The sequence below is a fragment of the Nothoprocta perdicaria genome, unplaced genomic scaffold (genome assembly GCF_003342845.1).
Source record: "Nothoprocta perdicaria isolate Ctin4 unplaced genomic scaffold, notPer1 scaffold_294, whole genome shotgun sequence".
Lineage (NCBI taxonomy): Eukaryota > Metazoa > Chordata > Aves > Tinamiformes > Tinamidae > Nothoprocta > Nothoprocta perdicaria.
The window spans coordinates 651,552-702,151 of NW_020455526.1; the positions used below are offsets into that span (position 1 = coordinate 651,552).

General features: G+C 51.0%; 1 protein-coding gene across 1 annotated transcript; it reads right to left on the minus strand.

Annotated features, from left to right (window-relative positions):
• Window positions 1-4,323: 4,323 nt before the first annotated feature.
• SETD1B (SET domain containing 1B) lies at window positions 4,324-44,604 on the minus strand. The gene is made up of 18 exons (XM_026041803.1): window positions 44,434-44,604; window positions 43,928-44,082; window positions 43,389-43,487; window positions 42,621-42,891; window positions 39,420-39,532; window positions 35,409-36,587; window positions 19,494-20,267; window positions 16,433-16,603; window positions 15,424-15,511; window positions 14,097-14,314; window positions 13,721-13,856; window positions 12,569-13,024; window positions 9,564-11,114; window positions 7,096-7,262; window positions 6,765-6,896; window positions 5,771-5,890; window positions 5,243-5,380; window positions 4,324-4,576 (listed from the first exon to the last, which is right to left on the minus strand). The coding sequence occupies exons 1-18, from the start codon at window positions 44,504-44,506 to the stop codon at window positions 4,403-4,405; spliced, it is 6,015 nt and encodes a 2,004-aa protein (XP_025897588.1). The 5' UTR covers window positions 44,507-44,604; the 3' UTR covers window positions 4,324-4,402.
• Between the last annotated feature and the right edge of the window lie 5,996 nt (window positions 44,605-50,600).

The window sequence follows — 50,600 nt, forward strand, 5'->3', positions numbered from 1 at the left end:
AGCTGTGATGGGAAAGCCAAGAGCGGAAGCGTGATGGGGTTTGCCTCTCTGTGCATCTCATGTTTATAAGATCCTTTGAAAGTGCTTTTATATTCCATCCTGAGCTTGAATTTCCCATGATTAAACACTTGGTTTTGGGTTAGCGACAACACGCTTGGAATGAGATTTGATCTAGTTTATGTATTTCAGCCTTCCTTTCAACGCACCGTAGCCTCACTCTAATACCTTTACATTCCATGACTGGTGACCGGTTGGGCTTTTTCCAGTTTTCCCGCACGGGATGGGGCTAGCAGAGCAGCTCGGCCATCGGCCCTGACCACCACGCTTGGCTCTGGAGAGCAGGGGCGGCCACYGCGGGCAGCTGTGAGAGCAGGGAGAGCCGAGGGCTGCCCGGGAGCTGCATCCTACCTGGGAAACCCTCTGCACCGAAGGGCCTCCCCGGGCTCCGTTTTCCCCTCGTGGTCGGTCCCAGGGGGTGACGGTGCCGTCAGGGAGCACCCAAGGGCTCCAGCCCCTACGGAGCCGCTTCCCGAGCGCTCTCCCCTCCTCACGCGCACCAGGGKCCCGGAGCAGCCCTGGCCACCCATGAAGCACAACATGCTCCTTCTGTAAGAAAAGTCAGTATATTTATGGTTTGCTTTATAAAAGTTACTATAATACAATGGTACATAGTATTCAATTCACAAAAATATGAACAAATATATACAGCATGACACATCCACAACAAAAACACTTTCTTCAAAACAAGGTACATACTGGTGACAGATTCTATATGCACAAAACATCCCTAAATTTATAAATTTGCTTAACAAAAGAGAAAAGCAGAAATCTTAAATCGTCAAAGCAGAGATTGTTTTTTCAAGGAACTGAAAAAAAAAAAGAAAATATTTTTTATTCATTGCAAACCATTTTACCTGCCTCCTTTTAAAGGAGGCCCTTTATTTTCACACTGTGAATTAAAACAACTTGTTTACAGAATTGGGAAACTGCGCGGATCGGGAGCAGGATGTTCTGTGATTTTGCTTTCAAAAGCGCCCGTTCGGCAGTGTCCTTCACAACGTGCCCCTTTTCACTTGGACGAATACTACAGTGGCAATTAAGGAGGAAATTTGCAAAAACAAAACAAAAATATTAAACTGAAAAAAAAATCCAGTYGCAGACTTGCTTAAATACATTTTAGGTTGTCTATTAGACTATACACATTTCCTCGCTTGAAATAAATAGATTTTGCACATTASGTTTCAGACTAAGGGAGGGAGGGGGAAAGAAAGAAGCCTGACTTGGCAATTTTGTCTTCAGTTTCTTAATGCTTCTAATTTCATCTATTTATTTGACAAAAAAAAAAAAATATTTGTACAGAATTTACATTATACAAAGCTTGACACAAGCTGTAAATGCCACCAGCCCCTTTGCTATACCAGTCCGTCCTTCCTCCCCACCTTCTTGACACGAGTTAGAGCTGGAATCTGTTTAAAAAGAACTCCAAATTACAATAGTCACTTTTAATAAATTATTTACATGCTCTTGAAGTACAAAGAAATCAGCAAAAAAATTCAACATGTTTCTACAAGAAACAGTGTTCGAAGAGAAGATTCTTGAGTTTGCCTATGTACAGAAGATGCATTTTTTTTATACTTCAAAATCCTTTTTCTCCTTAAATTTTTATTTTATACAGAAATGCACTGAAATGATCCCTGAAAAAGGTCACAAAAACCGGAACTGAAAMTAGGGTATCCTTTGCTGGCGTTTGCCAACGTGTTTTCTCATGGAAATAAGCCGCTCTCTCCAGCACAGAGCCCTGCAGGACGCGGCCCCCGGCCCTCGCGCCGCCCCAGGCGCCGTCGTCGCCTCCTTCCTCCCGCAAATCCGAGGGGGAAGCGACGTCTCCGGGGCTCCGTTGGGACGCGAGGGCAGGGGGAGCGCGGCGAGCGGCTCCCTCTCCCTTTTGGGGTGTAAATTTCCAATTTCAGTCAAAGCCGATTAGGAAGATGCTCGCCAGGGCAGGTAGCTACGTTACACCCCGGKCTCCTCTCCCTTCCCTCCTCTCGCCCTAAATCCAAGGCACAGGCGCCTCCGGCCGCCCCGGCGCCCGCCGGGTACCGGGGGCTGCCGCGTGCGGGGAGGGAAAGGCCAAGGGCGGCCTGGCGTTGGCCGCGGCGTTCGGGAGCGCCGAGCGCCGCCCGCTCCCGCTTCCCGGGGCCACGGGGCGYTGCGGAAAGCGCCCCTTGGTCCCGCGGCTGCCAGACGCTCCCGTGGGCAGCGCCGCGGGGATGGAGGCGCCCAAGGGAGCCGCCCCGGCCGGCGCCTCCGCTCCCAGGTTAAGGCACCCGCGGCCACGTCCCGTCCCGCCACGTCCCGTCCCGCGGGGCTCCGGGGCGCTGGGAGCAGCGGCCACCATGGGGCTGCCCCAAGGGCYCCTTCCCGCAGGGCTGTCCCGGCCGCCGGACCCGGCGCCACTCGGAGAGGTGGGAAGCGCCGGCGCCTTCCCGAGGCTGCGAGGGCRGGAAAGGCTCCGAAGCAACGAGAGCAGCCACGTTAAAAATAATAGTCGTGAAAAGGGAAAAAAGCAGCTGGTTTAACTCCCGAACGCTCCTGCCATASCTGTAGCTCCAACCAGTGCTCAGTGACAGAAACTCTTTGTGCTTCTCATAATTTTGGGTTCTGGGCCATGATTCTCTCTTGCTGGAGAGATTTAAAAAGAGGGGGGAAAAGTAAAACAAACCCCAAAGAAACAACAAGCCAAACAAAACCAGAGGYGAGAGGACGATGTCCGACGGCAGGGACACCGTCACCATCCCCAGAACAACACAGGCGGGTTAAGGCAGCTTGTAGCAGTCGGTGCGTTCTTGCTAGGTTAGGCCTAGCATTTGGGGAAGGGATTTGGATGGGAGCTGCGGGCCGGGCTACGCGCCGCGCTCCGGAGCGAGGGCCGGCAATTCCACAGAACAGCAGCAAAAGCTCTGGGAACCTCGCGGCAGATCCCGATGGCAGAGCTGCRTCCGAGCCGACGGCACTGAGCAGAAGCGGGCACGGACGCAGCTTCGCAGGGAAGGGGTTTTAGCTTTAGCGCTTCCTAATTCCCTTGCACTGTCCGTAAGACAATTAAAGAAGGTTTCGTGCAACTAAGTGCAGCTTTCAAAGCCAGGGGAAAGCTGAAGCCCGAGCCCATTGCTCCCGGCCGGCATCGCCAGGTCGCCGCCCCTCAGCCCTTCCCGGTGTCCGCCGCTGTCGGGAGATGCCCTCGGAGCGGCCTCCCGGGACCGAGTTACTGAGTAACGGAGGGCGGGAGGGGGCCGCACCGCGGCTCCGCTCCTATCGCCGGGCGCATCTCCCGCAGCCAAGGCCGGAGCAAACACCCCCGCGGCCGCTCCAAGGGCAGGGAGGTGCAGGTGACAGCGGGAAAAAGCAACGTGAGAGAAATGAACACGGGAAACGCGCGGCGGGGCGGAGAGCCGCAGGCTGCCTGGCCACACACGTGGGTATCCCGAATGCCCGAGGGGAGGGCAGGATCCCACCGCGCCGGATCCCACCGTTCCGCCCTCCACTTGGCCTCGGGCTCGTTTTCCCAAGCAAACCAAGCMGACCAGCAAGGAAGGGGCGCTGGGAAAGGCCATCCCGCTGTCCCAGAGCCCGCGTTTCCCTTGCGCGGATGCGAGGTCTGGAGCCCCAACGTACCAGGAGGAGCCGAGCGGAGCCCCGGCCTCATCCCTAACACYGTCAGCTACAGTCGCATGCGGAGCCCTCGCCTTCCGCACACCCGCACCCAACACTCGCACGCAGCCCACGCGCAGCCCCCGGCTTGCCCTGGAACAACCGCCTTGCAGTTATTTACAGCTTACTCGGAGATGTCTGTGCCACTGCAGCCAGTCAAGCTCCCGACCAACCTCGTACGGCATTTTCATCTCTGCTTCACATTTAAACGTTGAATGTCTTTTTCAACCAACAAAACTGATGAGAAAAAGGTAGCAGCATTTATGAAAAGATGAAGGTTTATAACAATAATTAAAAAAAAAATGAAAAAAAAAAAAGGTACCATTATCCCGTTAGGGAGCATTAACGTAGGGACCGAACAGAGAAGCTAGTGTTTGGATAGACCATGCCACAAAATGGTATTCACCTTTTTGTGGACACATTGGATCTGAAAAGGAAAGAGCACCTGAAACATGAACAGTCCTCGTTAGCATGTGCGCTTTTTGCTTTTGTTTGTGATCCTGCTGGAAGTGCGAAACTTGCTTGGTTTTTTCTTCTCTTTTTTCCTCTTTTTTTAAGATTTTTTTCTTTTTTATTTTTTCTTCCTTTTTTTTTTTGTTTTTTTTTCCTCTTTTTTGGCAAAGTGCAACCACACCTGGTTACCACAGTTCTGACATGGCCGAAGGTGCAAGTGTGACGAGAAACCTCAAGTTCAGTTTAGGGTTCCCCTGCAGTTCTCAGAGCCACAAAGACACGGGATTTTTACATCCTCTATGGGAAACTTGTAGTCGTAGGTAATTTCCTCGTTCACATTGATGTGCTGTTTGGAGTAGATGACGATCTTCTTTTGAGACTCCACGGTGATCACTTTAGCATAACAATTTGGCTGCAAGGGTGACAGAACAGAGAATGATTTAGGCTCCCAGTGGCCAGGCCTTCCCAACCTCCACAGAGCTATTCCAAGCTAAAATAGAGGGATTGTCCTTTTCCCAGACAACCTCTGCCACATTCCCAGAGCCTGGACACACCAGAGCTAGCAGGAAGCTGGGAGAGGAAGGCACGAAACCTGAACACAGCCCTCCTTGTGCTCCCCTACAGCACCCGTGTTCTGGTCCCTCGTGGACCTGGCTGATGCTACACTGAGCTCATCACCGGCTAAGAGCACCTTCTCTGCCAACCAGGGCAGAAGATACTTTTTCCATGCAGATGATGAAAGAAGACTGTTACCACGGCACAGCAACAAGGCCAAGGCTTGCTCTGTTTTGAGGAAATACTCCCCAGATGTGGTTAAACAGCCTTCATCAGGATCTCCCAACACAGCTGGGATATTCTGAGCGCACTATCTCACCGCAGCTTTAATTCCTCAGCTCTCTCCAATCTCCTCCACATGCTCATTTACACTCTGCTTTCATCTACTGCATGTCCTTAACAGTTAATCATAGCCCTGCAAYGCTTTGCCACTCCTGAACGTGACCCTTGTCAGAGTTAGCAAGGGCTTGACAAGATTATCACTTCAGCAGAGCACAATTATACGAAGAGACGTGATACTTACATTGCAGCTGTGATTAATAAACCTGGCAAAGTTTCCGCACTTCGTGGCATCGATGATGGTGTCGTGGTCAACTCTGAACATGTAGCTGCTCCCGATCCCTTCATCCTCGTATCGCTTTTCACGCATGTCAGCAATGACCTGCAGGAAAGGCCCCCGCTGGGTCACAAGGTGCCACCGAGATGCTCAGTGCAGCACAGATCTGCGCTGCACTAATCTCAGCTGTGCTCGTGTCGCTTGGCTTTCCAACAGACCTATGACCCCCAAAACCCTCAGGGAACACAGAYTTAACTGAAATCACACAAGCTCACGAGGGGCTTTCCCAGAGCTTATTTCCTGAGGATTTGGGTGCCTCATTCCTATAGGTCACTGAAAATCCCACCCTTTCACCTCCAAACCATATGCCAACCTCTGCCCATCTTACACAGCCAATGCCTTCCAGCATAGATTCCAGCCAGATAATCCATTCTTTTAGGGCTGTTTTCCCCAAATTTCCCCCTAGCCCAGCCCCAGCCCCATAGCCCAGCTTACCTGCCTGATGTTCTGACCCACATATTCAATCACCATCTCGTCAGCTGCAATGGGCTCCATAGCAAAAAGGCCCCAGTCGTGAATGTGGCTCTTACAGAATTTTAGTTTTTTCTTCCGGAACTGCATGGAAAGAAAACACCCCCAAATCCCAGCCCAGAATTAGCCACAGCACAAAAACATGATCCGTAGGTCCACACTCCCTGCCACAAGCAGTGCTGGGCTGCATCAACCCAGTTCAGCTCCTTTCCAACCCAGCTCAGCTGCTTTCCACCCCAGCAGTGACAGGAGATGACAGAGGGGACAGGATGTCCCGCAGTACTTGTTTATTTATTTATTTATTTATTAACCAATGACCATTTAACCATTGGGCCTCCACAGTTGCTTGTGTGAGATGCGATTCCCTCCCCAGCTTTTGCTCTCAGCGTGCACGGTGCAGGGATGGTCGATAACCAGTTGTTTGTTCCTGATCAGCACAYGTGCAAATAAGGGCTCTGGTTCTGACTAGGGCTCAAGCTCCAAAAGATCATTTACCAAGCAGCTCATGTCTCTGCTCCTTGYAGGGGACCACACTGAGCCAAGTGTGACACTTTCCCCGTGATTTCTCTGCTCCTGTTTAGGTTACATTAGATCACTGAGGTCTCTTGAGTTTTATTATTGAATTGCAGAAGAGCCAAGCACCCCAAAGAGACTTTACACTGGCTCATCGCAGAAGAGCAGCTCTTTCCTCACAGGAGCTGCATCAACAGCACAGGCTGCAGAGCTCAGCTCCCCAAACTACCTCTGACCTGCTCTGCAAAGATAATTTTGCAAGAAAAAAAGTGAGGAAACACTCCTGGGGCTCACGTAATCCCTTGGCAGAAAACGAAGTGCCCAATGCCAAGATGACCATGACCAAGGCCAGGCAAAGCTGCCACTCACAGCTTGCCCCTGCCTGCACTTTGCCCTGCTCCTGGCCAGCCCCTGCACAAAGCAACGCTCATATGGTTTGTCCTACCTTGAGCTGGTTGAACTTGAGCAGGTCGCTGTCACAGCTACCAGTGAAGGAGGAGAGGAGCCTGCGCTGCTCTGACCGCCTCTCGGAGCCGGCCCGGGTGGAAGCGTGAGGTTGGGCAGGGATGCTCATACCCTGGGGACAGAAAAGSGATCAAAGACGGCCTTGTGGAGCCAAATCCCCTCATTCCCAGTCTCACAACAGCCTCTGTGCCGTGCACAATCACCTGTGCTACAGCACAACGCTGCAGAACGGGCGGCCTCGCAGAGCATCCCCGGTGAACACTCGACCACACTGCAACCCAAATGAGCAGTGAGCAGGGGCCCAGGCTCACCTGTGTGTCAGCTGGAGGCTCCTCCGCAAAAGCTCGGCTATTGTTGAGGTATTTAAGTTTGTCCTTCTTGTCAATTTTGTAATAGCCTTCACTTCGCGCGCAGCCCGTCACGTGCTCCCGCATCCCGTCATCCCGCTTCTTTTTCTTGGGAGTAGACAAGCTGGTTGGTGGAAATGAGTTAAGGAGCAACACAGCTACCTGTGGAAATCAGGCAACCTGGCACCGTTACATGCAGCTAGTGAGCAGGCAACGCCAGGAGCTTGGAAAACTTGAAAGGTGCAAAGAAACAACAATCCTGTTTTAAAAATCACCCACACAAGCCCACGTGCCTACAGGGAAGCAGCGCCTGATCTTTTYTTCTTAGCCGGATGCTTTGGGAAAAAATCAAGTGAAGACAAAAAGAAAGTTTAAACAGAAAGGTTAAGCTGTCAAGAGAAACCTGTTTGGAAAAGGATTTCCCCTGTGCACGGCCACGTACACAGGCAGCAGCTGCCCAGCCATCTGGACAAACTGTGTACTCTGTTTTCAATGGCACGCTTTCATTGCGCTTCCAGAAATCCCCTGCAGCTACCGCAGGSCCCGGGGAGCCAGCACTGAGCTCGCTGCACGGAGGYGCTTTCCACCACGGATGGGCACGGACACGCTCCTCAGCCCCGGGATTCCCTGCTGCCCGGCCTCAGGCAAGCAGCTCCTTTGGAGCTCCAGCAAAACCCTGCACGGCTGCGATGCAGCAGCAAAAGCACAACGAGGGGCAGAGGGAGCGCAGAGGTGCACGTGCCTTGGCCTCTGCACGGTGGCGGAGCTGCCCTCCTGACAGCACATCCCAAAACACGGCCACGAAGCCCCTGAGGCTGGAGGTCTGCCCCAAAACGCTCCCTGTGAATCACAACGTGCCCTTAACAGCGGAGCAGTGAGGCAGAGGGCATGGAAAGCAAGGAGCGAYGGCCTGGGCGCCAGCCGGAGCGCCGAGCCGTGAGCTGGCTGCAAAGGCAGGTACCTCCACACCGACTGCAGCGGAGCGCACGAGGAACCCACAACTGGCTACACATCATTTATATAGGCTTTCAAAAGTGACTGTAAATCCAGTGTTACAATAATCCTTATCAACAGGGGACAAGGTCTCAAGTATTTCAACCACACAAGTCAGGAAACGCCGCCGTGCAGAGGAGCATCTTCCCCTCCACTGCCCTGCCCTGGCTCCCCACCGCAGCGCAGCCAGCTACGCTGGCCTTCAAACCCACTTATTGTTGCAACTGCTTTCTCAAATAGGGCAGATTCACACTCAAAACTACTAGGGAAGATGCATTTTGTCACTCTTTCAGAATATTTCCCTCAAGCAAACAGATCTATTTTGGGGATTATTATACTGGTGTCAAAAGGCAGAAAATTATAAGTGTAATCTGACACGCTGTCCTTTGAGATGCAGAGAAAGCAAGCGCTGAAACGCAGCTCAGCACTGACCTCAACTTGCTTTTGCTAGTGTGAGTCATCTCACTAGCTATTTTAAGTGGTTTGGATTTTGATTTTCCCTTTTCTTTCTTTTTTTTTTTTGCATTCTCAAGAGGTAAAAAAAATAAAAATAAAAAAGCAGCAGCATCTTGCAGGGAGTTGGGGGACAAGATATTTTTACTCCACACCACCTGTGGCAGCGCAGGAGCTGGTGCACATTGCCTTCAACATGTGCCTTCATATTTGCTTCCTAAAAACATTACTGGACAGTTTTTCGGTTGCGGATGACCCCTTTGGGGTCTGGAGAGCGATGCCGACGGCTGCACGGACACGGTCCTTGCCTTGCTGCAGCTTCTGCCTCCCTCCGATGCCCCGAGCTGCCCCTGGGCTGCTGCTGAGCAGCTGGTTTGCAGGCAGGGAAGGTGAGGGCAGCCCTGGGCACCCTCTGGAGCTGCCCCTGCTCCCGGGAACAGGACCCGGCRCTGCCACCAGCTCTGCCTGCCCCTGCCGGCCTCGGAAACCACCGCCCTTGGGGTTATTTGCATTGAACTCAGCTAGCTGGAGCTGCTAGCACCACCGACACATCATTTCGGGCACAGATGGCGAGATTATTTTTACAACGCTTTAGCCCCAAATAAAAGCCCGGTGCAGACAGGGCCAAAATRCAGACTAGAAACTCCACAGGCAAGCTGAAAATAAAGTCTGCTTTAAATGCAGACAGAAGCTTCTCAAACTAGAAGGAAACTTGCCCAGAAGAGGTGCATACAAATTTTCCCTGCAGTTCTAGATGGAAAATGCAGCCAAAACAGCCACTTCTGCAGTATTTCCGTACTGCAGCTTCAGAGGAGTCTAAAACTCCCTGCTGACAAAAGCAATTGCTATTCTAATAAGTAAACGCTTCTACCACCAACTAATTTAGCCTTCTGCAAGGTAACTTCTACCCAATGACCGTGTAGTGTGTCCCCCTCTGGCTTCACTACGCCTTGAGCGTAACGCAGGCCGCCAGTGAGAAAGGATATAAGGATGGAAAACCCACAGGGTGTCGTTGAGCCAGTCCATACCATTGTCCTGCTGCAGCAAGCGYTCGTATGTGATGCACATGAATCTGATATCTTCCTCATCTATGCCCGCGTTCCAAATATCGTACAGGATGGTCATCTCCTCGAACTCGGAGCGYGGTCTGAACTGAGGCTGGGGTGGGGAGTACTCAGGGGAAGGAATCATTGGAATGTCCTCAGGGGTCTTCTTCTGCCTCCGCCACTGCCTCTTAGGCTTCACATCTTCTTCTTTGAAGTCTTCATTCCACTGGTTCTCCAGCTCTTTAAAAGGCAGTTTCTCTGTGACCGTTTCAGCYGCTATTTTCTCATGGAAGCTGTCATTCCTGAAATCCAGGGTGACGGCTTCAGGGTCTTTCAGTCCATAGAAAGCATCRGGATGCCCACTTAACAGCTCTTTGCTCACAGCACTTTCCACCAAGGCCACTGGGACAGAAGGAGGTTCTACGGTTTTGCCCGAGTAGACATCCAGTGAGAGGACAGAAGGCGGCGACCGTCTGGGCCGACCCGGCCTCCTTTTGGGAAGGACAGAAGGTGGTGGTGGGGGAGGAAGAATAGAAGCACCCATAGGTGCATCTGGCGAGAGCAAAACAGATTTTMCTTCTGCCTTGCACTCCTCGATGGGAATCCTTCCATCTCCGGSCATGCAGGGCAGGACTGCTACAGGTATTGGCTCATCAGGGGGCAAGCCCATGTCTGTGCGGAAATCTGCCTGGGGAGGGCTGGCAAAAGGGATGGGGGAAGGAACACTGTTCATGCTGACCACAAGGGAAGCACCGAGAGGCTCTTTAAAGGGTTTCTCATCCAGCTCCTCCTCTGACGGTTTCTTGCCAGACAGAAGGCAAGGAATGGTAGCACCAGCCTCTGGGAAAGTAGGCGTGAAATTGAAGTCTCTCCCAGGAGTCCGAGGAATGCCACTGTTAATGCCAGGGGATTGGGATGGGTAGGAAAAGGGGCTCCCTGGGACCTGAGGGGAACTGAGGGTCAGGCTGCTTCCCGTGAGGGGAGCATCGCTCCCTGGGGTGGCTGGAACAGTGTCCGTGCTCTGCGACTTGGCGAGGGGGTGCGAAGACTTGGCCAAAATGTCCCGCCCAGGAGTCCTAGGAATCTCTTCTTCTACAGGTGTTTTGGTCACCATTAACTGTTCAGGGAACTTTTCTGGAGGGCCTAAAGATTCCTCTTTCCCGGGAGTCGATGGTAAGGGGAGCACGGAAGATGGCACCTTGTGGGCTGGAAGCAGAAGAGCATCGGTCTCTGAATGAACGACCACCTCCCGCCCAGGCGTCCGGGGCAGCCGGTCGTCCTCCTCTGCTGCAGAGGGCACTTTTGCTTTAACACGGGCTTCTAAGCTGCTCTCTTCAGCCTTGCTAAAGAAGCTACTTTTATTGGGTAGAGGTTCCCCAAAGATTCCCACTGGAGTCGACAGACAGAGCGTTGCCTCCTCATCTTGAGATTCCGGCTTCAGACCTTCCGGTACCTCCGACTCGAGCATGGCAACTGCTTCGGACTCTTCCACTGCAAGGGAGAAAACAGAAAAGAATCAGGAGTTTTGCAGCCACTTGGTGAGCAGCACTTCGCTTCCATCAGCTTCCACTCGGTTACTCGCCACTCCCCAGCAAAGGCATGTTCAAGAAACTGCAATTACAGAACAGCTCGATTCCACTGGGAGGCTTTAAAAACTCCAGGGCTTTACATTTTGGAGACACGAGTAATTAGACACTACCACAGACATCCCTAATGGACCAATAAAAAAGAAAGAAAAACACTATTAATTTGAGGATTAGCTACTACACAGGCCAGAATTAAGGATTTCTGCTTACAAAACCCCTGGCCATGTTTTTGACAACCATAAAAAGCTTTAGTGGATTGTGAGCCGGGGGTTTTCAAGGAGAGCTCTCAGAGCCCCCAGCTGTCTGCTTTTCTAACAGGGAAGGTAAACTAATCCCAGGGCCAAGAAACAGCCTCACAGCTCTGCCTGGGGGGAGCAGGGAAGGCAGAAGTGTCACGCTCTTGAACACAACACTAAGGAAATTGGGAAGCCCTTGTAATGAATGAGGAGACGCTTGGGTGGTATCAGTGAGCACTTCATATCCTGCTCTCTCAGCAGCAGCTCGTTTGCCTGCAGTTTATTTACCTCTTTAAGGCCAGGGCCAAAAGGAGTCAACAGTGAATTTTCGTAGGGAGCTCACAATAACATTTTCAAGTGGGATGTTTGGAGGGAAAGTGCTCCCCATTTGTGCTGAGCCATCTGGAGAAGGGCTTGTTTGGCTGGGCAGGTCGAGCCCATTCCCACATTTCACCTCTAAAGCTCATTGAACATATCAAGATGCCCCAGTGTAGGTTTCCCCAAACTCCTGTTGTCCTGAATACCCTCCTGACTAAACATTTTGCCTCAAGAAATCTTTCAGATTTTGTGACAGCCTAAGAGTGATAGCTTGGGCAGGGACTAGATCTGCAGCTCTCAGGAGGCAAAACACTGCAGTGCCCCCATGGGCTGCCCTCTGGCACCAGCCCTGCCCAAGGCTCACGTTACAGGCCACACTGCATGTGCTCTCCTGCTTGGTTCCAGGCTTTAACTTGTCACTCCTCCCTGGATGCTGCAGTATCTGTCAGGCCTTATGCACTTCACTCCTCTAGGAAAAGGCTTCCAATTTCCTTGAGGATGTCTTCATGGGACAGATAGAGTTCTGAATGTAAGGATCTCAGATGATGACAACTGTTCAGTTCTTGCAGGACACTAATTAAACTGGATAAAATAACCACAGTATTTTTAGTAGCAGCAGGCCCGTGTGGAACTCCTTACTCAGGCAAAACAAAATTCAGCACAGACTTCTGTCTCTATGCCGGGTAAACCCCCAGCACAGAGCTGTGACTGSAGAAAGAGAAGGAACGGACAAGGCAAATATCAAATATATATAATGTTGTACTTGGATTTGATGCTAAATGACAATCCAAAAGGAAAATCATACCTGGCCTACAGATGGGAGACAGTGCGAGTTTTGTCTCCTGGTCTCTTTCTATAACCAGGAGTGTTTCAGCAGCAATAGATTCCTCTGGGATTTCTCCACATTCGTTTTCCCCCACCTTGACTTCTTCCATGCCTTCATCTTTTTCTACCAAAGCTGGCTCTGCAAGTCCCAAGCCCGTTGCATCCATGAAGTCATCCACAGGATACAGCTCCAAAATGGTCTCCCTCTCRTCATCGGGAATCTCATGACTGGCAGGCTCATGCTCTGTCTCAGCAACCATGGGTTCTCTATCTTGATCTTCAACCAACTCCTCCTCCTCTTCCTCCTCCTCCTCCTCTTCTTCATCCTCTTCCTCATCATCATCCGAGTCAGAACTCGACTCAAATTCAGAGGAGTCCTCACTTTCATCAGATGACTCAACTTCAGCCTTGGAAGATGAGGGACTTGCTACATCTTCTGCAAGAAAAACAAGTTAGTTCCCCTTTCTGACCTCATTAAACAATCAGGATTGCCACAGGAACAAAGAAAATTTCCTTGCTGTAACAAGATCCACAGCTGAGCATACAGGTTTGGAGGAGTTTTCTTCCCATATATTTATTTTAGTAGAGAAACACAAACCAAGTATTTGGATACTGCCAGTAGTTGTGATGCAAAAGGCAGTTCCCTGAGCAGCAGAGTGAGCTCCGCATGGCACCCTGCTGATGAGGGTCTCCGGGTGGCCTGGCTCTTTAGTGAAGTTATACCGAGAGTTTCTGCTGCATTCCCAGACAGCTTTAAAGTGTGGGAGCTGCTACCTTCCAGAACAGGAATTGTTTGATAGGATGGAAAAGTGACTTCATGCTAACCATGACCCATTTGAAAGATGGTCCCTTCTCCTCTCAGCCACACGTATTTCAAGAAACGGGCAGGATTTTAGCTGCCTTTGAGACTATTATCCTCATGAAACCGGGCTGGAATCACCCAAGGGCTGAAGGGCAGTTACAGAGGGACTCACAGACTAAGAGATCACAGAAGGCATTTAGTTACCTCGTATGGAATGACCCTTCATTGACAGACAGTGAGAAGATTAAAATCAGCTCACAAGAAGTGCAAAATGGAGACCATACCTGAGGTGAAATCTACGAGCCTGTAGATTCACCAGGAACTGCTTACCTTCCTCGGAGTCCTGCTCTTCTTCCTTGTCACTTGTTTCTACTCCTGTCTCTTCATCATCCTCTTCTTCATCCTCATCCTCCTCTTCATCCTCCTCCTCTTCATCCTCTTCCTCATCCTCCTCATCCTCTTCCTCCTTTGCAAGAAAGCATTGCTGAATGTGAACTGAATTGGRTCCTTTCTGCAACCTGACTGTCACTGCTGTTAACCCCAGTGACTCCCAGGGACACCGACCCCAGAGCTTCCTGGATCACTAACCCTCTGGGATTCCTTAGTGTTCACACTTTACAGTGGGCAATTTTGGAAGCTGAAATTACTAAACCCTCTGTGTTTAATGACAGATAGCATTTAAAACAGAACAATAAAGCCAACACACCTTGCCAGGCGTTGCTTTCACCAAGCTTCCCTCTTCCTCTTGCTCTTCTTCCTTCTCTGAGGAAGATTCTTCCTCTTTACCCGATGTCTCGTCTCCCTCCTCTCCCTCGCTGTCCAGCTCCAGAGGCCGTGCTGGTCGCCGTCTCAGTCCCACGGTTTCTGCATCCTTCTTGGACAGGTCAGATGTTGTGTCGGAAGCATCTCTGTCCCTTTCTGATTCTGGTGAGCAAAACAAGAAGGAAATAGCCCTCACATACCTTGCAAGTAAGGGAGAAAGCCCCAGGGATGGCAAATGCCAGAGGCCAAAGCTGACAACACGGGCAGAGCAGCCAGTAGACACAGCACCACGGAGATAAGAAGATGTAAGTTAAAAAAAGAAAAATAATAATAATAAAAAAATAAAGGTCTTGCCAGAGGTTTGTCTTGCTTAGGGAATTGAGAAGGAGGCATCTAGGGGCAAGGGGTTCAGACCAGCATGTGGAAGAGGGTGACATACACAGTACAGAGACCCTGTGTGGGTGCAGGTGCTTGCCCATGGATCAGAGAAGGAATGCAGAGTGCACAAGGCATATTTGGAAACTCCTTCCCTTTCTTAACCAGGGATGCATTAAGAGATATCAATACTTTAACAATTCTGGCTTTGGCTTACTTTTTAAAGAATGAGTTTGTGTATTTTGTTACATGTAAGATGCTTAGTTAAACTTGGTCTTTAGAATTTTTAAAATTAGCGTATTTTTCTTTTACTCAAATATTTTACAAAATCCTGTTTCTGTACTTGGGCTTCAAAACCAGTTTTTAAACTGGATCAAGTTTGTGGTTCAATTAATTTGAAATAAATTATCTTAAATAAAGGGTATTCAGGACTCCAAATTTTGAAGCAGAGCTTTTCCCTGTTTCCAGGAGAAAATGTCAAAAWTTTTTTTTTTTTTTTTTYCCTTCTGGGAAATATATATTTACATAAATCAAATGCAGGCCAAACCAACTCTCGCTTTTGTCCACAATGTACTTGGTGAGTTTACAAGTACATCTCTGGAACATGGTCCTTGAACTAATCTGAGCTCCCTCTGCTGGATGACCATCAGCAGAACTAAATTATGAGTTACTCATAAAATACATGTCTTAAATTTCCCACCAGTGAATTTAAGATAACAGAATCCAGAGGAGACATCTCCCAGCTGACTGGAGTTCTGTGAGAGGAAGGGTTTTGGCTCAGATCCTTGACTCTGTGTCTAACTGCAAGTGAGCACTCTCCTGTGAAGTTTAAAAGAATTCAGCTCTCATGTGGCTTGCATCTGCTCTTGTGTTTCAAACAAATGTGCTTTGCAAACCTTCATCTTCATCATCAACTGAAGTAGAAGGCCGGATTCTCTTCTGATCTCCTGCTGAGGCAGCTTCAGGTGGCTCCTTTCTTTTCACCTGAACAAAAGACACAATTAGCATTTCTAAAAGAGTTTAAAAGCGGCAGAAAACAGCTTCTCAAGCAAATGGCTACTGTTTTACTTCACCAGGGTGACATGTACCCAGAAACCAAGGACTACTTCCCCACAGCTCTGGATTCCTTTATCTGGTTGCAAATGAAATTTTACTGTGAATGAAATTCTATCCTTTCAATTTGCATCAAAACACTCTCAATGCCAGCATGGTGTATGCCACCACCAGGTACTTTGAAGATGACAGAGGAAACTCTTGAAAAAACACCCATGTCTGAGATGCAGGAAAAAAGAAACAGTCAAAGCCTGTGACATCGTAWCTTCGAAATCAAGTCCACAGAATCTCCTTCCCAACCTTCACTTGCATCTTCTGTGCATTTACACAGTTCATTTCAGAAAAGCCCTCTGCATCCTTTATTTATAAGATCCTTTCCATTTTCACGCTTCCACTTCTTGGCAGGAAGCACAAATACTCTTTGAAAAAAACAGGATATTTTCCCTAAGATCGCAGGACTGATTTTGTCAACTCACATGAGGCACAGAACCCTTTTAATCAGGCTTCCAGGTAAGAGTCACCTCTCAYCTGCAAGGCATTAACTCATTCTTCCAGATAGCCAAGCCTCAAACCCCAGAAATTCAGTAGTGCTACAGACCTATTATCAATGGTAAATCCTGCTCCAAATGAGTGTTGTTTAAACAGAGTTCTAAGCAGAGAAACAAGTGTTAACTATTACTTGCTTAAGCATATCATAGAATCACTATGGTTGGAAAACACCTTCAAGATCATCAAATCCAACCATGAATTTCAAACCCCACTGAAACTATGTCCTAACACAAGAAAATACCTAATGTCCTCCTGCTGCACCTGTAGGGAACATTAATATTTAAACAATAACTTCATTTTTACCTTGAAAGATGGCAACCGGATGGCCCCTCGTAGCCCAATGCCCAAGCCGATTCCCTCATATCCCAGGCCTTCTCCTTTGTTCCAGTTCTCCAAGAGACAGGACGTGATCCGATCCTTCGGCTTTGGTTTCTCCTCCAGTTCTCCTCCAGACTTCACTGGAGTGAGAGATGCCTGCAATTGAGACAGCACAATTAAAAGAGGAAAAGCCTCTTGGGGAATACACAAACTCGGAAAAAGCTCAGAGAGTTGTGGTTTGGGAATACCGCTCCCTGGCATCAGCTTCTCTGAAGCATCCTGAGATGCAGCACATGGCCACGTGCACGTGGAAAGAGGAAGGTGCAGGAATTGCTCTTGCTCACACGGCCCTTGCAGCTCTGAGAAACATTCTCCTTTTGCATTTTAAGAAGCCATTTTTTTTTGCCCAAGGCACTAAAACCACAGAAACCGAACCCGCCGGGTCCCAGAACAGAGGCTCGGCACAGGACACCTGGAAGCACTGTGTTAGGAGGTATCAGAGCAGCCTGTGCTCTTGCTTTCTCCGTTTCCCTCACACACAGCCTTTCGCCTTCCTTTGCTAACCCACATACCTGAAGCAAGTCCAGATCTTCCAATCGAGGAAACATTTTTTTCTTTCTAATGTAAGGCACAATAAACCAAATACAATCGTGTCCACGTGTTCACTTAGCAATCGGCCTCAGTCCACAACAACTGTTGGAAGACGCCCATCGGGGACAACAGAGGAAAAGTAAATTATGTGAAGAATCCATGAAGGAAGGAAGGGAGCCCAGATAAGCTGGAGCTGCCCAGGAGGCAGCAAACGGGACCAGGGGATGCGGAAGCGCCCGGCACGTGGCTCTTGAGCAAAGGGCATCGGAGGTAACGTTTACTTCTCTCCTCACCAGTGGGGGCTCCCGCTCCAGGAGCCGCTTCCTTTCACAGACGTTCCCGAGCTAATTTGCTGAAGCTGAGTGTAATCACCGAGCAGGAGGCGCCAGCTCAGCTCTGCTGCTAATAAGGGACAAGACTAATGGGAATATCAAGGCGAGGATCCACGGCCAGGCTGGGTATTCCTGGCAGGAAGCTTAGCGGGGCCTCCTCTGGTGCTGATGCTCCTCCAGGAGCAGGCTGGAGTTATCCCGAGCTCCAGCGACTCGCTGCCCGCATGAGCTCCCATCGCTCCCGACCTAGGACATGCTCTCAGGATGACAGATACTAAGAGACACTATCTCTCCCTACGGATCCGTCGTGCTTCTTTCCAAAGACAGAAAGATGTTGAACAAGCACCTATGCTGTCTTATCTAGCCCCTCAAACCTCTGAAAATGAGTTGTTTCGTTACTATTAGTAAAGAAGAATCATATGGGAAGCTCCAACTAAATCCATTAGGAGGGAGAAAACAAGGATGCAGGGCCAGTTTTGGCAGGTCACTTGCGCACGTTGCCTGGGGGTGCAGGAAGGTGGGGAACAGACGTTGGGCTGCACGCGGCAGCGAGGGGCTGCACGGTGCAACCCGGCGCCTGGCAGAGCCACCCGCGGAGCGGCGGCACGGCCCAAGCACACGCGAGAGCTTTGCTCTCCTTTGCAGCCTCTTCCCGTTTCTGTGATTCCTGCAATTTTGCATTTTCAACCTGCAGTATAACCCGCGTCGAGTACCGCATCGAGGGGCTGAGACGCTGCTRGCTTCCAGGCGGGCTGCGGATTCCAGGGCAGGGAGGAACGTGGTGAAGCCAAGCGCAGCGGCGGGCACACGACGCCGAGCAGCCGCCACAGACCTGCCTCGACTCGCTCGCTTCTACACTGTGGAGTTGTCTTTAAAACTTCCCTGGCTGCCGGACGCTGAGGCCGCTGACTTGGTGCCCGCGTTTCCTCGCCGCCCKGGAAGCGGAGCCTCCGCTCCAGTCAGGATGCGCTCACTCGGTGGAGGCACCAGCCTTGAGTGTTGGTCAGGAGCAGGACCGACTTCCTCACTGTGTGCCAGGCCAGGATTGTGTCGTGTCGCCAACCTGTTCGGAGCCGTGTTACCCACGGCCCTGGAAAGCCAAGGAACTCTCCTGGACACGAGAGCCACCGTGAGACTCGCTTACAGCTGCACGTGGTGAAGATACCAGCTCTGAGAAACGCTGTCAGAAACAGAAAATGCATCTGCAGCTTGTTTGGCTAAAATGACTCTGTGCAACATCACTTTGAGGTCTGCGTTCACCTTTCCAGAACGTTACCTTTTCTTTGAAGAGAGCAAGGCAGCGTGTATTAGCTCACATTGCTGCTCGCTGCTTAAGGCTCAACTTAAATTGGCTGTGAAACAACGGAACGATTCATGCAAAGCTTTTCCTTCCTGCAAGAGCCTCGCGACAGGTGACGCAACCCAGGCATGGGCAGCCAAGGTGCAGGGTGCGCTTAGTCCCTCGCAGAAACGGGGGCTGCCCTCAGGGGTGCTCCAAAGCTGGAGGAGTGATGCGGAAATCAACCCAAAATGAAGGGACTGCAGTGAGAACAAGGTGCTCTTCCAGGCTTACACCAGCGGCACAATGTAAGAGCAAGTAAAGGAGGAGCAGAACCACAGAACGGCTGAGGTTGGAAGACACCTCTGGAGATCATTTAGTCCAACCCCCTGCTCCAGCAGGGACACCCAGAGCACAGGGTGGCATCCAAGACACTCCTGCCAAACTCCCTGGGAATCCCGGCAGTCTGATCCCAGAGCAGGGCTCCAGGAAAAGCCTTAGAGATCTGCTGAATAGGATGGCTCTTCCTAAGGGATACAAATACTGTAGTTTACTCAGGTAGAACCTGGTCAATCCTGCTACGGTCTATTACGTCCTGAGTCAAAAAGAGCTTCCACTCAACATCTGTGGGTCAGGAACACACAGGCCTCTCAGGTAATTTTACCACCCTCAAGCAATGGGGTTTCTCATAGCAAAGTTATTCTATGCCTCTATTTTTCACTTCATTTTCATTACCATAACATTTATGGGGGTGGAGTCTTTCAACCTTATAGCCCTGCTCACCCATGCACTGACCACAGCCCATGCTTCCCTGAGCCCCAGCACGGAGGTAGCGAGAACCCACCTTCGCCAGCCGCTCCTTCTTGTCCCACCAGTCATCGAAYGCCCGAAACGCCACCACTTCAACCATCTTCCTGTTGAGGTCCCTTTTCATGATGGCCTTCAGTTCCTTCACGATGACCAGGAGGACTCCATCCACAGTAGCTTTATGGGGATCCTCCTTCTTCGGCTCGTAACCCGGCGGCGGAACCGAGGGGTCGAACTTGGGCAGCGGTGGCCACTGCTGCCCACGGCCAAGCGCTGCTCCCATGGAGAAGGGGCGGTAGGGCGGCAGGTTCAAGAACTGCATGCGGGCCCCCATGAAAGGTGGGTACTGGTAGGTGTTTTGTGCCTGCATCATGCGGCTCAGCATCTGGGTTTGCATCTGGAAGGACATGGGCATGCCGCCCCAGTGGTTGCCCAGGACGCTGATCATATCCACCTGCATGACGGGGAACATGCCGGGGTGGAAGGGAGGAAGCGGAGGCAGGATGTGGGGCGGGGGCACCCCGGGCGGCGCGGGCAGCGGCGGTGGCGGGACGGTGACAGCGGGGTGCGTGGGTGGCGGTGGCGGCGGCAGCGGCGGCGGCAGCGGGAAGCCCGGCTGCGGAGGAGGCGGCGGCGGCGGAGGCAGGGGCGGGAAGCCCGGCGGGGGCATGGGGATGGACGGGGCCATCACGGCCGTGTTGCTCACGGACGAGTTCACCACGATGGCTTTGGCACATTCCGCGCTGGTGATGGGCGCTGGATTCATCTCGTCGTCGGAGATTTCCATGTCCTCCCCTGAAGAGTGCTGACCCTGCGGCAGAAGAGAGAGGGCAAGGTGAGGAGCACAGCCCTTTCACAATAAACACCATCCCGCTGGCTGCTTCACACAAAAGCTAAGCTTAGCACGTGCTTTAACAGGGAGCGGAGCAAAGCGCACGACACTCTGCAAGGCCGGAGCCCGCGGAGCAGCTGCTGCCTAGTGAAGCTATTCCGGCCGCGCCAGAGCTCCAGAAGCGGCGAGGCAAAAGCCTTTGGAAAGCCTTCGGCAGCGAAACCCGCTGCCGCACGGAGCACGAGCAACTGCTGCAGACAGGCGCCCAAGCCAAACGCCTCGTGCTGCAAGACACCTTATCTCTTATTTACATCTAATACTGGCAGGTGCATTACACCACGGGGGGTGATTCTTTAGCTTTCACCACACACAAAGAAACAATTCCCAACTTTTTTTTTTTTAATTATAGTCCTCACTAGCTGTCAACATTTCACCTCTGCTTGTGGGCAGACACAACACTTTGCAGCAATGGTTGCTGCTCCTCCAACTTGTCTCAACGAGGCCAAAGCAACTCACACTGGGGGAAAAAAAGCGGACACCGAATCTGCTTCAACTCCCTTTCCCCTTCGTGGGTTTGCTCCCTCATCAATGCTGGGGTTCAAAGACACAGCACATGCCAAACTCCTAAGCAAAACAGGTACTTTACTGGCCATGAAAAATGCAACTGTAGGGTTATATAAAATGCAAAACAGACATCCTACCTCCAGTGATGGAAAACGGATTGTAAGGGAAGGTGTCCCTTGCTCAGGGCACAGCRGCAGCCCTCCCTGCGGGGGCTCCACAACCAGCAGAGCTCAGCCTGCACCGAACCCGCACGGGCTCCTTCCTGAAGCTGCTGAGACTTGATTCCTAACCTGGGAATTCTGTGCAGGGGTCACAGAGGGAGCGGGAGCAGGGGAGCGCCAGCCGCCCAGGCGAGCACGGAGCCTCGTGCGGCACCAGAGGGCCCCTCGGCCGCCAGAGAGCAGGCTGAGCGCGGCAGCGAGCGGGACACACGCGGTCGGTGAGCGGGGCGAACGGGATACACGGCAGCGAATGGAACGCCCAGCCCCGCGCCACCCTCTTCCAGCTCCCCTGCCCGCACAGTGCCCAGAACACTCCAAAAAACCACRACCTCTTCTGAAGATGCTTTATAAGCCCCAAAATGAAGAGGTGGAAAAAGGAGAAGGGCAAATCGTGACCCGCTGAACTTGTGGCTTTCAGAGCCCTGTGTCGTCYTTCCCTCTGCCAACTCTCCACCGCTCACTACCCGAGCAGCCTCGTCCGGCCTCGGGAGACCGGCTCTGCCCGGAGCTCCCGCTCGGACYGGCCTCAGAGGGCCCTTTAGGTGCAGCCTCAGCACCAGCAATCCTGCCTGTGAACGAGGACGGTTCTCCCTCCTCAGGGAAAGATCAGGTGGGAAAAGCTGCTCCTGATAGTACCGGGAATGGGCAGGACTGGCCAGACCCCACGTTCTGGTGCCCAGGTGCTCGYTTCATTCGCACACATGTTCATTCCCTCCACACTGAGAGTTGCTAAAGCAGCACTAACATTTCTGGAACACTGAGACTGGTCTCAAATGCTCCGGGGCTCGGACAGGCCTGTGGGAAGGACGAGCAGCCGCTCCGTATCCCGTCCAGCCTCACAGTCCTTGTGCACCAAGCTATCCGTGCCCTGGCTTCACCCTGAACAAGGCGGAAAGGGAGCGAGAACGTTGGAGCTGCAGGGAGAAACGGGTGGAAAAGACAGCAGGGAAAAAAAAGAATACACAAGGTTAGGGAAGAGGTCACAGCGAAAGGAGAGCAGCTAGAAGGAGAAGTCTTTAAAGAAAGTTGAAAGAGATGAATATTTAAAGAGGAAGAGCAGCTACAGAAAAGTTATATCCAAGGGGGAAAAATATAGGCACCAACTGAGCGAGATCAAGCTGCAGAAGCAAAAATAAAAGTCAAGGGGAGACACAGAAATATCTTTTGTTATATGGACTCCTTTTCATTCACCCTTCTGAATGCGGATTGACTGGCTGCTAGCAAGGATGTCTGAGGGTAGATTTAAAAAGCAGCTGTGCTACCTTCCCAAAGCTGCTGCCTTTTCGCTGTCTCCCCCTCAGCTTTCACAGCACTAAAGAGGCGAGCTGATCCGCAGCTTCCGTGTGACAGGGAGGCTGTCACCTCCATCCCTGCCCCAGCCCCGGCTCGGCCGGCCCCGGCGCTCCCCGGCACGCGCGCGAGRGCAGCGGAGCCCTCGCAGGAAAGCCTCCCGTCAGCCCGCTCAGAGAAAAGCCATTTGCAACTAAATTAATTTGCACCGTCACCTTCACTTTGCATTAATTAAATTAAGAGTTAGCAAAACAGGTATTTAATTATGTGCATGACACATTTTCCAAAGGTGTTTTAACGACGCAAATTTGTTGGGAGAGACTCACGTCAGCATCACCAGCTATAAAGGGCCCGGGTTGCTCCTCACCCCGGGCACTCGATTTTAGCACTGGCAGCCAAACGAAGGGGACATCCCAAGACCTTGTTCCCGATCAGCAAGAGCACAGAGAGCTACTGAATAYGGGATACTGCTCTTAGAGCAATACCCAGCATCTAGCAAGCACTGAAATACTTTTTTTTGGCACCAGTTTAGCCGTGTTTGGGGTAAACACCCTGTTTCATTGAATGTTGTGGCTATTCTGTCACATCCTCACTGGGTCCTGCTGCACCAAGCAGCAGGACGTGGGCTCAGCAGCACTCATTAAACAGCTACTTTAAGATATTTTAGGTATCAAGGTGAATTTTATCTTCAAATGACATTATATTTGTCGATTCTGATATTCCTTGGTGAGATATTTAAGTAGCAATCTGCCTTCACCAGAGCTCGCTGGCAATGGTGGGAGCAAAAACCACTCCTTAAACCTGGGAACACTCCACATCGGCACACTGCGATCGCTGCCACTCCACCAGTTCACGTGARGTTTTCAGCAAAGCTAGAACTAAAATCAGAATTCCTTCTGGGATAAAAAGTTATCAGAATTCTACAGAAGCTAAACTGTTGCTGCTTGTTTCTGTCTAAAAAAAAATTGCAAATGTCATCTGTATTTACAAGAAAAAAYGCACCTTTCAAAAGCAGCTTTCAGGCTATGTGAAGAAGGGCAAAATGCAACAGTTGGACCAAGGCGATGGACTCGCCCTTGTCTCACTCCTTGGAGGAGGCAGCAAATCACATGGGTGTCCTCATTTCTTCATTGCTGCCTGCAAAAGCCTCTCTCCCTCTTTGATAAGGAGACCTGGAGCTGGAAGTGATGCCAGCAGSCTCCCTGACAAACAGCCCGCCTCGGCTTGGCTCAGCTGGGGCCTGCTGCTTATCTCCGGGCACCCTCCCCACACCTACGGGCTGAGCAACAGGTGAAGCGGGTGACAGTGACAAGCACGGGGTAAACAAACAGCATCTCCCRGAGGAGAAGGAGGGGAGGAAAAACACCCTTCCTGGGGGGCTGCAGCGGGCAGGGAAGCGGCTCTCCCAGCAGGGAGGWGCGTGTCTGGAGGGCACCAAGTCCCGGTACATCGAGGGTGCCGGGGAGCTCGGGCACCTCAGGGGGCTCTCGATGCTCGGTTGCTCCTTGGCAGCCTCCAGAGCGGCCCCTGTGCCACCTGCCCGCAGTGGAACAGCATCCAGGAAGGGACAAGGCAGTAGTTTGGATCCSCTTTTCCTAAGGCACAGCTCCAGGGCAATTAGTAGGACACAGGGCATGCAGTGGTGGTCCACACGGAAATGAAAAATAGGGGAAAATAACTGCAACTAGCGGGCACAAGAGGTGCCACCAACCACACACAGCAGCCCCATGGCGACATGTCTGGATTTTCCTTTCCAAAAGCTGCGAGGACCCTGGGGGGAGCAGCATCTCCCCAGCAGCCTCTCCACCTTCACCTCTCCCTCAAGCCGGGACCTTCTTTGGTTCAGCACCAGATGGAGGGAGGGACATGTCTGCGTGAGGCCGGGAGGACGGAGGTGGGAAGTAAGCCCAGCACAATTAGTGGGCTGAGGTAATTAGCTCTTCGCTGATCTAGGAGGTGGCAGACTGGAGAACTGCGGTCCCACAGGGGAAGGCTCAGCCAGGCTGCCTCATCCTAGGGAGGCAGCTCCATCCTGAACCTTCCAGCAGCACTTTGGAAGGCAGGAGCTTCCTAGGGTGGCAATTCCCAGAGCTACRGATTAACCTGGCGGGAAAACAACTGCCAGATTTGCAATAAGGAGGAGTTTGAAGATGAGATGAATTGGCAAAGGGGGCCACAGCTTACCCTCCTTTCTAGCAAGAGCAGCAGCCTGCGGAAAACACGACAGTTGCATTCAGGTGCATCCTCCTTCCCTAGGGGAGGCAGCTCCGAACTGTAGGCTCCAAGGTAGGGGATGCAGCGATGCTGCTCCAGGAAGCAGGGTGGCCAAGAAAGGGATGTTTGGAGAAGTCAAATACTTCCCTTGAGCTTCCAGCATGTGCAAGAGTCTGCAGGCATCCACAGGGAAGCAAGCGAGAGCAAACACCTTCCTCCGAGCTCATCATCCCTGGGGCTGCAACCACGGGACCTGCACAGGGAGCATCTGAGCAGGTTCAAAGGGGGCCCTCCTACCCGGGAGACCACCTCGGAAGACGACGGCTGTATGAGAAGGGGCTCAGGTGGCCCCCAGCGCAGAGCCAGCCTGGGGGCAGGGACATCGGCCCGGCCACTCATCCGGATGGTCACAATCCGAGCAGGCAAAGCCAACACGCACCAAGGGGGCGGCTGCAGCGGGCAGCTTCTCAGCATGGACAAAATACTCAAAAATTGGATTTACCACCACATGGAACTGTGGTCTTTTCCACCAAGCCTTAAGTAGGGGGTTAAAAATAATAACAAAAAGAGTGTCACCTCACTGGGAGGAGGAGGAGGGAAGAGGAAGGAGGGAAGAAGAGAGGGGTGTTGACCTTGGGGAGCCACATGCTAGGGCTGCCCTTGGCAATGGCTGGTGCTGGGTTCTCTGTTTTCGGGGGAGGGAGGGATGTAGCTGGAGAGCTATTTGCGATCCAACTTCAAAGGCTTCAGTGGGCTGGGAAGCTAAGTCATGCATAAAGGGATGGGAGAGTGGCAAGAAAACACCCCCTACGGATAAATTAGTCAGGGAATGTTCCCTGCTTCTCCCGATGATTTCTATAAAGCCGGCCTGTCTCTACCCAGGTAAAGCCCTTTTCAGACACCAGGTCCAGGGAGTGTGTGAGAGGCCTGGGAACAAACCAGACAAACGCAGCAGACAGAGGAACTGAACAGTTGCTCCAAAAAAAGAAAGAAGAAAGAAGCAGGCGGTGGGCTTCGCTCTGGCATTTGCTGCCATGTCAGCTATTATGAGCAGATTTGCTTCCACGGCTTGTCCCCACACAAAAGCTCAGGAGTTTGAGACAGCAGCTCTGTAAAGCAGCAAGGAAAAAACTGAAGAATCTGGAGAGAAGCTGCATGGGAGAAACAGGGAGAAGTCGGTTCCCAAGCGCTTGCGAACGGCTCTGCCCTGGGTCTGCACGGTGGCGAGCGCAAACGCAGCAGCCTCTCTAGGGGACAGAAGGTATTTTACAAGTGGTGATAAAACAGAGAATTGGCTACGTGGGATGAGCACCCACTTGCAAGCAAGAAAGAAAAGGGGTGCAACAACCCTGGGTGTGCAGGGCACAGGGACCCCTTCCAGCCCGTGCTGGGCAGCAACTCAGGTGCCATCCCCTGAGCTTCAGGTCGAAAGAGCCACGAAGTCAGATTTTCTACCAACAGAGTGATAAGAAAGCAGATAAACTTGAAAAGCACCCTGGATTCCTAACTGGGAATAGCCTACTGAAGAACAGTTGTACACCTACTGTATTCAAACAAGTCCTAATCAGCCAATTTGTTATTTTCCCCCCTTTTACGCACTGCTACTACACCCCAGAGTATCTGAAATCACGCGGCTATTACCGTTATGGCAGCAGCTTCAGTGGCCCGTCTGGTGCTCTGCATTTCCAGTSTTAGTAGCAAGAGCACTTTAATTTATAAGACCTGAGTGCTCCCGACACAGCCTGAGCAATGGGAGCTTCCTCAGCAGCAGCATGCAAACCCAGGAATCGGTAAGGAAGGACAACCGGCAAGTGGGGAAATGGAGAGCTTTGGTTGAACATCCATCAACACCGTCCTCTTGAGCTCCCCTGCTCTCYGGACAAGGTGACCACCCCGAGGCTGCTTTCGCCCTCCCTCGTGAGCGGGTTCAAACCCCGAACCCAGCTCCTCTCTCCCACTGTGGGCCCACATTTCTAGGGTACTGTCCTGGTTGGTTTGTGCGGTAGGAAAACCAGATGCCCAAATGCTCCTGGCCTCTGCAAGAAAAGCAGGGAGACCAGACCAGCCCTCTCCAAACACGTCCAGGCTTCATCCTCCCACAGGCGTGCAGCGAGCACGTGTGTAACACACTCATTAAAACACTAAATATCCCCCTCATTCCTACACAAAGCAACAGAGCCAAAACCACCCTCGAGGTCTCCCTCTCCAAAACCTCCCTTGAGAGGGAAAGCTTTYTCCTGGGGCTGCTGCTCTTGGGGAGGGCAACACAACTCTTGTGGCTGCCACCTGCATAGGAACAAGCCGTGTGCAGGACACGGACCTTTCTTGGACTTCTAGAAGATATTGAAGCTCTTCAATTAAACTGCCCTYGCTGTATGCAAAATAAATGGTGTGACCGCAACTGTTGTAAGGTACTGGAGTGGAAATACCCCATCGCTGGGGGCATTTCCTCTGCCATTTGCTCAGGCATAAAATATTCAAGAAAAGGCACAGAGGCAAACAACGGCGATTTCCCCATTTGTCCTCTCATTAGCAAGCAGGCGGCAGAGAACAAATGCAAGGAAACCCTATGAGTACTTCCCATTTCTTACAGAAATACATTTCAGAATTCAACCAGGCACCTTGTTGCTGCAGGTATTGCAAAAACGCCGAAGAGMAAACGGGTTTAAAGACAGATCAGACCCACTAGGGGCAGACAGGACTAGGAGCACAGTGTAGTGCCACAGTCCAGGAAGCCTCCTCGCAGCCAAATCCTACTGCACGGATCCACAGGAGCCAGAGAGCCCCGGGGAGACCCACTGAACACCCACGGACAGTCAAGGCAGCGCCAAGAGACAGGCTCTCCTCATATGGAAGCCTTGGGGGGAACTAGGGGAAATAACCACCCCAGAGCAGCCAGAGCACATCAAGGACAGGCCTTCTCCTTGCTCACCGGGGAGCTGGTCCAAAGTCTCTCTCTGCTCTCCCTGCAAAGTCACAGTGATGTTGCACCACAGATGCCAGCTAAGGCAAAAGGCCGTGTGCTCGCAGGCACGCACCTTCTCRAACACGTATCCAGACCACTTTCCGAAGCGCACGGCCTGTTTTTTTCTTGTTTCAAATAGCTTAGCTGAAGCTGCAGCTGAACTCCAGCAAAGGCAGGTTACTCTCTCAGAGAGCCACACAAAAACTTGCAAGAAAGGCCTCAAAAGCGACGAACTGGGATTCTTGGTGCCCCTACAACGTCCGCCGCTCCGGGCCGGAAGGCAACAGTACCTTTTGGAGGAGATGCACCTCCAAAAGCAGCTTTCCCTTTGGGAACAGYCRGCTCCATGGTTTTCAGCCRTTACCTTTTGGCTTAGGTCAGTACYGTCAGCTCCTTTCGTAGCACYGGAGCAGCACAGCAGCTTCAGGATGGAAGCAACAGGCCACACTTATCCGGRACTGAATTAAGGCTGGGCCTCATCTAAAGACAGGCATGTGGTACAACAGCATCAATGCCACAGCTTAAAAACCTTAGGAATTTACAGGGCAGAAATGCTACATACAAAATCAGGTCACAACATGGGTGCAGCTTAGGCCAACTGAGTTGYAGCAAGGGTTGAGTTGAGCCTGATATCCATTTTTACATTAAAATATTACCCGAGCAAAATCTCCATGCAAATTCACAAGTTGAGGTGTTATTAAAAATTGCTCTTTTGAGTGAGGTGGGTTGGTTTTATGTGGTAGGACACAGTCTAGCAGTCACGTTTTCATCAGCTGGACAAGAAGGCAGATCCCTGCAAAGGCTCTCAAGAGCAGACAGGCACCGTGGAGGCTGCACCCCCTGCAGAACCAATGAACCCAGGAGCCCCTCGTGTCCCCCGGCCTCTCTCTGCCCATCCCAACTTGGATCTGCGTCAGGTTTGCAAAACTGCCCACTGTTACCCTTCTCCTAATGCAACAGGAGGGATATATCCTACCTGACACCGTGCAAACAAGCAAATTCAGTCAGAGATCACCCTGCCAAAACACACTCTTGTGCACGCATCTTTCCAACCAGTAGCTTGCCTGGTTTGGTGGAAATGTGAATAACGCCGGAATGAAGCTTTTTGCTGGGACACCAGAGTCAGGCCCCCGCAATAACAAGCCCCTTTGGGAGAAGTGAAAAATAAAAAAGCCCTGCAGGGCCCCAGAGGGAAGGCGCATGGAGAGGACACCTCGCTCCAACGAGAGCTGCACTGGCGAGCACCGCTCTCAGGAAAAGCCTTAATAGAAGAAGTGACTCATTTCCACCCCCGAACGTGCACACACGGGAGGAAGGAGAGGAAGGAGCAGCGCATGGACCCCCCTGGCTACTCCTCTTCCTTCCCGCTCCCAGATCGCTTTCCTTAACTTTCTCCCGGGCCGAGCTTTGGGTGCAGCGGAGGGGAGCCGGTCAAAGGTGCGTGATAAGTGGCGCTCAGGATGCGGTTATCAGCTCCATGTAAACACACGTGCCGCGGAACGAACGTGCTCGGAGCAGCCAACCCCGCCGACGGGCATCTGAGTCAAAACAGGCGCGTCCGTGGCGGGGAACCCGAAAGCCTGGCTGCATTGGGGCCCTTCGCGACACGAACCCTCCCACGGGCAGGGCACCCGCTCCGTTTCGCGCAGCGCTTKCGCTTCTGCCGCCGGCGCGGGGCTCACGGTTGCCTCCCAACCCAAAGGCAAATTTCACAAAGGGGGTGCAAAGGCATCCGAACGCAATGCGGATGCAAAGACTGCTCGATGATGAGACCAGTCTAGAGGCCTCTAGGAAAGGCAGCAGCCAGCAGCGATTTGAATCAGCTTCTCTGTGCGCTGCTCCGCGTCCCATGCCCTCAGCACAGCAGCTGCTCTGCTTCCCTCTAAATCAGACCCAGAATTTAGTGTCTTCTGGTGGTTGCACACTATGGCAATAGCAATCATTTTCTCCATATTTCTACCGCTTACCTAATGCACGGTGACATTTCCATGTTGTCACTGCGTGTTGCAACCCACGCTGCCGTCCGGCACTCGCCTGCCTTCCCCGGGTCGCTGCGCACAACACCCAACGGGAAGCACGGCGAGGACACAGCACGGGGAAAACCACGGGAAAAAAGCACGTCCTCAAGCGTGAGGCTTCGCCACTGCATTTGTGACACCTGAGCATTCAATTCACGGTCATCTGTGTTGACAGGGAGAGGAAAGACTCCAGACTCAGCAAAAGGAGAGATGCCCAAAGGTCTGAGCGCAACAGGCTGCAGAGCTCACRCTTGCAAAGCTTATTCCTCCACAAACCACGTGCTATAGTTAAACACTGCAATTGGGACCTAAGCTTCCAGCGTGCCACAACAGCTACAGGTGTCACCAGAACAAAAATACTGTCCCTGCTTACTCAGGAGCAATTTAGTTACATAAACCCAGTCCAACAGGRGCAGAAAACGCACAAAGCCAGTGGCGGCAAAGCAAAGAAAGAACCGAAGCCAAGCCGAAGGCACGATCAGCAACGGTGATTTGCAAAAAGGGACGGCAACGTCGTTCCTGTCAGATATGCAAAGCGGGAAAGCCTCAAAGTCTGGCCTGAGCCGAGAGTGGAAGCAGCACTCGGCCTCCCGACCACAGCCTGCTTTCTATTTTTCAGTTACACTCCAGAGCACTTCACCATTTCTAGCTCTGTTACCGACAYGTCCCCTCACTCCCCTAAGGTAGCTGCGTATCAGAAAACTCCCAAMCCATCAAGTCACGTATCTCTCCGCACGGTTCTCCCCCTTGCGAGCACGCAGGAACACCTGGCGACTCCTACACTGCTTTTCTCCAAAAGGGACCGTGACAAAACAGTGACGCTGGGGTTGTGAGCGCGCTCTGCTTCCATGTGGCCTCGGCCTCGTGCGCCCTCCGAGAGCCCAACTGGAGTCTCGGCCAGACACAGCTCGGCAAGCGCTGCCCGACTTCTCTGCTGCACAGAAATTTGGGTAGGAATAACAGGCTGTCACATGGGAGATGAATCAGACGTACGAGGAAGCAGCCCCTGCTTGCGGTCTTGCAGTGCCAGCTCTGGAAGGACACAGCGGCACAGCCCGGATTTCCACAGGTTTGGAGATGTGGTAGGAAGGCGGAGGGAGCCGGCGCGGAGCGGGAAAGTGCCGGCCGCGCGGGGACGACCCTGCGGCCGCTCGGGACCCTGCAGGCGCTGACTACGAGGCCTAGAGACGCGTCTCAAAGCGARAGCTTTTCGAGCAGCACCACGTGCTTACACTAAGCAGATCCCCGAGGCCTCAAAAGCATCTGATGCCGTGTTGTGTTTAAAGCACCTTTGGATTTTTCCCTCTGCTGCTCTGGCGGGTCGGGGTAGAATCTCTGGTTTAAGCCGCGTGCTCCTGGTTCAGGTTTAGCCCCAGAGCCCCAAYGTGCAGGCAGGAGCAGCGCAGCCATTCCTGCTGGGGCGCCTGGTTGGCGGCACCTCTGGAAACTCCTGCTCATTCCCACACACCTGGGCCTGGAGTTTCCATTAGGAGCCGGCCCTGGGAGGCAGGATGGCATCCACAGGAGCTCTAGAGGCAGGAAAATTTGAAAAAGCCTTTATGAGCCTGGGCACAGGAGACTGCTCTTGCAAGAATTTTTCCTCTTTTCCTCAATTAAAAAAAAAAACAGCGATTTCACAGCAACCACTCACCACATCTCCGCCCATCTTGCCGTCCTCCAGGAACGATGGATCCCACTACCTGCAAATTGGATCCCAGGTGTACCCATATATATTAGACATACATAACAGCTCCTTATAGCCGGAAGAGCTTTTCCACAGTTTCTGTGGAAACCAAAGGATCACATTTCCTTGCTCTTRGGCTCCACGTTCTCAATCACACCATGCATTTCCCTGGACTAAGTCACTCCTGCGCCCTGCATCCCCCTGTGACACCCTCTGCGGGCACCGCGGCTCCAGGTGGGTCTCAGGAGCCCCATTTAAGGGCTGCTGAAGTCCATGGAAGCTGCAGACCTGCTGCTCTGCAAGGTGGGCTTCTCGTGCGCAGTGCGGCCGGCGTGCCGAACCCTGCATGGGCCATGGTGCTGCGTCCAGGAGGACGTCAGGGTGTCCCACGAGGGCCTCACGGGGACATCGTGGCTCTTGGACATAAATATAATCCAGTTCCAGGATTCCACACGAGAACCCTGAATTCCACATTCAGCCCTGATGTAACGCCGGGGCACAGAGAGCTGTGCTACAGGGACAAGCCCCAGTCACCTGGCCTGTGCTCCCGTGTAAGCGCAGCTCAGAATTCCTGCCAGGCTGCACGAGCAGCCCCAGAGACATTGTCCTGCACAGCGGCAAGGGCAGCAAACGGCAGCACGCGGCTGCTGGGGGCAGCAGGGGTTCAGGTGGCCCTAGGGCTGCTGTGCACTGTGCAGCTCCCAGTTTCCTCCCCAAAACATTGGCCAAGATTCCCACCCAGCATCAGCAGGAATGTTTGCACCTCGTGCATGTTTCAGGATCTTCTTTTATTAAGGATTGTCTTCAGCATTTTGGGTACCCTCCCCATCACAGTAACTCTGCACTTATCCAAGCTGCCAGGAAATCAGGAGTTTTAGTCCCTAATTAAAAATATTTTTCTCTTCATAAATCTGCAAAGATACCCCTGTCACTCATATGATCTCACACACAAACTACACACACAAGCATGTTCAAAAGCTGGGCCATGAAAGGCACCATGGATTTACAACCAGTGCTGTAACACTGCCACCCTCCCCAGCACGTGCAGCCAGGGCCTCTTCCTGTAGCAGGCCAAGGAAAACCAAGACCTGGCTCAGGTGGGATGTTAAAACATCGAGCGGTGCTTACTTCCACCTCTGCACTTTTGAAACAGCACAAAAAGATTCTATGGAAAAGATATTGTGACGATTTCTTCCTTGTTATCTTTTAGCAACATAATAAAGAATGTGTGCACATTGCTACCCTCAAAAAGTTCTCTCATGTAACCATGTAATTAGACTAGTTTTCTTCGTTGCTATCTTCAGTCCCGAAAACCCCTCCTGCCCCGTCTACCGGCTGGCACGTTGTGCTGTTTGCAAAGGATCCTTCTTTCCCCCCCTCACCTCACAGTGCCCAYACCCCAGCCGGGCCCTGGCAGGGCTCAGCAGGACTTTCTCTGCAGACCATAATCACTGGTGGGAGATTAGTCGGCGGGAGGTGTTGCAGGGAGACAACAGCCCTTCCTTCCCACATCCAAAGTCACTGCCAAGCTCGGGCTTAGCAGTATCATACCGGATCCTGTAATCAAACTCCGGGGTCTTGCGGGAGGAATCGGTGCAATTACCGGGCCTTGGCTTCACCTTCTTTACTTACTGGGTTCATTAGCTGGCCCCGTGATCTGGCAGCCCATTAGCTGCACAACAAATGTTACTCAACTAGCAATCGTTGACAAAAATCCTACTCATTTTGAAGGGAGCAGGAATAGGTCCTTGAAAAGCTCTTACTGTCTCAGGCAGAAAACTTCCCTGCAATTTTGCTGCTGTCCTTAAGAGTCCTGAGCCAGAGCACACACCCAAAGGGAGCTGCTCAGACCCCTGAAAAGCAAATATGAAGTAAACAGCGGTTCAAGCTCTCTGCCCTTTATTGCTTCCTTATGATACTTAATTAGTCCTCTCTAATATATCAGCTCTGCTCTGCTCCCCACACTGCAGTCGCTAGGAATATTCGGGCTGCCTTGGCTCTGGTTTGCAGGAGGGTTCTTTGGAGGGCTCGGCTTGAATAGCGGTATCACAATAGGCTGAAGCTGGAGGTTCAGCTTCCAGCCCTCAGCCGGGCTCAATGCCCCTCTCTAACTCTGCTCCAAAGCTGCAGCTCAAATTTCAGCCTGTGTTAAGTCCCTGTTCAGCTCCCCTCCTTCAGCACAGGAAAGCCAGGAGAGCCCTTTTCTACAGCGAGAAAAAAAAATAAAAGGGGAGAAGGGCAGGGGAAAGAAGCAAAACCACATGGAGATGCTTTTCATACATCAGGAGGAGCAGTGAAAGGCACAGGCAACTTTTCAATCACACCAGGATAGCTGAGCGTGATTTGTAACTACGAGGAGGGAGGGATAAACAGCTCCAACAACACTGAACTTTTTGSGGGGAGCAGATAATTAAGGCAGCTGTGACCTGCACGGAGACCCTGGCATCCCTTCCTTGGCTTCGGCAGAGGATCGAGATATTTATTTCATTTGGCATCACAGAACCATCAGCACGGACTCCTGACATGGACACCTCATTAGGGGAGACAAAGACTTAACCCGGCTTCCGCGTCCACGCGTGGCTGCCCCATCTCACACCCGGCAAACACAAAATCCCCTCGGCTGCATCCCGATGCCGACGGAGTCCGGCCCCCATGTACCACGCTGGAGCTCCTGAGCCTCCCAGATATGCTCAGAACTGGCTGCCTCTCCCAGCACAAGGAGAACAGACACACAGCCTGCATGGCCTGATCAGGGATGCCTCGCTCATCTCATAAGCAGCCTAGAAGATCCCCTCCCGGTCCTGCTGGATCAAGCTTAGGGAATCGAAGTCCACTTCCTAACACATCCCGGGTCCCACCGGGCAGTGACTGCCTCCAGGGAGGGGAGSCTGGGCCAGCCTAGATAACGACCAGGACCTGGAGCAGTTGAATTGCAGTGAAGCCTGAGSGGCCACAACTGCAAGGCCAGGCAGGTTTGGAAAGACACTTATAAAAAAGAACGCAAAACATCCATGACAGTTGCAGAGATTTTTATTTACCCTGAGCCAGGCACTATACGCTCCTGCCGCAGTGTTTTTCCTCCAGACAAGCACTCTGCAAAGTGTCTACCTAGAGCAGCGGTTCCACCTTTCCTGAAACGCAGCCACTTCTGGGGTGAAAACCTCAGAACTGCGAACCACTGGAGGGAAATGCATTCTGCCAGCTTAACCACAGCAAACTTCTATAAGCAAATTTAATTGATCTATTACACTCGGCTCATTTACACGAGTGGAGCACTCCTGAATGGCTGAGCTCTCCCTTGCTGCAGACTTCTTGCACACCAGGGACAGTAGTTTCATCTGTGGGCGTTACTGGTACAAATATTGAGGAAAAAGGGTCTGGCTCTTGCAAAGATCCAGATTTCCACCATCCCTTGACACAGGAGATGAGCAGCAGCAGCTCTGCTGTAGGGGCACTCACATTTGTTGTAACAGAGTTCCCAAACAGACACACCACGCAACACAATTTCCCTGTCTGCTGGCACCCTTCCACGCCGCTCAGCTCTCGCTGTCCCTTCAGCCCCAAATGCCCCAGTCAAGCAGCTCTGCTCCATTATTGGAGGACTCAGTGGAGCCCGTCCCTCACCAGACAACTACGTCCCCTTCTCAAGGGAGCAAAGGGAGCATTAAAGCCCAGCAACTGTCTCCTGGTCAAAGCAGATGGCAGAAATAGCTGGAGAGCTATCAAACAAAGTATACATTCAATACTGCGGCGTAACATGAAAGCCCCTTTAAGCAGGCGCACGCACGCACAGGCACCCATGTGGGGGACCTCAGCAATGGCAGAGAGGACTCAATTAACTGCTCCAGGGGCTTGAGTGTCTGTCGACACTCAGGACACTCATAGCAGGAGCAGYGGGCAAAATTCAGTAGCTTGTTCAGTCCTTGAGCTCTCCTGGAACTATAAATTGCAGCGAGCTGCTATAATAAACATGGAAACCCATCAATCCCACAAGTAGATTAAGACTTTTTGTCACATCTAGCTAATTTCCAGCTGTATAGTAGAAGAAAAGCACCAGACGCCCTATGCTCTAAGCAGCACAAGCCATGAGAAAAACACAGCAACTCCCATGCCCAAACCTGGGGACACGCACCGAGCTCGATACCTCGCTCCCAGCTCACTTACCTCATCCATTTTTTCTGATGTTGGAGTCTGGTCACCAGGCACCATTTCTTTAACCTCCGAGGTCTCTGTTTTGGAGGTCCTGCTCAGGGGATCGACGGGAGTCATGCCGGCYTCCGACGCTGCCCTGGAATTCTGACTCAGAGAAGCTGTCCCAGGGATGGGCTCGTCGTCATCGGAGTCAGGCAGCGGCGTCGGGCTGATGTCCTCCAAGCCCGTGCTGGAGGGGCGCGAGGAGGGTGTTTGAGCTCTGTAACCAGGCTGCGAGTTCGAACTGTACATGGGGATTGGAGAAAGCTGGGAAGAGGAGGAGGAGATGGGGCTACCTTCCATTCGGATCTCGTTATCCGAGTCATGTTCATTAAGAAAGGGTAACTTTGTTCTCTGCTCTTTTAGGAGCATCTCAATCCTTGAGTCTAAGCTGTTATGCTGCATTTCCGATTCCATGGTCGGGGTGCCGGGGGTCTCACTCCTCTCCGGAGTCTGGGAGAAGGTTGTTGTAGCCGGTTCAGGAACAGAGTTCGAATCTGGCAGCGGGGGAGGAGGCTCCTCTGGCTTTTCCTTCACGGGAACAAAATCAATAGCAGCGGCAGTGCTACTTTCCACAACCATCTCAGTCGGAGGGGGTGCAGGTCTTCGGTACTCCGTTTCTCTCGAAGTTTGGGGAAACTGCTGCTCATCAGCCTGGGGAAAAACAGCTGGCGCTTGGTAGGGAGAGAAGGCAGATTTGTAGCTTGAAGAACYAGAGTGGCTCAAGGGCGGAGTGTGAGAGAACTGAACAGGTTCTTGCTGATGAGATTTGAACGTACTAAACTGATGCTCCGGCCCTCGGAAAACGCCTGCTGAATTATGCACATAGTGATGGCCGGGGCGACGGTTATAGGCATCCGTAAACTTGGTTTCGTGCCTCCTGGGTTTGTACCCACTGTCCTGCCCGAAGTGGTACACGGGCGTTGTCTGACGACTGGAATAGGTGGAATCCTGGGAGAAGGGCGTCCCGAGGCGCGGGGTGTGAGGGGTTCCTTGGGACTGGGGGGTGAATTGGCTGTACGAGTTTGGGGTGTCCTGCCGACAGCTGGAATAGGCCGTGTCRTGGGAAAAGGGCGTGCTGCTGTTGGGGGTGACCGAGGAGCCCGCAGAGGACACATTACTGTCCTTCAGGCGTTTCAGCGAATCCGTCAGCTATAGAAGCAGAAAAGAAAAAGAAAACAAATAAATATATACTATAAAACCTGTTTTTCTAATCTGTTTGGTTTTCAGAGAAGTTGAGAAGGCTGGAGTTTGCACCAATTTCCTTTGCAACAAAACAAAAAAGGGTCTGGGTTCTAACATTCCTGAAAACCAAATACATTATCCACTARAAACAGCTCCCCTTGATAAAAAAGGCTTGTAAAGAAAAACTTGTCCATAAGAAAAGCAAAAAGAAAGCACATAAATACTGTTTACCATCTATAAGCTATATAYACAAGAACATTACATTGGGTGAGGAGGAGATTTCCATGAATACTTTTAGCTAAAAGATTTTCTATTTCTCTCCACTATGTGAGGTTCATCTAAATTTCAAGTAAGGAAGGAAATGGCAAAAACCTGCACTAAAACCACAAAAACGGAGAGCACTTCTGAGAYATGAAACGATCAAATTAGTTTATCTGTGAACAAAACATACAAATCAGCACACTGCTAACCTGCAATTAAATCTGTGCAGCAAACCCTTCCTGCAGCGTGGAGGCCTGCTGAAACCAGGGGGCTTTGGGCTGGCTCCACCAAGGGARCAGACCCACCACCCTCTTTGCCAAATGTTAGTCTTCAGCAGGGAGGGAAACGGCTGTAGAATGGAYAGGAAAGAATTTCTCTCAACATACCATTTGTTCCAAAAAGTGCTACCAATGGCAGCACTCAAAACTGGAACCCTCCAGAGGAACCAAGTGACTGCTCCTCACATCATCTCCCAGGCACATCTCAGGGTTTCTAGGAGCAGCTCTGCTCGGCCCTGGACGCTGCTGAGTCACAGCAGTGCCACACTAACGACCAGAGCCAGAATCAATTCTCTGCAACACATAGCAAGAGCCCCAGGAATGGCTCTGCTGGCAAGAGGCAGGACTGAGCTCCAGCTCCCAAAAAGCTCCACGATAACTCACAGTCCAAACTACGGTCGGGTAGTCTGGCAACGCAAGGTGACGCAAACCTTGACAGGAGCTGCTTGTAGGAGGCCAGCACCTTCACACTCGAGCTCAGCTCTCACATCCTCCCATCCTTCATTTAGATTTGCTTTGCTGTGACCCTCAGAGACCATGAACACGTGSACATCAGGAATCTTTCTTCCTCAGCTGTTCTAGCACCCTCGGAAAGGCACAAGCCACGTCACGTCCCCACTATGACCAACCCCTCTGCCTATTAACTGCACTTTTGATGTGGACTGGTGTCCAACAGGGCTTGGATGTGACCTCAGGGAAGGGACTGCAGCTCATGGCACTGCCAGGTCTTCACTGCTCTGCACAAGGGGGAAATCAGAAGTCAACAATATTTTACTGAAACTACAACRGCAAACTACCATTGCAGGCAGATTCTGCAAACAGCAACGTGATGTGAACAGTTGAAGTTACCCACAAAGCAATAACGCTGGTAGTAATTGGGGAAAAAAAATCAATTCAGGATAATAATATATGAAAGACTAGGAATGTAACACACAGAGAAACGGTTTTAAAGCTAATTACGGTAGGGACTGCTTTGGAGGTTACATCAATTAAATGTTTTGCTGTTGCTGCATTTTCACAGTAAACAGCAAATCTGGCCATTTCTACCTCAGTTTTGCTGCAAAGAGAAGTCAAAAGCAGGCCCTGCTCATTCCTCCTGGGTCAGGTGGGGCAGACACAAGCGCTTTACCAGGCAGGGCTCCCTGCAAAACCATCACTCGCTTCCTTCCCACTCCTTCCTGCCTTTAAGGAGGATCTTGCTGGGAGGTAAGAAAGAGTCAGCACCTATAGGAGTTTGTCTAGAGGTTACTGGGGATTTATTTTGCCTTGTCGCAGGGATTGGTGGCAAGGAGACRACTTTTGTTTTTTAGATCAATTTTAATCTTCATTGCACAGCTCTTTTCCTGAAAACATGTGATAGAGTTAGTAAAATTACGGCTTTTTAAGAGTCATAAGAATGCAGAGAAGTAGAGGCATGAAGAAATTCACATTTAGCAKATCTAAAGCTCTCTGCCAGATCGCTTTCAAAGCCTGATGCCTTAAAGCATGTTCCCAAAGCCATAAAATCAGGAGCCAAAGTACATACAGACAAGCCAAGAGGGCTCGTGGCTCCACATGGCTGGGCCCCCCTCACTTCAGTGGGGCTGCAGGGGGGTATTATTGGTAAAAAGCCACTTAGAGACCCATCCTGCAAATACTGGGAAATGCCTGGGAGCCTCCGGAAACGYCGCCTGCTGCTTTCACTAGTACCTGATTCCAGGGATAATTTAGATTCTCTGTGGAGAACCTATGCCTAAGGATCCTGATGACTATGAATTGTTGCTGCTATTCAAGATTTGACACCTCCCTTCTAGCCTTTAAAAAGAACTGCAGAACACACACACATACTAAGGATTACACACTGCAGACATGAGGCCAGATGCACCATTTAAAACATTTCCTGCCTTCAATGGAATAATCTCATTGCAGGGCAAGATCTTGCCCAGTTCTCTCCAGTGCAGGAATTTCTAGTATTAACATGGTCTGCAGCAAAGGGTCTGTGGGCATCTTCCATTCTGAGAAGGACACAAATCACTTACCGTGCTATGCAGACGCTGGTACAAGACGCTGGTACACGCAACCATGTTTGCAGAGTTACATTTGCTATGGCAATGATTAGTGAGTTATCTTTTAATGTGAATCAGTAACATTCACTGATAAAACATTGTAGGACAAGAAAAAGGCAGAGCTAAATTAAAAGTGTTGAAAAGCCAACTTTAACAGGACATTCGCAGGGAATTTTCTAGAAAGTCACTATTTAGGAAGGCCAAGCAACCCCTACCTGCAGGTTTTCATTCACAGTTGGCGATGCATCCTGCTCGGTGCCGACGGGAAGGGTCTGAGGAGTGTAAAGACCATTTACTAGCAGCTCATAGAATCGCATGCGGGTTTCACCTGCACAAACCACAATGGAAGAGTTTGTTAAACAGCAATAGAGCAGTTTRTGTGTAAAATGCATCATCCAGCCAGCACAACAGCCTCTGAGGAGGGTAAGGGGCATTTCAGAGGGGGCAGGAGAAGTGATGCTTGAACCAGGTCTCCTACATCTTTTAATTTGCACATTTAGAAGTGAAACCCTTAGGAAAGGGATCGCCCCTCTGCTACCACCCGGAGCAGCTGAGACACTTCCCTCCTCGACCACCCTGCCCACCAAGGCTGGCTGTTACTCACACCACCAATGCCACACACAGAAGCTGGGCCATGCTTCTGCAAAAGGACATGGCCTAATTGGGTTTGAGTTGGGATTTTTTGTTCTTTTTTTCCAGTGTAAGGTGTGCTCAGCAGTATYCTTCAATGATATAAACCACAGAAGCAAGTTGCCCATTACATTTTTGCCAAGCTTTAGCTTTCTTCGTTCCTAAATTCCTGAATCCTAGATAAGACACAGTTTCTTAATACTGGATTTTTCGTTACTGTAAAAAAAGCCAATCCTACTCATTTTGCAGTCTGTAAGAAAACCGTTACCAACTTCAAAGGAAACAGAATCAGACACTCTGAGACTGTGTGAACTTTGCTTATATGATAAATGGATCTAATCTAGTCTTTATACTGAAAACAAATATACAGAAAAYAATGGGCAGCACCCACACCTGAGCACAGAGTGGTGAATTCAAGCAAGATCTTCCTCTTGAGAAGTCCCGTTTCAGGGAAGTCCTGAAGAATCAAACCACAAACTCTCCAAGAATTGCTCTGAGCAATTTAAAACTACAGTACCTTTAGCTTGATCCTTCACACCAAAAAGGACCCATTTATCTTTAATAAAAGCTGCAGGAGAGTTTTTTTGTTATTTTTCCAATCTCAAATCACACATCAAATCTTCAGCCATATTCTCAACTATTTAAATGGTTATAGTTCATATAAAGTCATGAAAAGTAAATCTCTTCAAGACAAAGCTTAAAATATTTGAAATATTAACACATGACACCCTGCCAGGAGATCACAATGTCAAGGATATAGAAATACTGGACCTGAAGCTAGCTTTTAAATAAACATAAAATGTTAGAAAGCTTCCTAAATCCTCCTGGCTCCCCAGGACAATGTAKTCAAATTTAAAAGTTATTTTAAAATAACTTTATGAATGCAAAACGATTTTAACTATTGCTATAAAAATAGGTACTTAGTGTGTATGTCCACTCTGCAGATGGATAAACCAAGGCAGAGAGGGAACATCTAGATTTATTAGTTTCAGATTCCTAGGCCTGTGCTGTGACCAGACAGATAAGTCAAGGCTTTTGCTCCTAATATTTATTTTCCTAGACTACGAAAATCAAGTATTCAACTAAACAGTCATTTTAACAACATTCTGGAAAAGCTGAATAYGGAAAAGCAATTTGAAACATTACCCGTATTTATTTTACAAATACTCTAACCTGTTAATGCTACTTTGGGAGCAGTATTTTTACTTGATTCCACTAGATCACCTAACACTGCCAATCTCACTCATTAAGAATGAAATAGGCACAGCTGTGGGGGGAAAAAAAAAAAAAAGAAAAACAACACCTTTAGAAGCACACAGATGACAAACAAAACACTGCAATTTAAAACTAAGATCATGCAATGATTTCTCAGAAAAAAAAGGAAAAAAATATAAAAGGCATTGAAAAACTTGCCTGATGTGCAGCTAACTTTCTTGTAGAGCTGTCTGTACAAGACTTGCAGGGTAAATTATGAATGGAGAAAAACAAGGAGGAATGTACTCCAGTCAGCTTGCTCAGAACATCTCTCAGCAAGATCTCTCCTGTACCACTTACGAGTCTGCTTTAATTTACATTGTTAAAGCTACAAATGGTTAATCTCTCATTAAATGTATTTTTTACTTTCAGTTTTCAAAGTAACGAGTAAATGTAAACTATGTAAACTATGTAAAAACTGACAGTAGAATTTCAGAAGTATACTTAAGTAAATTACAGTAGAAAATACTTGAATACCATGATTTTGCTTTTAACAGAGACCACCGATGTCAATAACATCCTACTAGACCTTCTTATCACGTGTGACATAACAACTGCTGTACAGACTACGCACAGAAATTTTTTAATCTTTTAATACAGAAGAAAAATATCAGTGTCACACTTTCTTTCTTTTTAACAGTGGTCTTAACAATGTCCTCTTCCTCAAGAAAGAATGCAACAAGTCAGCTTTAAACTAGAAATGTCATGTTTGCAAAGAAAAACAAAATACAAGTGGATGTTTCTCTACACTTTGTTTCCTATGCCTTAACTTTAGACGTTTCAGCCTTAGACATTTTCTAAAATTCAGGCTTATTTTAGTCAAGTGCCTGATTCKTGGAGAGAAGGGAAAGTTTTGGTACTTTTAGCAACTTTATTGGGCTGCACAGTGCTAAGGTCCAGGACGGAGAGCCTGTTACTTGCAGGGCTTGGAGCTCCTGTCCCTTTAAGGGACAGTCTCACGCTTACACACACACACACTCGCACAGCCGCACACATACACACGCTGTCAAGGGCTGTGCACTCTTTTACTGACAGCCTCGAGCCTGTTGCTAAATATTAATGCAACACCCGGCGCCCCGAGGACAGCACCCAGCCCCGCCGCTGCGGCCGGAATGCCGAGATTTGGGTCCCAGCAAGTCCCAGGTTTCTCCCCAAAGCGGCAGCTTTGCCCGGCGGGTGCCGAGGGGCCAGGGCAGCCGCGGGAGGCGGCTGGGGGGCGGCAGCAGCTGGGGCCGGGGATGCAGGAGGTCCCCAGGGCAGCGCTGGGGACAGGCGAGCCGGGGCAGGGGCAGGATCCGGGCAGGATGGCAGCATTTTGCAAATTACAGGGCTGTCTCCTAGCAACAGACAACACATTGGGCTCCACGTGACTTCCCAAGGCCCCAGAAACCAGACCCGCAAGCAGGGGGACAGGGCCACTCGCTCCGTATTTTTAAYCCCGGAGCCCTTCCAGCCTGCAAAAGCACCGCATTTTAGGAGAGGTAGGAAGGACACAGGAGCTGCAAGCAGCAAAGCCAAGCTCCGGCCCTCACCTTTCGTATCCAGCTCCACGTGGATGATGTTGCCCATGACGGAGGTGTTGTGAAGGTGCTGCACAGCCTCCCGGGCACCCTTCACGGTGGCAAAGATCACTTTGGCGATGCCCAGGTGCTTCTTGTTCTTGGGGTTGTAGAGAATCTCCACCTCTTCCACTTCGCCGTATTTCTTGCACATGTCGGTCAAAAAGTTTTCACGGATGTTGTCATTCAGCTTGGCAAAGGTGACCTGCTTGGGCGGCACTGGCCCCACGTAGAATTCATCGATCTGGAAACAGGCACGAGGGTGGCAATGAGAACCAGCGCCAGCGCTGAAGAGCGGGGAGGGAAACCGGCACGAGGATGGCGCGGCACGGAGAGGGTTAAAGCCTCCTGCAGAACTTTGGGGAAAGAAACTGCCTGGAAGGCTCCCACACCAGCCCSGGAGCAGCGGAGTCGCTGCCGCTTCAACCATTCATTCAGCAGGGTGCCAGGAATACGTATTTTGAACAGGGCTACCAGCCGACAGCCGCCCTCTGTCACCCACCCTCCCGGAGAGGAGCACCCAAGACACAACTCCAAAACGTTCAACTCAAAGTTATTAGACAGATGTATTGATTTTTTGTTATCTTTAGGGAATCGGATTATTGTTAAACGGCTCGCCAAATAATAATGTTAACAGGAATATGACTGTCATTTAAGCGGTTCATTAAACTATCTGCAACTCAAGCTTCACTCCCGGATAAACAAGAATACCAAGCTAAGCCCAAGAGAGAGGGGCAGTACCTTGAATTTGGGGACAGACAGCTCCAACTCCTTAGTTTTGGTCCATATTCGCCCGATTCTGGGATCTCTGACACAATCCACAGGAGCGATTCCAGAGTTCTGGGAGGAGGAGAAGAAAAGGCACAAAAACAGCAGTAACACTGCTTGAAATTTAAGCCACAAACGAAATAAATAAATAAGTAAATAAAATAAATAAACCCCGGCAAAGCATAGGAAGCCTCCGGGGAACAGAAAAGCACAGACACACACATACACACACGTGTCAAATTGCAATACTGCTGGGAAATGCACACAGATTGGAAACACAGGCAGAGCGCTGCAGGTTTGGGCTCCTTTCGGGGCTCCTGACAGTTGAATACATCATGTCAGGTGGCAGGAACTTCCGTGGCTGTGTCCCCCCACCCTGCCGACCCCCCACCAATACACAGGGGCTCCGGTGGGGAACAGGGGGCCCGGGGGACCCCAGCAACTCGGACAGGGGGTTGGGGGGGACACACACAACACGGCACAGGGGGGCACGCGGCAATCCCCGCACTCACAGGCATGCTAAAATGTTGCCCATCGTAACGATAGAGTTTGTGCTGTCCTTTTTTCAGAGCCGGGTCAATAATCAACTTGTAACTTCTCCAATGGTGATTTCTTTTCTCGACAGAAGTGCTGGCTTGGGTGCTGTTCTCCATTCCGTTGATCCAACCTGGACGGGGGAGACAAGGCAGGGAGGAGGAAAGGGAGAAAAAAATCACAATAAAAAATAAAACCAGGCAGAAAACCCCGAAGTTAAAAAATATTCAACAAAGACCTGCGTTTTTGTTTTTTAAACGAACCGCCGTCTCTCTCTTTCTCACACACACACACCCAGGCAGGGAGGAAATCCACCAAGAAGCGAGCCCTAAAATGGGGGAATTGCGAGCCGTGTGTGTCCCCGCTTCCCTCCCTCCCTCCACCCCGGCGAGACAAGAGGCAGAAAGGGAGGAGAAGCAGAGAGAGAGAGAGAGAGAGAGAGGAAGGGAAAGAGGAAAAAAAAAAAAAAAAGCCCCAATCTCACTTGAACTCTGCTTTTTGCCATGATCTTCAGGGTGCTTGGCTCTCTCCCCCGCCTTGGTCTCTCGGAAAGACATCGCGCTTGGCGGCCGATCGCGTGCGGGCGGCGGAAGGCGAGAGCGGGGCGCTCACATGGGGCCGGTTACCGGCGCGGGCTGCCCGCCAGGCTCCTGCCCGCCGCCTTCGCGAGCCACCACATATTGTGTGTGCGCTCGCTGCTGGCGGCGGCGGCCTCCCACAATTCACCGCTGCGAGCGCCGCGGACGCCTCTAACCGCCCTCCGCCGCCTGCACATTCACGGCGGCCGCGCCGCGCCGCGCAGCCCCCCGCCGCCGCCGCGGCCGCCCCGCGCCGCCACATGGGCCCCCCCCTCTCCCTCCGACAAGCGGGGGCTCTTTAAATTTATTCGCTATTTTTTTTTAATATATAGATTTTTTCTCCTCCTCCGGCATTAAGGGCGTGCGGCGGGAGGGGAGGGGGGGGAAGCGTGGAATCTGCCCGCTGCATTTACCTTAGCGCAAAGTGTTTCTAAACAAGATGGACCTAGGTGGGACAAGTTGTTATTTTATTTTTTTATTTATTTTTTTCTTTCCTGGGGGTTAAAAAAAAAAAAAAGAGATTTCGTCCAGAGCCGCGACGCCCCGCACAGAGGGAGGGAGCAAGCAGGGGGCGGGCGGAGCGCCCTGCGGCGGCAGCGAAGGGGGGCCCCGCGCGGCTCGGCGCCGTTTGGCGACACTGTGGCAATTTCACACGATTGGGGAGAAAAGAGGGGGAAAAAATAAAGCTGGGGGGAGGAAAGCGGCGGTTTTTGCTTATTAAAGGTCCGGCTCTGCCGGCAGCCAATCAGCGCGCGGCTTCCATTTTGTTTTCGCTATTAAAGGCCGCGCGCGCGCGCTACGGATTCCCCCCCCCGCCTCCCCCCTCCCTCCCGCGGCCGGGGCGCGGAGCCGGGCGCAGGGGGCGCGGGCGCGGCGGGTGCGCGCGCGGGGGCCGCGCGGCCGCGTAATTGGCTGATTAAAGGGAGCGCGCGGCCGCGAGCCAATGGGCGCGCGGCTTCCATCGGGGCTTTGAGTTATTAGACGCGCGGCTAAAAACATCCCTCAGCAGACAGAGCTAAGGAGAGGCCAAGAGACCAGGCAGCCATTTTTCTGCATTGGAATTAAAATGGCCAACTGGGCTTTTCCTTTGTTCCAAAAGGGGGAATACTCCACTCGAATCCACTGCCATCCATTTCAGGACTGCTCAGGGTTGTGCTAATGTCTGGCAACAGGCTTTAGAGGACTCACTGAAGAAGGAAGACCCAAAAAAAAAAAAGATTTTGGATTTTTCCCTCTGAGCTGGAATCCATCTTTGTCTTGTGTAACTAGGTCATGGCACACCCTATGTCAGCAGTAACAATTTTGAATGCAAAAATAATAAGTAAATAACATGTTTTTGTTTGTTTTTTTTTTAAGCTTTAGAGCTATACGATGATTGAACAATAAATTTTAGGAAGTATTTCCTGTATTAAACACTTAATTCCTGGCCAGTTTTTTTTATTAACTCCTCTGGTGCTTATAAGGTAATGTTTTGAATATAGATATAGGAATAGTGAATACTGGCAAAAAAAAAAGGCAATTTTATTATGATAAGCTTTCTTTTTTTTCTCTCTCTTATGTTGTAAGTACCCAATCCATTCTGTCCTTACTAAGTGTAGTTTTCATGTTAATGTTACTGAAGTGGTCCTTATTTCTAAGCCTTCATTTGCATGTACTATGTTTTTGTCTGTTTATCTAAACCAATTTATGCTTTTAAAATATTTTACTTATATAAGGCAAGCAAGCTAGATAGAGATGTTTGAAGTTGCTTACGATCAGTAAATGTTAACCAGGTGTTTTCACACTAACATGTACAGACTACTGAGGAAAACAGTAGTTTCTGCGGATTCGGTGGAAAAACACTGAATGTTTTTTTTTTTTTTTTTTTTTTTTTTTTTTATGTACAGAGTAAATCTCTCCCGGGAACTTAGATTTAAGCCTTGAGTAGAAGTCCTAACTGGATACTGTCAGTCAACATAGCTGGACAACATTTTCTAGGTTTTTTTCTTTTGGGGGTTATCTTTCTTCTTTTTAGGAAAAAGCACTTTTTTTTTCTGATGTTAGAGCATTGCCATACAGAGATCCGTAAATAACGAGATCCGTTTTGACTTGCAAACTTACGAGAGAACTGGTGATACAGATCATATATATTTATAGGCATATTTTAAAAAGCGTAACAACTTCACCTTCAGAACCGCGTTCAGCTATGGTGTGCGGGTAAGTAGAGCCTTTTGCCCTTGCAGAGAAACATATAGACCAGGCCTGTGCAGCAAATGTTTTTGTCCTAGGCAGAACAGAGCGGTCCCAACGACGGTCTGTAAAAATGGTAGCTCTCCTCTTCTTGCTAGATACATACAGAGCATATCTCAATGTATATTTTTCAGKTTTTTTTTTCTGCACAAAGCTTGCTTGTCTTCAGCCCTGCTTTTCTTTTTTTTTTTCCCCCTTTGTGCGGAGAGACGCTGCTGTGAATCCGTGCAGGCGTTACGTGGCTGTTCAAAATGAATGCACAAAAAAAAAACTGCCTACAAACAGTAAGATATTGATAAGGTTGATTTAAAGAAAGAAAAAAATCGAGAAGTCGGCGGTGGTGGTGGGATCCCTTACATGTTTGTCCCTCTAGTTACTGAAGCGTTTGGTTCGACAGAAAAATTCAAAAGCAACAAAATGGGGGGTTGTTTTTCAGGATGGTGAGCGTCTTAATGGAGGATGTCTCACTCTACATGTATTTTTTTTTTCTTTTTTTAGAAAAAGAAAATCGCTGTAAAATTCTTCATAGCGAGAGGCAGTGGCTTGGAGAGGGGGGCAAAAATGTAGGTCTGGAAGTAAATCCAAAATGAGTGAGCTTCCTTCCAAGTGAAGGACCCTTTGCAGCCTGCATTTTACAGTTGGAAAGACGTGACGCAGTTGATATTCACAGCAGTTGTGCTTTAGTGCGGCCACTCAGCACGTGAAGCGGCCTTCCCGCCGGCGGCTTGGTGTTTTTATTATTATTATGATTATTATGTGAAAGCTGGTGAGAAGCCCCCCGCGTCCCGGGTGCCGGGCAGGGGCGGCCGGCGGTGGCTCCCGGCGGCGCTCCGCGGTGTGTGAAGCCGGCGGCCATCATGGCTTCTCCTTCGGGCGCCGCAGTTCTCCTCAGTGCTGGGGTTCCCTGCCGAGCTCCGCGTCCCGGTGGCTGCGGGGGAAAACGGCCGCTTCTCCCCGCGCCACCTCAGCCCGTCGTCGCGGGAGGGTTTGCGGTGGGGCCGGTAGCTTCCCCCCCCTCCCCGCTTCCCCCTTCGCCGAGGCTGTGGCGTGCACAAGATGGCGGCGGCGGGGAGCGCCCTGCAGCAGCGGGAGGGAGCGCCGCATTCGGCGGCGCTGGCGCCGCTCCAGCCATGGCGGGGGCCGGGGGAGGGGAAGGGAAGCGGAGCGGCGCGGGGGGGCCGCGGCCGGGCTGGCAGTGCGGCCGGGCGGGGAGGACAAAGGCAGTTCGCATAATGTCGGCGAAGCCCTGGGTGCCTATAAATAACGCAGCCCGCCCCTCGCCTTCCTCCCTTCCCCCCGCCGCAGCCTCGGGTAAATACCCAAAGAGGAAAGTAGCCTAATGCGGAAGATTTTTTTTTTTTTTTTTAACCGCGACAACAACCCCCCAAAAGCAAGCCAGGAAAAAAAGTGGTGTTGGAGGAAGGGGGGAGCCAGGCAAATGAGCAGGGGGAGCCGCGGGAGGAGCGGGGCGGCGGCGCGGGGGCCGCGGCGGGCAGCGCCGCCGCTCGCGGCCCTCCGTCACATGGCGCTTTGTTGTGCGGCTGCCGCCGGGCTGCCCTCCCCGCCCCCGGCCGGGGGGATGGCGGGGAGGAGCCGCCGCGGCCTGGCCCGGCTGCTGCTGCTGCTGCTGCTGCAGCGCCCGGCGCCCCGCGGCCGCCATGAGCGCCCCGAGCTCCTGCACGTGCCCTTTTCTCTCCACATTTTCTTTTATACCTTTTGTTGTTTTCTTCCAAGCTGCTTTTTTTTTTTTTTTTTTTTTTTTTTTTTCCTCGCTCAAGGTGGAGGCGCGCGTGTGTTGGGGGGTTATTTCGAAGCTTCCTCAGCTCTGCGGGGAATTAAACCTTGCCCTCCACGGCAGAATGAAATTAGATGGGGGAGGAAAGCCTGGCTCGGGCAGCCATTGCAGAGGACAGGGAGAAACAAAMCAAACCAAACCAATCACCCAAAACACCCCAACCCAAGCCAGGCTAGAGCAGGAGCGCCCTGCGGACCGTGTGGGAGGGAAGAAGGTAAGTGGCTGCTCGGCAGAGGTGCCGAGGGGAGGCGGCACGTGCAGGGCAGGGGCCAGGCGCTCAGGTGGCCGCGCGGGAGCCGCTTTTCCCTTCGAGCTGCTTTTTCCTTCGGTCTCGCTCGCTCCCGCCGCCTGCGTCAGGCTCGCAGCAAGCCCCCCCGTCTACACAAACACGCACATGGCTGCAAATGGCGAGCGCTGGAAAACGGGAAAACAGGCTCCATCCGCGCGCTGATGCCGGTATCTCTCAGCTATATGTCATGTCAGTTGTGTCCGTCAGTTCTGCCGTGGGGCTATAGTGTTTTCAAGGGCTGCCCCGCGCCCTTTCGCGGGGCCGCGGCGCGCAGCCAGCGCCGGCCCCGCGTTAGCAACGCGTGGAAACGCGAGCTCCCCTCGAGGGCTCGCTCCGGAGGAGCCTTATTTACATGCAGGGCGCCTGTTTGTGTCACTGGCGCAGCTGCCTCCCGGCTTTGCAGCGCCTCTCGATGCGAATGCGGGGAGGGAGCCCTTTGCACAAACGTGGCGCTGCTCCTCGTTAAAAATGTGTCTCTGCTCTTTCCTATTGCGAGTGGAAAACGATTCTGCCGACCGCAGGAGGATAAAGTGGTCAAAAACATGCGGCTTGGAGATCAAAACATGGCTCGGAATGGGTCTGTGCGCGTTCTCTCTCTTTTTTTTTTTAGCTGTATGACACAGTTCTAGAGCTTGCATCATCCCSAGTTAAATCAACAAGCAAAGCGATAAGAAAAGTACCAGATTTAAACAACATCTGTTAACTTTCCAGGGGCTTTAAATTCACGTTAACATAGACGCTTGGGTTTTTAAAAAAAATGCATTTTAAGTTAAACCTTAATTGTGGTTCTGCTCGATAAAGAAGCAAACTAGTTCAGCCCAATGCAGTCCGGACTTTGAACCAACGCGTGCAGCCCGTAATGCTGTGGGAGCCTGCCCAGCTTTGTCTGCACATGCACCTCCTGCATATTTTTCTAGGTCTATAATCCCTGCACGCAATTAATCACTGTTGAGAACGGCCTCTCTGCTCTTAGGAACTGTTCCAGCTGGGAGAGTCCTCGAGCTGCCAGTGCGCAAACACGGGCCAGGAACTGCTGGGGCAGCAAGTGGTGTGAAGCCCTCGGCCAACCCTGAGCGGGTCCTCGGCACCTCTGAAAATGTTCTGGCGAGCCTGAGCTGAAAACTGCTTTTTTTTTTTTTTTTTTTTTTTAAGTTTCTGAATGACTGCTATGTTCAATGTAGTTTAAAAGTCACCAAGGCAGTTGAGATCAATTGTGCTCCCCAGAGTGGGTGGTTTAATGGCTCAAAATCATATCTAAAAAGCTAGATGTTCTGGTACAGCATATTTCAGTCCCAGAAAGGTCAAACCAGACTTTCATACTTGAGTTAGATTGACCCTGGCTTACTGCATGGGACTCTTTAGAGAAAGAAAGAAATCTTTCAGGGGAAAAAAAAAAAAGATAAAAAAAAAAAAACCTCAGCAAAAAAACAGACTGTTGTTCTGAATGACCTATGGTGACTGTATGCACATTCTTGAAGCTGTAGAGTTTCTGCTTGCCCACAGTATCCCTCTGCTTACTTTGGAGTTGAAATCTCAGTGCTAATTATTTTAGTGTCTCTTATCAATAAGAAGTATTTTAATTCCTTTGACAAAGTGTTGCAGCCCAAGCAAACTAGATTGAGAGGCAAAGTGAAATAAAAAATATGCAGCTGTTCTGGCAAACAATGATTGTGACTGTTTACAGCATTTTGTTTTAGGCTGACTTGTATACAGAATCCTTTATATTGAAGGGTTTTGTGTCACAATGCATTGCTTGTCTA